Source organism: Triticum aestivum, chromosome 1A, assembly GCF_018294505.1.
Source record: "Triticum aestivum cultivar Chinese Spring chromosome 1A, IWGSC CS RefSeq v2.1, whole genome shotgun sequence".
Taxonomy (NCBI): Eukaryota; Viridiplantae; Streptophyta; class Magnoliopsida; order Poales; family Poaceae; genus Triticum; species Triticum aestivum.
Window position 1 is genome coordinate 557,601,421 of NC_057794.1, and position 72,089 is coordinate 557,673,509.

General features: G+C 44.9%; 3 protein-coding genes and 2 non-coding genes across 7 annotated transcripts; 3 read left to right on the forward strand and 2 right to left on the reverse strand.

Annotated features, from left to right (window-relative positions):
• Positions 1-26,827: 26,827 nt before the first annotated feature.
• LOC123067486 (60S ribosomal protein L37a-1) lies at positions 26,828-29,286 on the forward strand. 2 transcript variants are annotated; one of them, XM_044490271.1, is made up of 5 exons: positions 26,828-26,965; positions 27,807-27,846; positions 27,942-28,030; positions 28,773-28,855; positions 28,950-29,286. In XM_044490271.1, the coding sequence occupies exons 1-5, from the start codon at positions 26,963-26,965 to the stop codon at positions 29,011-29,013; spliced, it is 279 nt and encodes a 92-aa protein (XP_044346206.1). In that variant the 5' UTR covers positions 26,828-26,962; the 3' UTR covers positions 29,014-29,286. The 2 variants fall into 2 exon arrangements, with proteins under 2 accessions (XP_044346206.1, XP_044346200.1); XM_044490265.1 differs by lacking the exon at positions 26,828-26,965 and having other exon boundaries at positions 27,780-27,846.
• Positions 29,287-30,211: 925 nt separating this feature from the next.
• On the forward strand, positions 30,212-34,143 carry LOC123067469 (probable sodium/metabolite cotransporter BASS1, chloroplastic). Of its 2 annotated transcripts, none has more exons than XM_044490254.1 (8): positions 30,212-30,683; positions 30,842-30,930; positions 31,332-31,425; positions 31,503-31,536; positions 33,045-33,099; positions 33,171-33,254; positions 33,326-33,613; positions 33,832-34,143. In XM_044490254.1, the coding sequence occupies exons 1-8, from the start codon at positions 30,281-30,283 to the stop codon at positions 33,979-33,981; spliced, it is 1,197 nt and encodes a 398-aa protein (XP_044346189.1). In that variant the 5' UTR covers positions 30,212-30,280; the 3' UTR covers positions 33,982-34,143. The 2 variants fall into 2 exon arrangements, with proteins under 2 accessions (XP_044346189.1, XP_044346193.1); XM_044490258.1 differs by having other exon boundaries at positions 30,304-30,683; positions 30,829-30,930.
• A 436-nt stretch (positions 34,144-34,579) lies between these two features.
• Positions 34,580-34,653, reverse strand: TRNAV-CAC (transfer RNA valine (anticodon CAC)). The gene has a single exon. It is a non-coding gene; the product is annotated as a tRNA-Val (tRNA).
• Positions 34,654-41,041: 6,388 nt separating this feature from the next.
• On the reverse strand, positions 41,042-41,115 carry TRNAV-CAC (transfer RNA valine (anticodon CAC)). Its single transcript has one exon. It is a non-coding gene; the product is annotated as a tRNA-Val (tRNA).
• A 5,641-nt stretch (positions 41,116-46,756) lies between these two features.
• LOC123181088 (glycosyltransferase BC10) lies at positions 46,757-52,515 on the forward strand. Its single transcript, XM_044593315.1, has 2 exons — positions 46,757-47,622; positions 51,636-52,515. The coding sequence occupies exons 1-2, from the start codon at positions 46,861-46,863 to the stop codon at positions 52,275-52,277; spliced, it is 1,404 nt and encodes a 467-aa protein (XP_044449250.1). The 5' UTR covers positions 46,757-46,860; the 3' UTR covers positions 52,278-52,515.
• The last annotated feature ends 19,574 nt before the right edge of the window (positions 52,516-72,089 follow it).

Below are 72,089 nucleotides of genomic sequence, written 5' to 3' on the forward strand. Positions count from 1 at the left end.
ACTAGATACAGCGGCTATTGCCTGAGTTGTTGCTTCTTGTTCTTCGGCTGCTTCTCACCAACATTGGTGTGAGTCTCCTCCATGGATCTGGTCACTATCATGGAAACCATCTTATCAACAATAGTATTACACAACAACGACAATGGCATGACGAGAACTAGATCCACTGAGCAGCCTCACACCGACGATGTCATTGTCTATGTGGGTTACTAGCAACTAAACAATATATTTCTATGTATCTAGCATGCATGTCTAGTAGATGGTTACGAAGATCATATATGTATGTGTATATGTATCTATCTATTCCAAGCAGACAAAAACAAGGACAATGAAAACTATTAATGGCATTGTTTAGTGTGATGCATTGACGCTTAATGTGATGGATGAATGTCAGGCATGAAAAAGAAAAGCATGCTTAATGTGTTGGATGAGTCCAAAAAAGTGTAACTGAGGCATAGAACTACATGTGACAAGAACTAGTAGAAAACTACAATAATACACACAACAATGATCATTACGAATGGTATAGTGAGGAGGAGGGCTTGCGTACCAGTGGAGCGAGAGCGTGGCCACCCTGAGGCTGGGACCACCGGTGCTCGATGGTGACATCAGATTTGCTGCCTCTGCCCTCACCACCTTATGGTTCATGTACCTTGGTGAGGGCCAGCTTCGGTATGGGAGAGGGAGTGTGCGCGGGCGGCTCGCGGTGGTTGTAAGAGTGTTTTCTATGACCTCGTTGGAGCAGCACTGGTGCGTCCAGCCCCGTGATACCATTGGTGCTGCAATTGCCGACATTGGATCCCTGAAAAGTGTGTGCAGCAACGTTGTAGAGCAAGTGACTCACATGCGCAGAGGGTGAGCACAACTGGCCAGCGGGGGAGGAGTGCGACCCAATGGCTTGAGCTTCTCGAGCGAGGTGCGGGCGATGCCCTCAGCGTGAGGCATAGGCGGAGAGTGTGAGGGAGTGTGTGTTGACTCGCATGCGTGATCAGAGTGAAATGGCAGCCAAGGAGTCAAGGAGGAGGGTGCTACATGAAACATTGGTCTGATGAAAGGCTCATCTCGGTCGAGGCACTCACGGTTGCTGCTCGGGATGTCACGTCTCCCAGCCACTCCATATTGAGCCTGGCGTCAATGGACATGAACCACATGATGAGGTGGCCAAAATCCCCCTCTCGCACGATTTTGCTCTCGGCTTTCTTACTTCTTCCCATGTCGTGTTATATGTGATCAAGTCAGAAATTATTATTATTTTTGTTTTCTTTCTTCCGGTGTGTGTGTTTATTTTGTTACGAGCCGAACGATTGGAGCAGGGCCTATCTGGTACCTGACAGCGTCGTCTGATCTGTTCTTGTTGTTGGATTTTGCCAATCTTTGCCAGTTTGGTTGCCTGCACCAAATTGGCAAAATTCAGCAAAGAGGCCAGTTACTCTGTCAGGAACCTGATAGGCCCTGCTCCAATCGGCCAACTTGCTGCAAAAAATGAACGCACATCAAAGGAAAGGAAACGAAAAGGTAAATCTGGACTAATCTCAGAAAACACTACACAGGAAGAACTAAGAACACTGAGAGAAAAACCACGCTAGAGAGGGATTTTGGCTACCTCGTCATGTGATTCATGTCCATTGCCGCAAGGCTCGGTATGGAGTGGCTAGGTGACACGATGTCACGAACAACAACCGTAAGTGCCTCGACCGAGGAGGAGCCTTGCGTCGGATCTTCATCTCTCATCTAGTAGCCTCCTCTTTGTCTCCTTCGCTGCTGTTTGGCAAAGCCGCGAAGCTCGTAGTTGTCGGGTGTGTCATTCATGTGTGGCTAACTGTAGAAAATCTTTAAAGCTAAATGTAGATGAGTAACAAAAATAGAACTGTGACAGAGTGATCACCAACTGACATGTGTGCCATGACTGCAAAGGGTTGATCCAAACGTGTATGGCATGGAGAATGTCAAAGCACAAGAGAACGTTTGCGCCATCTAACAGGGAAACATGCAAGTAGAAGGAATTGTAATGACGAAGAAGGGGTTCTGGAAGCGTCGACGGACGTCTAGGCGAAGACATCGTGCAAAGCTTCTAGACATTCCGGATCCGGGGCCCTGTACCCTGAGCTTCAGGGCCCTTCTGGCGGGTTACTTATCTATTCTTACACTGGACCTCCTGGCTCGCCTGTCTACGAGAGAAAGGGGATCCAAGGCCCATGTTTCTTTCCCCATTTGTCTCTCTTATCTATCTCCCCTAGTGAGAGATTTCAATACTTGAAGACGGCTCCTCATGGAGAACAAGGACATGCACTCTTTCATGATGAACACTCCATTAGAGTAAGAGCATCTACGGCCGGGTGCCTCAAACCGGCCTCAAATGCCCGGGCAGCCCGTACGGTCACTGGTCGGTCACAAAAACGTGACCCAGGCGGGTGCCTCGAACGGGCCTCAAACACCAGGGTTGATCGACATCCCTCATATCTAGCCCAAATATGGGGCAGATATGGGTGCGCCCGGGCGCGTCCGCCACATAGAACTGCCGATGAGGTCCCACACGGAATCATGCGGAAACCTGGCGGTCCAACGGACGCTACCTCCGTCGCTGCAGTGTGAACGCCGCGTGGCGCCGCTCTGGCTCGCCGCCCGAGGCCAAATCCGGCTGTTTAAACCGGCTGGCTTCCCCCAAACCTAGCCCATCCACCTTCTCCCTCTCTGCGCCGCCACCCGAGCCCGTCTGTCTTCTCTCCCCCGCTCTCCCACGCTCTTTGACATCGTCATGGTCCGGCGGAAGATCCCCACGTATGCTATGCTCACGCCAGAGTGCTGGAGGCAGATCGCGGAGGAGATCCAGGCTAGGCATGCCGCCCTCATCGCTGTCGGGCTGCCTCCGGACTCGTCGGAGCCGGAGGAGGAGGAGCGGCAGCTGGAGGAGGGAAAGCTGCTGCCGACGTCGATGGAGGTGGCAGATCCGGAGGAGGACAAGGCAGAGTAGCCTACTGCGGGGTTCAACATGGAGGAGGCGGAGGCGGAGTTCGCCGTTGCCCAAGCCGCGGAGATGATGGCGCAGTAGGCCATCCTGGAGTCCATCCAGGATGAGGCCTATGTGGAGGCCAACCGGCAGTTCCTCCGGCAGGAGTGGGCGGCGACCAACTCGCTCTTCACCGAAGTCGATGCGGAGATAGAGAAGGAGGCCGAAGCGGAATTTAAGCCCTCCTTTTCTTAGGACTTAGGGAAGAACCATTTGATCTTCGTCTTGCTTTCTGTTAGCTTTTAAGTGTTTATTTTGTCTCTTTTTAATATTTATTACATTTTTTGGTTTTCTCTGTTTTATAATTTTGTATGAGTTTTATCAACATTACTTTTGTATAAATGTTACAATATATCTTTGTTGCATCAATAAGAAAAGGGGTTATCACTTGTAACGATTATATTTAGATATAAAGAGAAGACACACTAGTAAAACATGTCATGTTTGTCCCGGAAATATTATGAAGTAATTCACAACTTAAGTGAATAGTATGTAGATGGACATATTCCATAGGCAACAAAATCTATATTAACAAAGTTATAAAATAGAACATACGTTGTGATCTTTTGGAGTACTTCACGAACTACACAAAAACAATTACATGATATATCATATGAATATTCTCGATAGGCATTGGAACATGGTTCATGAATCTTGAATCTCAATTTAAAGCTTGGAATCATAATTTAAAGCCTAATAAGATGGCATTTGCCTCCTGCTATTGGATGTTGGGAGTATATGGGATGGCATGGGTGTACTCTGAAAAACTAAAATCATCTTATTTATGTTTTCATTTCTTGAGCGAACACGTATTTTTCTAAACATGATTTATTGCAAACCAATTTTTTTATGAAAGTTATGACAAACTACTTTTTTAGTGGTATATACAGACTAGATAGTTTCTTTTACCCCGCAAAAAAAAGACTAGATAGTTTTTTTAGAATTACACACTAGATACATGTGAGAGCTCGTCCCTAGGGCCTTACACCAACTCGCTACCAAGCGCTCACGCGCCCCACTCGCTTGCTCCGGCCCAATATACGGGCTGCACAATCGCACATCTCTTAGTTCAGGTCGCATGGTCGCTTGCCTCTTCATTTGTTTGGTCAATGCTTGACCGGTCAACCATGGACCATTTGACTTTTGTAAAAAAATAAATGTGAAAATTCGTAAAAAAAAAAGAAGTTCGTTTTCAAAAAGTTAGTTCAGAATTTGCAACAAAAAAATCACGGATATGGCAGAAAATTTAAAATATAAAAAAAGTTCATGCAAATTTGAAAAAAGTTCATGAGTTATAAAACATATCATGAATTTGTACAAAAATTTTGAAAACAAATTCAAGAATGTAAAAAATAGTTCATGGATTTCCAGAAAAGTTCAAAAAAATTGAAAAACTGTGGATTTGAAAAAAATAGGATTTTGAAAAAGTTCACAAATTTGAAAAAAGTTCTTGGGGAATTGTAAAAATGTTTGTGAATTTGAAAAATCATAATTTTGAAAAATCATGAATTTGAAAAAATATTGACTCAAAAAGTTTCACGCATTTCATAAAAAAAGCAAACCGAACAAAACCAATCCAAATAAACCAAAAAAAAAAACAGGACAGAAGTTTCACCAAAACAGGGCAGGAAGCTTATGGTAGCTTCCCAAAAACAGGAACGGGAGCCGGCGCTTTATACCTGCCGGCCCAATGCGAGGAGCAGGGTTTGACTTCAAATGGCAGTTAAAGCGCCAAATAGGGCCTCCTTTGGTTTTTAAGAATTTTGTGGGAATCTCATAGTATAGGATTTGTATAGGAAAAAAAATCTTTTAGAGCCCTTTGATTTATAGAAATAAAATCCTATTCATATGGAGGAATTCTTCCTATCCTTCACATTTTATAGGAAAATAAACATTAGCCTAGACTCAATGAAAAAAAATTATATGATGTGAACCAAAGGGCATCTTCTTTAATATTTCTATTCATAGGATTTCAGATACATGTCATCTCATTTTCTTTGACTTTCCTATTCCTATAATTTTTCTACCCTATGAACCAAAGGAGGCCTAGAAGTCTATGCACGACTATGTGTATGGCTTGTAGTGAGACGGAAGACAGCATCGTCTGAAGTAACGCCCCTAGTGACCCAGCCCAGTAGCAGGCTTGTATTTTTCTTCACTCTGTTTCATTTTCCTCCCTTTTGTCTTTCGTTTTCTTTGTTTTGCATATTTTTATAAAAAACAATCTAAAAGACAAATATTCCAGAAAAAACACCTCAAATTTTTAAAAAATGTTTGCGGAACTTTCAAAAAATGTAGATAACATTTGGAATAAAATGTTTCGACGCGTATTTGTAAAATGTTTAACACGAATTCAATAAAAATCAAAACAATGTGATTGATAAAAAAGTTAATAAGTATTTTAAAAATGATAAATTGATAAAAATTAAATGTACAATATGTACGACAATATGTATTTACAAAAATGTTAATCATCGCTTTGGAAAAACTTTAAACGTGTATAAAAAGTGTTCACCATGTATAAGAAAAATATACAATGTATATTTAAAAAGGTAGATACGAAGACATATAATACATGAATACAATAATGTATTTCCCAAATAATTAACCATGTATCAAAATTATTTTATTTGCATAAAAAATATAGAACGTTTATGAAAAAAAGACATAGAAGCATGTATTGAATAGAAATGTTAATCACGTACATAAAAATTGTTAAATACTTATAAAAAATGTTCCTTGATGTATAAGAAAAATGTAGATATCCATTTTCTTTTAGGTATTATAATAGTGTATTTTGCAAATGTTAAAGAGATATAGAAATATGTTCTTGATGTGCATTGTGTGCGAAAAAACTAGCTATTTGTTGAACAAAAAGGAAAAGAAAAATGACAGTGGAAGTAAACAAAAAAACAATGGGACAAAGTGAAAACTGAAGAAAACTGGTGAAAACCGAGAAAGAAAGAAAGAGAGAAGCCCGAATAAACAAAATAAAAAAAGGAGAAGGAGAACTAAAGAAAAACGTAGAAAACAAGAACCCTGTAATAAGAACGGTTGAAAACCCAAAAAGAAAAGGGAAATGGGTATAAAAACACAAAAAGGAAACAAATAAGAGAAAACAGTGAAAACCGTTAAGGAAATACTACAGAGACGAGAAAAGAAAGAACATAACTCAATAAAACTGAAAGCAAACCATAAACATAGAAAATGGAAGAAAGTATAAAACAAATCAGCAAAATCGAAACAGTCCAGAGAGGGGTCCTATTGGGCGTGGTGCACGCTGGGAAACCAGCCAACGCGCCCAAACGCTCACCCCGCGCACTCTTTTGGGCCAGCCCATGTTTGGGGCGACAAGCCCCCAATTTATTTCATTTTCTTTTTTTTGTAACTTTTCTGTCCTCTTTTTAGTTTATTTTCCCTCTTTCAATAATTCGTGATTAGGGACATTTTAAAAGAAATTAAGAAATCACAAAAGGTGTTCAAGAAATGTTCATGATTTTGAAAATATACAGAAAATCTTAAAATGCTCATGCATTGCAAAAAAGTTCGGGATTTATAAAAAACAAATGTTAGCATAATCAAGAAATGTTCATGATATTTAAATAATATTACTTTAATCATCAATTCCAAGAATTTTCATGCATTTCAGAAATTATTGCCAAATTGAAAAAAAATTGTTAATTCAAAAAATGTTCATGAGTTCCAGAAACATTTTGAAAAAATCAAAACATGAACACGAATTCAAATAAGTTCAGAATCTACAAAATCTGTGAATTGGTAAAAAAAGTTTATGAGATTTAAAACTGTTTACAATTAAAAAAATGTTTATGATTCTTTTCCTGCGAATTCAAAATATGTTCCTGATTAAAAAAAGTTTTCACAACTATTAAGAAATTTTCACGATTTGAAAGATGTCTGTAATACTAAAAGAGAAAAGAACATAAATAATAAAAATAAAACAGATACGGACATGAAAAAAAATCATGGAAGAATGGAAAAAGGAAATAAATGAACGAATATTAAAAATGCATAAAAAACTCAAGAGAAAACATAAAATAAATAAACCATTCCTCGGAAGTTTCCAGAACCTTCCCGAAATCGGACAGATCTAGGTGGGCTGGACCAAGCATGGGTAACGAGGAGTATGCGCTGGGCCGTTATATGGCGACCTACGCGCGAAATAGGACCTATGTCCAGACATCTTATGAAGAAGACTGGACCTGTCAACGACTCGAGTAGCGACCAAGTGAACGACCCAGACAGCGACCGTGCAAGTAACTTCAGAGCAACAACCTGATTTATCGGCAAGACCAAACGTGTGGACGCCACAGGCGAAATGTAATAGGAAATGGTACGCCTGATATCTCAATTCCTGTTTGGCGCCTTAAGCTTTATTTATATTTTATTTTGTTAATATAAACGGTTTAGCCCATGTAAAAACACTAGTAGGTAGCAAACGATTCAGCCCATGTAAGGTTTTTTGTTCGTGATTTTTCTATATGTTTTTTCCTATGCGGGTTTTGCTCCGTTTTCACGTTTTTATTTGCTTTAAAAAAAACTAAATTTCTAGACTTTTTCCCATTCTCTGAAGTTTTTTCAAAAACCAGAACTTTTTGCCAAATTCCTCAACTTGTTTTATATGTGCGAACATTTTTTCAAATCCATGAACTTTTTTCAAATTCTGTGATTTTTTTCAAATTCATGAAATTTCTAAATTCACAAACTTTTATCAAATTTGCAAACTTTTTTCATTTCCTCGAACATTTTTCAATTTCGATGAACCTTTTTCGAATTCATGAAATTTTCTCAAATTCATTGTTGTTTTCAATGTTTCAAATAATTATTTTCCAAATTTATGCTTTGTTTCTGAAATAATCTATAATGGGTATATAATATCTGTTAATGTTGTACTAAAAGAAGGGTCAAATAACATTGTTTCCTTATTGTAGGCAACTAAGTGAGCGCGACCTAGGAGTTACTAGCTATGACCACTGTCATTCGTGTGCGGGGTTCGAATCATGCTTCTTCGAGATTAACAAGCGGAATAACTTGTTGAAAATCACGTTTACATGCGTGACCAAAAATCAGTTTGGTTTCATGCCTGGGAGGTCGACCATGGAAGCCATTTTCTTGTTACGACAACTTATGGAGAGATATAGGGAGCAAAAGAAGGACTTGCATATGGTGTTCATTGACTTGGAGAAGGCCTATGATAAGATACCGCGGAATGTCATGTGGTGGGCCTTGGAGAAACACAAAGTCCCAGCAAAGTACATTACCCTCATCAAGGACATGTACGATAATATTGTGACAAGTGTTCGAACAAGTGATGTCAACACCGATGACTTCCTGATTAAGATAGGACTGCATCAGGGGTCAGCTTTGAGCCCTTATCTTTTTGCATTGGTGATGGATGAGGTCACAAGGGATATACAAGGAGATATCCCATGGTGTATGCTCTTTGCAGATGATGTGGTGCTAGTTGACGATAGTTGGACGGGGGTAAATAGGAAGTTAGAGTTATGGAGACAAACCTTGGAATCGAAAGGGTTTAGGCTTAGTAGAACTAAAATCGAGTACATGATGTGCGGTTTCAGTACTACTAGGTGTGAGGAGGAGGAGGTTAGCCTTGATGGCCAGGTGGTACCTCGGAAGGACACCTTTTGGTATTTGGGGTCAATGTTGCAGGAGGATGGGGGTATTGATGAAGATGTGAACCATCGAATCAAAGTCGGATGGATGAAGTGGCGCCAAGCTTCTGGCATTCTCTGTGACAAGAGAGTGCCACAAAAGCTAAAAGGCAAATTCTACAGGACGGCGGTTCGACCCGCAATGTTGTATGGCGCGGAGTGTTAGCCAACTAAAAGGCGACATGTTCAACAGTTAGGTGTGGCGGAGATGCGTATGTTGAGATGGATGTGTGGCCACACGAGGAAGGATCGAGTCCGGAATGATGATATACGAGATAGAGTTGGGGTAGCACTAGTTGAGGAGAAGCTTGTCCAACATCGTCTGAGATGGTTTGGGCATATTCAGCGCAGGCCTCCAGAAGCTCCAGTGCATAGCGGACGGCTAAAGCGTGCGGAGAATGTCAAGAGAGAGCGGGGTAGACCGAATTTGACATGAGAGGAGTCCGTTAAGAGAGACCTGAAGGATTGGAGTATCACCAAAGAGCTAGCTATGGACAGGGATGTGTGGAAACTTGCTATCCATGTGTCAGAGCCATGAGTTGGTTGCGAGATCTTATGGGTTTCACCTCTAGCCTACCCCAACTTGTTTGGGATTAAAGGTTTTGTTGTTGTTGTTGTTGTTGTTGTTATTGGGCCGGCCCACTACAAGTCCCTTGTGAGCGTCACTAGTGCTAACCGGCACTAAGAGCGCCTAATAGGAGGTCTCTATGTGTGCCCACCTCTCAGTCGCAAGTAGAAGGATCAGATGAATGACCTTATTATTTATGGGTTGCAGAGTACTAATTTTTTTCATTTTTCACTCGGGGGGTGGGGTGTGATGGCCCAGATTCCTCACCGTGAAGCTTCGCCAGTGGCTGGCATCACTGAAATCAGGTGACCTTACATGATTGTTCGAAGATATGAGAAAACTTGCGTAGTGACATTCTCTATTCAATTCAACTAAATTAATTATCGATAAATAGTGAATACATGCATGCATACATTCTAGTGGAAGACCCCCCCCCCCTCGCAGTCAAGGCCTTGTTCTTCCATGCGAACCAAACCTCCAACGGCCTAGATCCACCCAGGGATTGGATGATCCCCATCCCTTTACCCAATCCCCATCAATCCCTCAAACCACAATCCCTTCTAATCCATGCTCCAATCCTCCTGACGCCCCTTCGCCGCTGCTTCAAGAGGCGCCATGGGGAAGAGAAGAGATGAAGCGCTCCGCTAGGAGATTCCTTCCGTGGGAGTGCAGCTGCTGGTTTTTCCCTAGTGCTTTGGACAGTGATGGGCCGGGGAAACGCCCCACGTGGGGCTTAACAGAATGCCAAAAAAACAAGTGGCTAGGATTACTCCCTAGCGAGGGCGATCCTCGTGGATCCACAGGGTTTCGGCCCCATACCTTGCGTAGGTGGGCATGAACGAACAAAACCTAGGTCATGTTGAAGCAATAGCTAGCTGCAAGCCATGCATGTACGAGGTGCATGTGAATTGTCCCCTGGCTCAGCTTTTGTCACGTCATCAAATACTTCCTTTTTAGATAAGAGGAGTTTGCCCGGCTGTAGAGAACTGAAGCCCTTAAATGTTTACAAACAGAGGTCTAACAACACGAATAAAAGACAAAGACACATAAATTCAATATAAACCATTGACTATTTGACTTTTGCAAAAAAATGAAAAATTTGCAAAAAAATTGGATTGGAAAAAACATCATAAATTTGCAAAAAAATCATGAATATGAAGAAGAGTTTTAAAATGTGAAAAAGGTCATGAATTATGAAACAAATTGTGATTTTTTTAATCTTTTCATTTTTTAAGATTAAAAAACAACCTAATTTACAAAAAATGTTTATATGAAAAAAAGTGTTCATGGACTTGAAAAAAGTTCGCGGGGTTCTATAAAAAAAAGTTCATCAATTTGAAATTTTTTATAAAACTGAAAATTTAATGAATTCTAAAAAAGTTTTTGGATTGAAAATTTGCGCACATTTTACAATAAAATAGAGAAAGAAAACCAAACAAATCCGGTCCAAATAAACGATAAAAACGAAAAAAGAATAACCGGACAAAAGCTTCCCAAAACCGAGCTAGGAAGCTTATGGGAGCTTCTTGCTGGTACTTTATATGGGCCGGCCCATCGCGGGGAGGGGGTGTGTGTTGTTTGAATTTGCCTTTAAACGGAGCTTAAAGCGCCAAATAGAGAAATCGCTATTTAAGGGGCACCCCTTGCAAATGTCACTCCCACATCCGCGGGAGTTGATATGCAGCAACCTAGAAGTTTTTTATTTTTTCATAAATTCATTTTTTTCAAAATGTTTTATCTCTTGAACCGTGCATCCAAATCTTGAACTGTTTTAATTCGCGTCGAGATCTTCAAGACTATATCGCATGTTATTACGTTTTATAAACTTTTTCACGATAAAACCCGAAAAAAGGGTAAAAAAACCACAGCCAGAGACACCTTGTTTTTCATGTTTTCCCATTTTGAGAGGGACTAGAAGCAAAACTATGCCTTCACGAGAAGCAAACCTATGCCTCTTGTGGAAGCAAAAAAACCCTGTTTTTTCTCTTTCCGAGAGGCATAGTTATGCCTCTCGTAGAACAAAAAAAAACCTTCCCATTCCAAGAGGCACATTTGTGCCTCTCGCGGAAGCAAGCATGTGCCTCCATAAGAAGCAAATCTGTGGCTCTCGTGGAAATAAAGAAACATGTTTTTCTTTTCTTTTTGAGAGGCACTGTGCCTCTCGCGATTTGCTTCTCGGAAACAAAAAAAGTGTTTTTTCGCGCAAACAATATATTCAATCTTTCCCTAAAAATCTAGGGAAAACCGGGGTAAAACCAAAAGTAAAAAAACATCTAAACCTCAAAAATCAAGTACAGAAAAATAAAAAAAATCCCAAGAAAGCGTCCAGCAAGTGACATGCGGCGGCTGAGAGCTCGCAGCACACTCTTAGCCCATCAAAGGTGACCTTGTGGGGTACCTTTTAGTTTTTTTAGGGAAACCTCTTACCTGGTTGCTCCCAGATGATGGTAGATTCTTTTAGGTAGACGGTAGATTTTTTTTTTTTTGAGCTAAAAGTTGACGATAGTTTTTTTTAGAAACACCTATAACTTTATTCATACTTATAACAATTACAGATACTCTAATTTGGACCTAAGATCGAAGAAAATACAAAGTAGCTCTTATGACTAAGAATTACAATGAAATCTCTTGAAAACTCATTCATGGTATCAATCTCTGCTCAACGAAATACCTCAAAGACTTCGGTAAAGAGGTTGTAATTGAACTGGAGCAACGACATTGTCATTTTTTTACCCGCATGAACATTATCAATAATGGTTTTTGAAAGCGCTTTGAGTTGCCTATCCAAAAGATGGGAAGCCTTAATCGATGAACGTATAGATGTGCCGGTCAGTTCAAAGGATTTGTGCATAGGCCGATGAGTTTAAAAAATAGCTACAGATGGGCCAATGCAACAGGCCGGTCTACTTTCTAAGCCTGCTAGGGAAACTTGTACTGAACGAAATTTCCTTTGTCTAAAAAATGAAATTCGGCCGGAGACCGACTCGGATTCACGATCCTCTCCTCGCGGATATATGCTTTCTCGCCATGTCCATATTTAGGGTAAATTAACTTCCATGGACCTTCTACTTGATTTTCTTTTGTAAATGTATGGCCGCGTTCATAGACCCTTCACTTGATTTATACGACTGCACCCATGGATCTTTTATGTACTTGCTTTTGATGTGTATGATAACAAACTCATCTGTACAGACCAAGAAAGAAGAATTGTTCGGTCTGATTTCTGATCTCGACAGTAAGCTCCCGGCTCACTGTACCAGAGTGAACAGGCACGTCGCCATTGATCTTTCCGTGCAGGTCGAACCCAAACCCAATAACCCCAAGTGGTATGATCTCAAAAAACATACGCTCACTTATGTTTTTCTCCTTTTCTTTTTTACGTCGATTTTTCATATATTCATCTCATGTGGTCTGCAGGCGATGGTATCGACGAATGAAAAGAATGAACAATTGCCTCTTCTATGGCGGCCTTACGTGCCTTAGCTCAATGAGCGTGTACTATGGTTTCCAGGTCCCGTCACAGTAATGTCCAGAAGCATTGGTGTTAGCGATTGATTATGAAGTCACTCTGAATGGTGTATTCGAAGCTTTGCTAGCCTTGTAATTAAGACTGAACTGTTTTGCCCTGTGATGATGTTTCCTACATGTCTCCAGTAGTAGAAGGGCGATGTGCATTCTGAATCCAAATATTGCATCCACGTAAGGAAGCGATGCATGCAGCTTCTAGCTGACCCGCAAAAGAAAAAAACTTCTAGCGGGGCAATTTTGCTACGAGGTGAAATTGCATAAGTGTTCACGGATAGTGACAAGCAACAAATGAGATATAATCTTGTTGTATGAGATTTAGGCACACTTCACCGTGGTATTTTGGTAGACTTGTTGACTAAACACAAACTTCTTGTTGAAATGAAATGTAAAACATAGTTTTCAAATAGGTGTGCGTCGGTTTATGTACAACATAGTATCATTCTACAAAACGTAAGAATTGAGCCTTTACTTGGAATAAGTCCAATAAAAAAACGAACCTATGGTTGAATGGTCAGGAGGATGGTTCTACCCCAACCCATCAGAGATCATACCTCATATTTGACATATGTTTGTCTCATAGAAGCGGAATATTCTTTCAATGAAATGCGACATTACTGTGTTTCTTAATAAAGAAATAAGTATATAAGTCCAATAAAAGATTCCCCAACCAAACTATGGTCCTGTTTGGATCCAAGAAAATCAATCAATCCACTCCGAGCACCAGAAGAATCAATTTACTATGCATGCATGAAGAAAATAAAACCGCCATCCCCTCTACCTGCATTAAGATTCCTTCTAGCTGGACAATTTTACTTTTATAGAAGAATCACCTAAGCACACAACGCAAAGTCTGAAACTCGAACGCTGGTGGGCAGCATGCACACTTGCATAGAAGCTCCGCCAATGCTCACTATCGATCTCTCTCATTGGTGTACTGTCGACCTGTTCTTAGCCACATGCAGCACTACCCTGCTGAAATTGCTAGTACATATCGAGAGGCTCAAAACATGCTAGGAAAGTACTCAATGCTCATTAAAAAATCGTTTTTAAGCATTATTGCTTATTTCTGTAGGAGGGATGCATAACTAAACGTATGCCCTCTACAACACCGGCCCATGCACAAGAAAATATTTTTTCCCTAACTTCTAAGTGCCTCGCTAAACACATTGCATTATACATGGCCAAAGTCAACCGAACAAGCGTCGATCCATTACGCTGTCCAATCATTGACTCGAACTTACTTTCCAAGCTCATGACCCACGGCATTCTCAGAGCAACTACTGCTAGAAAAAAGAACTTCCCTGACTCCTTGAGTTGACAAGTGCTAGACGTCATTGTTTTCTACGTCTCTTTTGAAGTGTTCCCGGCTTCCCGCGGAAAAAAAGGTTTATTTCGAAGTGAGGAGCCTTACCTCTCATTTAAAAAACCCATGATAAGCATTTTTATTTCTGGGAAAAAGGAAATAAAAATAAAAAATAGGGAAATCTTTTCCTAATAATAATAAACCAGCGATTGTTTCTGGTCGTCCGTCCATTGCGTTTTGCAGAAAAGACCCTCCCTTTCTGAGAAAAATAAACCCGCATTCCTATTTTAAGTGTGTTCCTGACAAGATAACGTTTCGTTTTTTTGCAAAAAAAACCCTGCAACCACCGGCCACCTCCGCCACTTATCCATTGCCTGCGTCCACCGAGCCGCTGCTGCGGAGCTCCCCTGTGCTCGTCGGCCAGAAGCCGTGGTGAGGCGCTCGCCATCCGGCAGCCATGGTGCCGCTGCAGAGTTAACGAGCTATCTTCCCTCTTCCTCGCGTCGGCTCGAGGTGGGTGGAGCAGATCGGCGCCCATGACCTCCACCACGGCTCCGTCAACGCGCTCCACTGCCTGCTTGCTGGCACCGGCCTCCGCCTGCCCCTGCACATGGACGCTGTCGAGTTCGCGGCAAGGAGCCATGGCGCCGCTGCAGAGCTATCTTCCCTCTTCCTCTTGTGCAGAATAGTCCCACCTCGCCCTCTTCCATTAAATCCTCCCAATTTAAATATGCTTTTATGTTTTCTCCATATCAAGGAGTCGTAGCCAAGGGTGTGAGAGCTAAAGCGTGCAAGGAATAAGGAAGGGAATGAATTGAGTGACTATGGCAAAGAAATAAGGACGGAAATTAACCAAGGAAGGGAAGGAATTGAGTGACTCTCACAGAGAAATAAGGAAGGAAATTAACCAAGGAAGGGAAGGAATTGAGGGACCGAAGGAAATCTTCATCATCTTCTAAATCAAAGGAAGGAAGGAGGAACAATGAAATCTCTAACAAAAAAAGGAAGGAAAACCTCTCATTGAGAGATGTTCAATTCTGACTTTGAGAGAAAACACCGTTCAAATCTGGCAGAGAAAATAAAGGAAGGAAAGCCTCTCATTGGGATGGACATAGCAAAAATTAGCAACTGAGAATGCACAATCAAAAAAAAGAGGAACCAGGATTCATGAGCATGCACAAAGGAGAAACACATCATGGAAGTTGGATTCAGTAATAAAACACAGCGTACCTCTCTAATTTGTTCCATATAATCAGCAAAACAAACTTTTTTTCTCCTACAGATTACCACCAAGATATCTTCCCGGCTACATCCTTTCTCCTGCCCATCTACTACATTGTCGATGTTGCCCCCTAGATCACATGAGAATAGATCAGGATTGATAGAAAATTGCTCTCTCTGTGGATCAGCATGCATCCATTGTGTTCTTGAGCATGGAAGCAGCTCCTGGCACTTCATCATGCATAGGTACGTTTTTGCGCCTTGAATCTACAAATTTTAGACCCTCTTATCATACAGAGGAGGTAAGATTAAAACAAACAAAGAGTTTAATCTATGACATGCAAATTATAGAAATAGCTCTGGGAGTGATGACCGTGGGCGTGCAAATTAATCCTTCAGAATTACATTATAATTCTGGGAGTGATGATCGCGGGCGTGCCACACAAGTGGCCATGCGCATCAGCAAAATCAGTTTCAAACATGCCTCATGTAAACATATAGCAAGGAGCGGCCTCATGTTTCGAACATGCCGTATGTATATGCATGTGCTTTAGTGCTTCATTATAGTACACGATTTCTTCAGGTTTTGTACAGTAGTTCCAAGGGGAGGCAATAATCAATTATAGTTAAGGTGATTTTCCACAAGGTACATTTTTCCAAGAAAAAGTTGCATTTTTATTTTACTGATTATCTAAGATTTATATATTCTCAGCTATATTCCAAGTTACGTGTTTTGTTTTGTCATCTCAGCATTTTTTTACCTTTTTTTTGTCGTCTCGGCATTTTATACTAACGGCTGACACCGAGGTGAAGCCTCTGAATTTGTTTTAACAGTTTGTATGTATTATATAAGAAGCATTACAATGATATAATAGTATTCTGTGTAAAATGCAGTTGTATTACCATCCATGCTTGTCGTCTAATAAATGAGTGCTTGTAAAGGTACAGCTGGTTTGATACTCATTGTTCATTGTTCTAAGGTATGTCTCAGTTTTAGAATGGTAGCCTGTAGAAAATATAATTGTGTATTCAGTTTCAAAGTATAGTTTTGCATGATTTTCAAAATTTCTATGAATTCAAACTGTTAACTGGTAGTTTTATACTCAAATAAAGATATATATGAATACAAATTAGTTGCTGGTTATTCCTCCATGATTTAGTTTTCCAGTTCAATGTAGTCTTGCGCTCGTGTGATTGAAAACTAAGAATGGAAAAGTGAAGCTGCACGTCAAACTACACTGCGTGCATATGTGCATACACTTTGCCCCTCCTCTGTTTCTATCACTTTGAGTTGCAGAAAAGGGAAATTACAGGCAGATGAAATAGTGTGTGGGGGTAGCATTAGAAATAGCATATGGGGGTAGCACTAACCTCTGCCTCTGAGCTTGCATCGAGTTCCAAACTTGAAATGAGTCTACATGAGCCCCTGCTATATCTCGAGGTACCCGCTGACCGCCCCCGCGCGCGATGTTGTTCGGCAGGGAACAACAGCATGGAGCAGCTGTTGGGGAACGTCGCAGAAAACAAAAATTTTCCTACGGTTTCACCAAGATCCATCTAGGAGTTCATCTAGCAACGAGTGATCGGATTGCATCTACATACCTTTGTAGATCACGCGCGGAAGCGTTCAAAGAACGGGGATGAGGAAGCCGTACTCGACGTGATCCAAATCACCGGAGATCCTAGCGCCGAACGGACGGCACCTCCGCGTTCAACACACGTACGGTCAGCGTGACGTCTCCTCCTTCTTGATCCAGCAAGGGGGAAGGAGAGGTTGAGGAAGATGGCTCCAGCAGCAGCACGACGGCGTGGTGGTGGTGGAGCTGCAGTACTCCGTCAGGGCTTCGCCAAGCTCTATGGAGGAGGAGGAGGTGTTGGAGAGGGAGAGGGAGGCACCAAAGGCGTGGGGTGAGAGGCCCTCCTTCCCCCCCACTATATATAGGGAGCCTAGGGGGGCGCCGGCCCTAGGAGATGCAATCTCCTAGGGGGGCGGCGGCCAAGGGGTGGGGGGCTTGCCCCCCAAGCAAGGGGGCGCCCCCTTTAGGGTTTCCCCTACCCTAGGCGCATGGGCCCTAGGGGAAAGTGGCGCCCCAGCCCACTTTGGGCTGGATCCCTTCCCACTTTAGCCCATGGGGCCCTCCGGGATAGGTGGCCCCACCCGGTGGACCCCCGGGACCCTTTCGGTGGTCCCGGTACAATACCGGTGACCCCGAAACTTGTCCCGATGGCCGAAATAGCACTTCCTATATATAATTCTTTACCTCCGTACCATTCCGAAACTCCTCGTGACGTTCTGGATCTAATCCGGGACTCCGAACAACTTTCGGGTTACTGCATATACATATCCCTACAACCCTAGCGTCACCGAACCTTAAGTGTGCAGACCCTACGGGTTCGGGAGACATGTAGACATGACCGAGATTGCTCTCCGGTCAATAACCAACAGCGGGATCTGGATACCCATGTTGGCTCCCACATGCTCCTCGATGATCTCATCGGATGAACCACGATGTCGAGGATTCAAGCAACCCCGTATACAATTCCCTTCGTCAATCGGTATGTTACTTGCCCGAGATTCGATCGTCGGTATCCCAATACCTCGTTCAATCTCGTTACCGGCAAGTCACTTTACTCGTACCGTAATGCATGATCCCGTGACCAGACACTTGGTCACTTTGAGCTCATTATGATGATGCATTACCGAGTGGGCCCAGTGATACCTCTCCGTCATACGGAGTGACAAATCCCAGTCTTGATCCGTGTCAACCCAACAGACACTTTCGGAGATACCCGTAGTATACCTTTATAGTCACCCAGTTACGTTGTGACGTTTGGTACACCCAAAGCACTCCTACGGTATCCGGGAGTTACACGATCTCATGGTCTAAGGAAAAGATACTTGACATTGGAAAACTCTAGCAAACGAACTATACGATCTTGTGCTATGTTTAGGATTGGGTCTTGTCCATCACATCATTCTCCTAATGATGTGATCTCGTTATCAATGACATCCAATGTCCATAGTCAGGAAACCATGACTATCTGTTGATCAACGAGCTAGTCAACTAGAGGCTTACTAGGGACATGTTGGTGTCTATTATTCACACATGTATTACGATTTCTGGATAACACAATTATAGCATGAATAAAAGACAATTATCATGAACAAGGAAATATAATAATAATCCTTTTATTATTGCCTCTAGGGCATATTTCCAATAGTCTCCCACTTGCACTAGAGTCAATAATCTAGTTACATTGTGATGAATCGAACACCCATGGAATTCTGGTGTTGATCATGTTTTGCTCTAGGGAGAGGTTTAGTCAACGGATCTGCTACATTCAGGTCCGTATGTACTTTACAAATATCTATGTCTCCATCTTGAACATTTTCACGAATGGAGTTGAAGCGACGCTTGATGTGCCTTGTCTTCTTGTGAAACCTGGGCTCCTTGGCAAGAGCAATAGCTCCAGTGTTGTCACAGAAGAGCTTGATCGGCCCCGACGCATTGGGTATGACTCCTAGGTCGGTGATGAACTCCTTCATCCAAATTGCTTCATGCGCTGCCTCCGAGGCTGCCATGTACTCCGCTTCACATGTAGATCCCGCCACGACGCTCTGCTTGCAACTGCACCAGCTTACTGCCCCACCATTCAAAATATACACGTATCCGGTTTGTGACTTAGAGTCATCCAGATCTGTGTCGAAGCTAGCGTCGACGTAACCTTTTACGACGAGCTCTTCGTCACCTCCATAAACGAGAAACATTTCCTTAGTCCTTTTCAGGTACTTCAGGATATTCTTGACCGCTGTCCAGTGTTCCTTGCCGGGATTACTTTGGTACCTTCCTACCAAACTCACGGCAAGGTTTACATCAGGTCTGGTACACAGCATGGCATACATAATAGAACCTATGGCTGAGGCATAGGGGATGACACTCATCTCTTCTATATCTTCTGCCGTGGTCGGACATTGAGCTGAGCTCAATTTCACACCTTGCAACACAGGCAAGAACCCCTTCTTAGACTGATCCATATTGAACTTCTTCAATATCTTATCAAGGTATGTGCTTTGTGAAAGACCTATGAGGCGTCTTGATCTATCTCTGTAGATCTTGATGCCTAATATATAAGCAGCTTCTCCAAGGTCCTTCATTGAAAAACTCTTATTCAAGTAGGCCTTAATGCTGTCCAAAAGCTCTATATCATTTCCCATCAAAAGTATGTCATCTACATATAATATGAGAAATGCTACAGAGCTCCCACTCACTTTCTTGTAAACGCAGACTTCTCCATAAGTCTGCATAAACCCAAACGCTTTGATCATCTCATCAAAGCGAATGTTCCAACTCCGAGATGCTTGCACCAGCCCATAAATCGAGTGTTGGAGCTTGCACACCTTGTCAGCATACTTAGGATTGACAAAACCTTCCGGCTGCATCATATACAATTCTTCCTTAAGAAAACCATTAAGGAATGCCGTTTTGACATCCATTTTCCATATTTCATAATCATATAATGCGGCAATTGCTAACATGATTCAGACAGACTTCAGCTTCGCTACCGGTGAGAAAGTCTCATCGTAGTCAACCCCTTGAACTTGTCGATAACCCTTAGCGACAAGCTGAACTTTATAGATGGTCACATTACCATCCGCGTCTGTTTTCTTCTTAAAGATCCATTTATTTTCTATGGCTCGCCGCTCTACGGGCAAGTTAGTCAAAGTCCATACTTCGTTTTCATACATGGATCCTATCTCAGATTTCATGGCTTCCAGCCATTTGTCGGAATCCGGGTCCGCCATCGCTTCTTCATAGTTCGAAGGTTCACCATTGTCTAATAACATGATTTCCAAGACAGGGTTGCCGTACCAATCTGCTGCGGAACGTGTCCTTGTGGACCTTCGAATTTTAGTAGGAGCTTGATCAGAAGTATCTTGATCATCATCATTAACTTCCTCTCTAGTCAGTGCAGGCACCTCAGGAACATTTTCTTGAGTTGCGCCATTTTCCGGTTCAAGAGGTAATACTTCATCAAGTTCTACTTTCCTCCCACTTACTTCTTTCGAGAGAAACTCCTTCTCTAAAAAGGATCCATTCTTGGCAACAAAGATCTTGCCTTCAGATCTGAGGTAGAAGGTATACCCAATAGTTTCTTTAGGGTATCCTATGAAGACGCATTTTTCCGACTTGGGTTCGAGCTTTTCAGGTTGAAGTTTCTTGACATAAGCATCACATCCCCAAACTTTTAGAAACGACAACTTAGGTTTCTTCCCAAACCATAATTCATACGGTGTCGTCTCAACGGATTTAGATGGAGCCCTATTTAAAGTGAATGCGGCATTCTCCAAAGCATAGCCCCAAAAAGATAGCGGTAAATCGGTAAGAGACATCATAGATCGCACCATATCTAATAGAGTGCGATTACGACGTTCGGACACACCATTACGCTGAGGTGTTCCAGGCGGCGTGAGTTGTGAAACTATTCCACATTTTCTTAAGTGTGTGCCAAACTCGTGACTCAAGTATTCTCCTCCACGATCTGATCGCAGGAACTTGATTTTCCTGTCACGTTGATTTTCAACCTCACTCTGAAATTCCTTGAACTTTTCAAAGGTCTCAGACTTGTGTTTCATTAAGTAGACATACCCATATCTACTCAAGTCATCAGTGAGGTGAGAACATAACGATAGCCACCGCGAGCCTCAACACTCATTGGACCGCACACATCAGTATGTATGATTTCCAATAAGTTGGTTGCTCGCTCCATTGTTCCTGAGAACGGAGTCTTGGTCATTTTACCCATGAGGCATGGTTCGCACGTGTCAAATGATTCGTAATCAAGAGACTCTAAAAGTCCATCAGCATGGAGCTTCTTCATGCGTTTGACACCTATGTGACCAAGGCGGCAGTGCCACAAGTATGTGGGACTATCATTATCAATCTTACATCTTTTGGTACTCACACTATGAACATGTGTAGCATTACGCTCGAGATTCATTAAGAATAAACCATTCACCATCGGAGCATGACCATAAAACATATCTCTCATATAAATAGAACAACCATTATTCTCGGATTTAAATGAGTAGCCATCTCGAATTAAACGAGATCCTGATACAATGTTCATGCTCAAAGCTGGCACTAAATAACAATTATTAAGGTTTAAAACTAATCCCGAAGGTAAATGTAGAGGTAGCGTGCCGACGGCGATCACATTGACCTTGGAACCATTCCCGACGCGCATCGTCACCTCGTCCTTCGCCAGTCTCCGCTTATTCCGCAGCTCCTGTTTTGAGTTACAAATGTGAGCAACCGCACCGGTATCAAATACCCAGGAGCTACTACGAGTACTGGTAAGGTACACATCAATTACATGTATATCACATATACCTTTCGTGATGCCGGCCTTCTTGTCCGCTAAGTATTTGGGGCAGTTCCGCTTCCAGTGACCACTTCCCTTGCAATAAAAGCACTCAGTCTCGGGCTTGGGTCCATTCTTTGGCTTCTTCCCGGCAGCTTGCTTGCCGGGCGCGGCAACTCCCTTGCCGTCCTTCTTGAAGGCTTTCTTACCCTTGCCCTTCTTGAACTTAGTGGTTTTATTCACCATCAACACTTGATGTTCCTTTTTGACTTCTACCTCTGCTGATTTCAGCATTGCAAATACTTCAGGAATGGTCTTTTCCATCCCCTGCATATTGAAGTTCATCACAAAGCTCTTGTAGCTCGGTGGAAGCGACTGAAGGATTCTGTCAATGACCGCGTCATCCGGGAGATTAACTCCCAGCTGAGTCAAGCGGTTATGCAACCCAGACATAGTGAGTATGTGCTCACTGACAGAACTGTTTTCCTCCATCTTACAGCTGAAGAACTTGTCGGAGACTTGATATCTCTCGACCCGGGCATGAGCTTGGAAAACCATTTTCAGCTCTTCGAACATCTCATATGCTCCGTGTCTCTCAAAACGCTTTTGGAGCCCCGGCTCTAAGCTGTAAAGCATGCCGCACTGAACGAGGGAGTAGTCATCGGTACATGCCTGCCAAGCGTTCATAACGTCTTGTTCTGCAGGGAGAATAGGTGCGTCACCTAGCGGTGCTTGTAGGACATAATCTTTCTTGGCAGCTATGAGGATGATCCTCAGGTTCCGGACCCAGTCCGTGTAGTTGCTGCCATCGTCTTTCAGCTTGGTTTTCTCTAGGAACGCGTTGAAGTTGAGGACTACGTTGGCCATTTGATCTATAAGACATATTGTAAAAAATTTAGACTAAGTTCATGATAATTAAGTTCATCTAATCAAATTATTCAATGAACTCCCACTTAGATAGACATCCCTCCAGTAATCTAAGTATAACATGATCCGAGTTAACTAGGCCGTGTCCGGTCATCACGTGAGACGGACTAGTCAACATCGATGAACATCTTCATGTTGATCGTATCTTCTATACGACTCATGCTCGACCTTTCGGTCTTCTGTGTTCCGAGGCCATGTCTGTACATGCTAGACTCGTCAAGTCAACCTAAGTGTTTGCATGTGTAAATCTATCTTACACCCGTTGTATGTGAACGTTGGAATCTAACACCCGATCATCACGTGGTGCTTCGAAATAACGAACTGTCGCAACGGTGCACAGTTAGGCAGAACACTTTCTTGAAATTATTATGAGGGATCATCTTATTTACTATCGTCGTTCTAAGTAAACAAGATGCAGAAACATGATAAACATCACATGCAATCAAATAATAAAAGTGACATGATATGGCCAATATCACATAGCTCCTTTGATCTCCATCTTGGGGCTCCATGATCATCTTGTCACCAGCATGACACCATGATCTTCATCATCATGATCTCCATCATCGTGTCTCCATAAAGTTGTTCGCCAACTATTACTTCTACTACTATGGCTAACATGTTTAGCAATAAAGTAAAGTAATTTATATGGCGTTTCTCAATGACATGCAGGTCATACAAAAAATAAAGACAACTCCTATGGCTCCTGCCGGTTGTCATACTCATCGACATGCAAGTCGTGATTCCTATTACAATAGCATGAACATCTCATACATCACATATATATCATTCATCATTCATCACAACTTTGGCCATATCATATCACAAAGCACTTGCTGCAAAAACAAGTTAGACGTCCTCTAATTGTTGTTGCAAGTTTTACGTGGCTGAAATAGGGTTCTAGCAAGAACGTTTTCTTACCTACGTGAAAGTCACAACGTGATTTGTCAACTTCTATTTACCCTTCATAAGGACCCTTTTCATCAAATCCGCTCCAACTAAAGTGGGAGAGACAGACACCCGCCAGCCACCTTATGCAACTAGTGCATGTCAGTCGGTGGAACCGGTCTCACGTAAGCGTACGTGTAAGGTTGGTCCGGGCTACTTCATCCCACAACTAGTAGCGGCAAGAAAGTTGACAACATCTACGCCCACAACAAATTGTGTTCTACTCGTGCAAAAGGAACTACGCATAGACCTAGCTCATGATGCCACTGTTGGGGAACGTTGCAGAAAACAAAAATTTTCCTACGGTTTCACCAAGATCCATCTAGGAGTTCATCTAGCAACGAGTGATCGGATTGCATCTACATACCTTTGTAGATCACGCGCAGAAGCGTTCAAAGAACGGGGATGAGGAAGCCGTACTCGACGTGATCCAAATCACCGGAGATTCTAGCGCCGAACGGACGGCACCTCCGCGTTCAACACACGTACGGTCAGCGTGATGTCTCCTCCTTCTTGATCCAGCAAGGGGGAAGGAGAGGTTGAGGAAGATGGCTCCAGCAGCAGCACGACGGCGTGGTGGTGATGGAGCTGCAGTACTCCGTCAGGGCTTCGCCAAGCTCTATGGAGGAGGAGGAGGTGTTGGAGAGGGAGAGGGAGGCACCAAAGGCGTGGGGTGAGAGGCCCTCCTTCCCCCCCACTATATATAGGGAGCCTAGGGGGGGGGCTCCGGCCCTAGGATATGCAATCTCCTAGGGGGGGGGCGGCGGCCAAGGGGTGGGGGGCTTGCCCCCCAAGCAAGGGGGCGCCCCCTTTAGGGTTTCCCCTACCCTAGGCGCATGGGCCCTAGGGGAAAGTGGCGCCCCAGCCCACTTTGGGCTGGATCCCTTCCCACTTTAGCCCATGGGGCCCTCCGGGATAGGTGGCCCCACCCGGTGGACCCCCGGGACCCTTCCGGTGGTCCCGGTACAATACTGGTGACCCCGAAACTTGTCCCGATGGCCGAAATAGCACTTCCTATATATAATTCTTTACCTCCGGACCATTCCGAAACTCCTCGTGACGTCCTGGATCTCATCCGGGACTCCGAACAACTTTCGGGTTACTGCATATACATATCCCTACAACCCTAGCGTCACCGAACCTTAAGTGTGCAGACCCTACGGGTTCGGGAGACATGTAGACATGACCGAGATTGCTCTCCGGTCAATAACCAACAGCGGGATCTGGATACCCATATTGGCTCCCACATGCTCCTCGTTGATCTCATCGGATGAACCATGATGTCGAGGATTCAAGCAACCCCGTATACAATTCCCTTCGTCAATCGGTATGTTACTTGCCCGAGATTCGATCGTCGGTATCCCAATACCTTGTTTAATCTCGTTACCGGTAATTCACTTTACTCGTACCGTAATGCATGATCCCGTGACCAGACACTTGGTCACTTTGAGCTCATTATGATGATGCATTACCGAGTGGGCCCAGTGATACCTCTCCATCATACGGAGTGACAAATCCCAGTCTTGATCCGTGTCAACCCAACAGACACTTTCGGAGATACCCGCAGTATACCTTTATAGTCACCCAGTTACGTTGTGACGTTTGGTACACCCAAAGCACTCCTACGGTATCCGGGAGTTACACGATCTCATGGTCTAAGGAAAAGATACTTGACATTGGAAAACTCTAGCAAACGAACTATACGATCTTGTGCTATGTTTAGGATTGGGTCTTGTCCATCACATTATTCTCCTAATGATGTGATCTCGTTATCAATGACATCCAATGTCCATAGTCAGGAAACCATGACTATCTGTTGATCAACGAGCTAGTCAACAGAGGCTTACTAGGGACATGTTGGTGTCTAAGTATTCACACATGTATTATGATTTCCGGATAACACAATTATAGCATGAATAAAAGACAATTATCATGAACAAGAAAATATAATAATAATCCTTTTTATTATTGCCTCCAGGGCATATTTCCAATAGCAGCTGCCACAACTTGGGCACGCCGGATGCAAACGGTGCTACACAGCATAGCTCTCGCCCTGCCGCCGGCGACGGCGGCGGCCTCGGACGGCAGACCGCATCTCACCTTGTGTGAATTGTCTCTGAGCTCGAACTGAGGAGAACATAGGCAAGGGAGCAGCTGCCACAGTTTAGTCCCGGGATTGGATGCGCCGGATGCGGGCCTTGCTACCGCAACGCGTCCCTACTTGCCGCCGGCGTCGGCGAGGGCCCCGGACGGTGGTCTGCATCTCACGGTCTCACTTTGTGGCCTTGTGGGAAACGCCTCATGGAGCTGGAGCTGAGGCAGCTAGAAGAGTCCAGGAGATAAGTTAAGGGAAATAAGTAAAACAAAATAGCACTGTTTCAGTGATGGGGCTGATCAGAACACGTGTTGGTCGCCAGATGCCACACATGCATAAAAGAGGACATGCACGCCGCATTTACCGCATGAATTGGCTAAAATGGAACTGTGTGCTGATTGCCTCTAATTAAATAGATTTATGTGTTGGCTTATGAAAATTAGCTGGAGAGGGGCACGCATGCATTTATTTGGGCAATTTCGGATCTTCTTCCGTCCTTGCAATGTGGGGCAAGATATTTGGGGACACAATGCATACTTTTTTTATTAACTTTGTGTGCATGCCCTTTTTAATTAACTTTGTTTATTAATTATTCTGGCGCACTTTAATTAGGAATCTAATAATGTCCGTCAGGTACGAACAGATGACAAATCAAACATTTTTATGACGAATTTAGTGACCCGAGGGTGATAATTTTAGTTAGCAAGCATGCTAACTTCATGTTTCAATTTATTTTTGACAGAGAATTGCCTTGTGTGTCTAACTTGCCATCCTTGTGTCAAGAATTGCTATCGAAAATGTTCGATGTGCCATGTGCTCATACCTGACATCAGGTACTTATCATTCATGTTAATTTATTCATGCATTGTGCTATCGAAAGTATGGTATAGAAATCATACCAAAAGTATTGTATCTATAGTATGGTTCTTAATTCATCGAGGCGTCTGCCTCCCTGCGGCATGATAGATGTCTTGATGAGCAGGTCAATTATTACTCCCGTTGCAACGCACGGGCATATGTCCTAGTAACAATAATAATTGAATTTTGGTGTTTCTTAACTCTCATGTGGCCCATAGTCTAGTTGGGCTACACCTCACTTTTTTTTAGTGGTTACACCTAGCTTTATGGGCTAAGTAGGATTGATAAGCCTTAGCCCAGCCCACCGGCGCAGCAACGAGGCCCATCCGTGTTCCCACACGTATAAGACCTAGCACGCCGCCTCCATTCCGAGACCTCTCGCCCGCGCCGCCGCCTCCCTGCCCTCTTTGCCGCCGCCGCCCGTTGCCGCGGACGCCTCCTCCTCGCCGGCGAGATGGTACGCTCTCCCCTCACTGTTACCTATGGCGGCTCTGATCCGTGCTCCTCCGTATGCCGTGTTTCAGCCTTCGTGCCTGCCTGTGGGGTGTAGGAAGCATCTAGGTTTGCGATTGTCTGAGTGGCTTGCACACGGGGATCTATGAATAAGGATTCGAAATTACTAGTCTTTCTCGTGGTTTTGGTCTGCTTCGCTGAGAAATCATCCTTGAAGCCGTAGCATCTGTCAGATCTAGAGTAAACTTGCCGGCGGCTTTATTTTTCATCTGGTGTTGCTTGGTAAGATTTGCGGCTTGCCCAATTATACTGTATTATGAAGTGGTCAAAGAGGATGTTAAGGTGTTCCTATAGTTAGATTTTCCACTTCTGGGACCGGTTTTACTAATATGATATGCTCAGTGGTGGACTAATTGCCATAAAATGGAAGTATGAAACTTTGATGCTATCCTTGGTTTGTTATAGTTATCTATTAGCATGGATGCAACTCTTACCGTTTGCTCCAAGATTTACCACTAGAAATCTGAGCTTCAGCCTTCATTTTTCCAAAGCTCGATTGGTTAGCATGAGGCCTTGGGCAGCACTAGTTATTTCCTCACTGTTGTGTTCATTCTATACATTGCTAATTTGCTATGATCTACATCGTGCTTGTCATACAACTGATAATATTATCCTGATGTTTTATGTATGACTGGTCATACATTGCTGTTGCCTGTATCAACTCCATATGTGAAATTTATAAATTATTTTCTGATGCTGCCTCTGTAGATAGTAAATCATTTTGCTGTTTTGCTATACTTGTGGAAAAATGTTTTAATTTCTTAATGTTTCTGATGTATGTGCAGACGAAGCGCACCAAGAAGGCTGGAATCGTTGGCAAATATGGTAAAAACATTGCGGCTGCCCAGATCATTGTTCAACAACCTCATGAATGTGTAACTATTGTACTCACGTGTCCTTGTTATTTCAATGTTGTGTAGGTACCAGGTACGGTGCCAGTCTTCGTAAGCAGATCAAGAAGATGGAGGTCTCCCAGCACTCCAAGTACTTCTGTGAGTTCTGTGGCAAGGTAAATCTTTCGATGGTTTTATTGATTACTTGCGTTGTGTTTAGAATGGTAAAGTGTCTGCTGGTGGTTCAACTGAGCATCTATGTTGTATGACAAGTGTTTTTGGCATTTGGCTACATTGAAATTAGCACATATCTTTTTGTGAGTAAAAAAATGCAGCATAATTGTATAGGTTATGTGCTCTTGTTTTGCATGATGATGGTTTAGAGGATAACTACTTGGTTCTAATATGCTGAATTGCTGGTTGGCAAAACATAAAGAATTTATATTGTAGGCTGTTGTAACCCTTTGTATTGTCATGAGTTGTTTGAGTTTAATGCCTGCTGCGTCTTTTAACCACTGGCCTTCTAGATAGGGAACAATGAACAACGGCTTTTGATTGTTTTGTATGATGAACGTTTATAACTCTCAAATGATTTAGTTTAATATTACCCACTTGCTGATTGGCAGAATATGAAGAATTGTTATTGCAGGCTGTTGCAGTCCTTTCTATTGTCATTGGACATGCATATGGATTTTGTAACCCTGTTAAGTTTAATGCTTATTGCTTCTTTTAACACTTGTAGACCTCTAGATATGGAACAGCGCCCACCAGCTCTTTATTCTAGTCTCTTTACACATTTCCAGCCCTATGGAAATGATGATAGCATCGATAACTCATAGATAGGTCAATAGTGATAACATGTTAGTCTCCTCGCTTGATTCAATGTTTCTTTTATCTTAACACGTTCTTGATTCACAGTTTGCCGTGAAGAGGAAAGCAGTCGGAATCTGGGGATGCAAGGACTGCGGGAAGGTTAAGGCCGGTGGTGCCTATACCATGAAGTACGTGCTGATGCCAATTACACACTGTATATTTCCAAATAGCTCATTGTCCTGCTCTACCATATGTGCTCATCTTGTTGTTCTGCATTTCCAGCACTGCCAGTGCGGTCACTGTCAGGAGCACGATCCGTCGCCTGAGGGAGCAGACTGAAGCTTGATCGCGGTCGATCTGACCAAGGAGCCTTTGGATTTTGTAGTTCAGACGAGACTCGTGCAACGCTATGTAGCCTAAATTGACAACATACAATGTTATTTATCGGCTTGTTGGGTTCTGAAAGTATCCGGCTACGCTAAAATGTGTATCTCGTTTATCGTGCTTAGTTGATCGTCTGAAGGTACTCTTTGTGTGTGTCGTTGGTTCTTGAATCTTGATGCTATTGTCATCTGTTATTAGAAGAACTAGCAGGGCAGCCTGTGCATCTGTGCGTCTATTTGCATATACTTTAGCTGTTGTTCATATAGACTGGAAATGTTTTGAACAGAAAATTTACTTGACTTGACTGACGGGATTGCACTCATGTATCTTTGCTTTATTGTTCATGTTAATTACGTAGCTTAATCACATTGCAATTTGCTTTTGCCATAATATTTTCTTAATGTCATGAAGTTCCTGGAGGGAAAGTTAGTGCTTGTCCAATCCTGCTGAAGTATACAAATTGTCTTCGTGTCATTAAATACCCTGGGCCATTACTCTTATATAAACTCCCAGATGTCACATTCGCATTGCTTCTGGGACTGTTATGAAGGTCATCGTTGCTTCTGATGCAATTGCCCAGTTTGGACAATTGCTTGTGTATCACTAATTTAGCTGATCAAGAGATACTTTGCTGGTGGGGATAAGGTTAGGAGAAAGATCTTTGATTTTTAAATATAAGCCCCATGACCCAGACTTGTTTATCTGCTGGCGTTTCGCCCTTTTTGGAAAGGAGTATCATGAGCTACTAAAGCAGTTAAATTAGGTTACCCGGCTAAATTAGGAGGACTAGTCGGTTGGCCCTACATATATATTCTTGCAAATGAACACATTGTTACTCATGTTCATGTTCCTACTGTTTGGAAATGAACTGTTCCTCCTACTTGATCATGTTTGATTTCATATGTATATTCACATGTATTTTTAGTTCTAGTTCGCATGTTCAAATTTCATAGAGTATAATCTCATCAATATACCGCAACTAATTACTGCAGCACACACGGGTATCGTTTACTTTCATAGTCCTATATGCTCTATTTCAAAATATTTGTCGTGGTTTTAGTTCGACAAATATTTGAGAAACGGAGGGAGTAGCAAGTAGCCTGCCCTCGTGGAACCGGAGAAAAATAACTCAACGGCTCCACTTCCCAACTCCCACCGTGCTGATTCGGTCGTCGTCCTGGTCAGACTACACTACTCCCCACCACCCCACTCCACTCCACACCGCCACCATGGCTGTCCTCCGGCGGCCACCGCTCGCCCCCAGTCCCACCGCCGCCGCATCCCTCCCCCACCACCGCCTCCACCTCGCCACCCCACACATACACCTCACCAGACCCCCTCCCTCCTCTCCCCGCCTCCGCATCAGCGCGGCCCCCTCGCTCCGCCCCCTCCGCGGCATTCCATCGAGCCGGTGCCATGCGGCGACAGGAGATCCGGCGCCGGCGCTCTCTCAGGCGCCCTCCGCCGGCGGAGGCGGCGCGCGGGCCGCGCTGGTGCGCGTCGGGGAGGCGCTGTCGCTCGGGTTCCCGCTGTGGGTCGCGTCGGCCTGCGCGCTCGCGCTGTGGCGGCCGGCGAGCTTCCTCTGGGTCACCCCCACCGCCCAGATGGTCGGCTTGTCCTTCACCATGCTCGGTTCGTGCCCTCCGTCCATTGCTCCCTCCCCTGCTTCTCTATTCCTTCCTCCTCTTTTGCTTGTACATCTCAGTTGAGATGCAGTAATTCAGACGTTCAGAGATGTCTCGATGGCTGAATTTTTATGATTGAAACATGGTTGTAGTCCCTTTGTGCAGGAATGGGGATGACGTTGACGCTTGATGACCTGAGAACCGCGCTGTTGATGCCCAAGGAGTTAGCTGCTGGGTTTCTACTTCAGTACACTGTTAGTTCTGCAACTTCTTCAGTGTTTCTTTTGATGTCGCAATAAACCCTGTAGCCATACTTTCACTTTTCCATGTCTTTTCTATTGCAAATCTCATAGGAATATTTTTTATGCAAGGGCCAAGGAACACGTACCCTAGATATTCAACAAGGTTTTCATTTCCAATTTTTTTTTATCCAGCTCAAATGTTGTCCATTTAGATGAACCATAAAAGTTTCTTATCTGAAATGTTGGACTGGATGGCGCGTCGCATGTAAACTTCATGATCCCTCAGAATGGAAAAAGAAAAGAAAGCCTCCATGAGTCATCTCCATTATACCTGTGGTTTTGTTATTTTAGTGTTTGCGGTTTACGACTATTCTATTTGCACCAAAAATCCAAAGTGGGTGATTTATGTACAGGTGATGCCACTGTCCGGATATCTCATCAGCAAGCTATTGAACCTGCCATCCCATTATGCTGCTGGACTGATTTTGGTTTCCTGTTGCCCTGGAGGTACGCTTGCATTTTCCCTTTCTTTATTAATTATATATTGTCAGCTGGTTAAACTGAAAGGGAGCTACTCTCTGCAGGCACAGCAAGCAACATTGTTACCTACTTAGCAAGGTAAGGACGAGAGAATGTAAAACCTGCATATAGTCACGATCGTACTGGAACAAAGTTCTGGGCCTCTAACTGAAACTAATTTGTTCCGAGTCTGTTAATATAGTTTTATATATAGGGATTCCTGAGAGTTATTTCTTCTCAAGATTGTTGAATAACCAAATTTTCAAGCTGGCCTGTCTAGTGTTGTCTGCTAGCAGAAGTTGGTTACGTGTGACTAAAATCATTAATCCCTTTTTGGTAAGGAATCGCTGAAGTCTACTAGTAATGTTGTAGTCGGCTTCGACTACAGCACTGTTACTTAAGAAATGTAGCGTGTGAAGAGTTGAGGATTAGACAGCACTGAAGGGTACTCCCTCCGTCCGAAAAAGCTTGTCCCTCTAGATACATCCATTTGAGGGACAAGCTTTTTTGGACGGAGGGAGTAGAAGTGAAGCACGGGTAGGGAACATATGAGGTTACACGCTGTTCCTTTTATAGAGCCTGAGTCAACCTACTTCTACTTGAGAACCAGCCAACATAAACCTTACTAGGACTCCTCTAGCTTGTGTGATATAACCTACTTACTCCTTGATCTGCTGGCTGAGCTGGCTTCCTTCTGGAGTGCTAAACAAAATTCAATTCAAGCTTTTCATCAATATTTCATCTCCAACTCGGACTGCTACCAGCCTGCTACTTGACAAGTAACCGACTCAGCTACCAGATGTCTGTTCATCTGCCAAATCAGCATGCCTTCGTCTCTGCGCTCTTATAGTGCTTTCCCCAATAGGAGTCCACACCAGTTAACAAGCCTTTCCCACCTATAGTGGGCCAACCGACTAGGACCATTAAGCAGTTTGCCGAAATGAAACACAACCACTTTTGTCTCTGCGATCTTATATTTCTGACTAAATTTACAAATAGATTTATTACAATGTAGTTTTTTATAAGGACTACACATTAAGGTGGAATCAGGGTCAGGTTCCATATGGCCAGATGCTTGTACTTGGTTTTATCTTTGATATCTTTAGAGCTTAAAAAGCAATTACTGGCCAGTAATGAATATTCAAGTGACCCATTCGGTGCATCACAATATTGTTATCGTTGATTAATCCCTAGCATCCTAATAATATGGTTGAACTGAATACTTAGTGATGCAGAAGCATCACAAGAACAAATTGTTTTCTCATTGACTAATAATTTTTATAGTACTTCCTTCCTTCACAAATATAAGATGTTTTGAATATTTCAATATGGACTACATACGGACTGAAATGAGTGAACAAACACACTAAAACATGTCTATATGCATCCGATTCAGAAAAAAGTTAAACGTCATATATTTGTAAACGGAGGGAGTACTAAATATCTCCAATACTTCAGTGGAGATCACTGTCTGTTATGAAAGTGGATCTGAAACTTTATACATTGCTACGTATATGTACAAAAATGGAAGAGAAAACAATTTTAAACATCTATTTTTCATTAGCGCCAAAATATAGTGTAGACTAATTTGTATCCTTGTGTTCCAGGGCAAATGTTGCTCTTTCGGTGCTGATGACAGCAGCAAGCACTTTTGCTGCAGCGGTAATGACTCACTTACATCAATTACTATATTCTGGCAGAGTCGAATAACGTTTATTTTCCTGATAATGCAGTTCATGACTCCTCTTTTGACATCCAAACTGGCTGGGCAATACGTCGCAGTAGACCCTATGGGACTGTTCGTGTCGACGTCTCAGGTGCTGACAGTTTCTGTATTATAACTTTAAGTCCCCCTAGTTCTGGCTAAGGTTGATATATCTGAATGCAGGTTGTCCTAGCGCCTGTTCTTTTGGGTGCTCTGCTTAATCAGTACATGGGCCGTTTGGTTGAGTCGGTTTCTCCCGTGATGCCGTTCATTGCTGTAGCAACAGTAGCTGTTCTTTGTGGCAATGCGATCGCACAGAATGCTTCGGCCATCCTGGCATCTGGCCTACAAGTGGTACTGTCGGTCATCTTCTTGCATGGATCCGGCTTCTTCTTTGGCTATGTTCTTTCAAGGGTGCTTGGCATCGATATCGCTTCATCACGAACAATCTCGATCGAGGTTGGCATGCAGGTAATTTCTATTGTGCGCTTTTTTCAGCAGATTTTTACAATGGACTTAAGTGTTGCCCAGATATCTCCCATTACATTTTCATCAATGCAACCAAGGAAGCACATAACCGATGCTGCGCTCTTTCTCCCATTGCACACCGCAGTTTCATTATGTATAATATTAGTTATCTCTAGAGAAGTTTTGGTGTGTGTATCATACTGAATTTCTTGTGGATGCAGAACTCGGTGCTGGGTGTGGTTCTCGCGGGCAAGCACTTCGGCAGCCCTCTCACGGCGGTTCCATGCGCGGTTTCGAGCATCTGCCACTCTGTCTATGGTAGCCTGTTGGCCGGGGTCTGGAGGTCCATGCCCCCGAATGACAAGCAGTGAGCATGACGGATGAGACAGATAGATACTTTAGTGGTTGCAGTAACTTGAGTTATGAGTTATTCGGAGCTATTTGTGCTTGTGGGAGAAATATTTTACCATGAAAACCAAGTCAGCAACGTGCCTGCCCCTTATTCATTTCTTTGCCAGCTTTCACTTCCCAAATGACCATTGGTTTCTACCTCTACTGTTTTATCCCTTGCATAAGTTGCCAACACATCTGCACGCTCAAGTAAACCAAACAACAATGAACTCCTTGTCTTCAGCGATCAGAGCACGGAGCTCAGCTACAACAATATGTCCACCAGTACCATGGCCTTGATCTTGGGAATCACCGTACCGACTGGAGAACGATTAACCGTTGGGGAGTTAACTCTCTGAATAACGGACAAGCAATCCAAGACCGATGATCGCGAGCGAGATCGGTGGCCGATGACGTTTTCCCTTCCACATTGTGCTCTCATGGGCATGTTGGTCTGAAGGTGTTACGCTCAGTATATTTTGGTAAGATAATAAATGAAAACATGTGAAGGAAAAAAGTTGAGTTGCGACTGACCTTTTGGTGCAACGTATCTGTAAAAGTAAACAAAAAAAAGTTGCATGTCTAAGCCCAGGTTCGAACTGGGGACCTTTAGTGTGTGAGACTAACGTGATAACCAACTACACCACCCAGACATGGTGGTTTATGCAGTGGAAATTTTTTATTTATCCAAGACAGAATCAGTCCCCGTTATCTGTTCTTCGTCGAAGCGCCACCAGCCTACAAGGTACTATTTCATCTGATTGTAGTTTATCAGTCGCGTGTTTCCTTCAGTGGAAACGACGAGAAGAGGTATAAACACAACACAGTGTATAGTTAGTTTCCTCCAAAACATGCTGCGTCCCCTCCGTCACGCAGCAGCCCCGCGGTGCCGACGATGCCGCCAGGAGCCGCCTCAGCTTCTCTTTCGCGGAACAGAACCAGCCGGAGAGCATCATCGACCCGGCCGCCTCAGTCGTGACGGCCGGCAGCAGCAGCACTGCGCCGTCATCGTGTTTTTTGGAACACAAGCTGGTAATCGACGGTGCCAGAAGAAAAGAAACATCATTCCATTCGGGATTTGCTACTTGGAGCGTGGTTTAGGTAAAATGAGATGCACATCCTTCAGAGTTGGAACTCGGCGGGCGACAACTCTCTTGCGCATCATACTAAACACGAGCGAGAAACTTAAGCACGAGAGAAGAGAGGAAAGTAAAATTCAGATATGTTGAATTAATTTGGAAAGGCTTATGCATCATATTAATGCTATGAACTCCATATACCAAGCATCATGTTGAAACCACAATGAGTACTTACAATAGCTTAGCATTAGAACATTGCACGCAATATCCCATTAATGTTACAATCAGTATAACGGAACAGAAAAATCACATCTAATCCCATAAAAGATTACATTTGCCAAGTGCAATGTCTGAACTGATAGCAACATATGATTATTGACGAAAAAGGGTTTTTCCCCGCTTTATATATAAAGCAACCATCACCGAACAAACCAATACAAACACACACCCCACACTATACCTGGCCAAAACTCAGGCCGGCCCGGCCCGGGCTTCAGGCCGGGCCTAGCCAAGCCCGAGTCAAAAAACACAGGCCCGAGCCCGGCCCGGCCCGGCCATCAGGTATAAACACAACACAGTGTATAGTTAGTTTCCTCCAAAACATGCTGCGTCCCCTCCGTCACGCAGCAGCCCGGCGGTGCCGACGATGCCGCCAGGAGCCGCCTCAGCTTCTCTTTCGCGGAACAGAACCAGCCGGAGAGCATCATCGACCCGGCCGCCTCAGTCGTGACGGCCGGCAGCAGCAGCACTGCGCCGTCATCGTGTTTTTTGGAACACAAGCTGGTAATCGACGGTGCCAGAAGAAAAGAAACATCATTCCATTCGGGATTTGCTACTTGGAGCGTGGTTTAGGTAAAATGAGATGCACATCCTTCAGAGTTGGAACTCGGCGGGCGACAACTCTCTTGCGCATCATACTAAACACGAGCGAGAAACTTAAGCACGAGAGAAGAGAGGAAAGTAAAATTCAGATATGTTGAATTAATTTGGAAAGGCTTATGCATCATATTAATGCTATGAACTCCATATACCAAGCATCATGTTGAAACCACAATGAGTACTTACAATAGCTTAGCATTAGAACATTGCACGCAATATCCCATTAATGTTACAATCAGTATAACGGAACAGAAAAATCACATCTAATCCCATAAAAGATTACATTTGCCAAGTGCAATGTCTGAACTGATAGCAACATATGATTATTGACGAAAAAGGGTTTTTCCCCGCTTTATATATAAAGCAACCATCACCGAACAAACCAATACAAACACACACCCCACACTATACCTGGCCAAAACTCAGGCCGGCCCGGCCCGGGCTTCAGGCCGGGCCTAGCCAAGCCCGAGTCAAAAAACACAGGCCCGAGCCCGGCCCGGCCCGGCCATCAGGTATAAACACAACACAGTGTATAGTTAGTTTCCTCCAAAACATGCTGCGTCCCCTCCGTCACGCAGCAGCCCGGCGGTGCCGACGATGCCGCCAGGAGCCGCCTCAGCTTCTCTTTCGCGGAACAGAACCAGCCGGAGAGCATCATCGACCCGGCCGCCTCAGTCGTGACGGCCGGCAGCAGCAGCACTGCGCCGTCATCGTGTTTTTTGGAACACAAGCTGGTAATCGACGGTGCCAGAAGAAAAGAAACATCATTCCATTCGGGATTTGCTACTTGGAGCGTGGTTTAGGTAAAATGAGATGCACATCCTTCAGAGTTGGAACTCGGCGGGCGACAACTCTCTTGCGCATCATACTAAACACGAGCGAGAAACTTAAGCACGAGAGAAGAGAGGAAAGTAAAATTCAGATATGTTGAATTAATTTGGAAAGGCTTATGCATCATATTAATGCTATGAACTCCATATACCAAGCATCATGTTGAAACCACAATGAGTACTTACAATAGCTTAGCATTAGAACATTGCACGCAATATCCCATTAATGTTACAATCAGTATAACGGAACAGAAAAATCACATCTAATCCCATAAAAGATTACATTTGCCAAGTGCAATGTCTGAACTGATAGCAACATATGATTATTGACGAAAAAGGGTTTTTCCCCGCTTTATATATAAAGCAACCATCACCGAACAAACCAATACAAACACACACCCCACACTATACCTGGCCAAAACTCAGGCCGGCCCGGCCCGGGCTTCAGGCCGGGCCTAGCCAAGCCCGAGTCAAAAAACACAGGCCCGAGCCCGGCCCGGCCCGGCCATCAGGTATAAACACAACACAGTGTATAGTTAGTTTCCTCCAAAACATGCTGCGTCCCCTCCGTCACGCAGCAGCCCGGCGGTGCCGACGATGCCGCCAGGAGCCGCCTCAGCTTCTCTTTCGCGGAACAGAACCAGCCGGAGAGCATCATCGACCCGGCCGCCTCAGTCGTGACGGCCGGCAGCAGCAGCACTGCGCCGTCATCGTGTTTTTTGGAACACAAGCTGGTAATCGACGGTGCCAGAAGAAAAGAAACATCATTCCATTCGGGATTTGCTACTTGGAGCGTGGTTTAGGTAAAATGAGATGCACATCCTTCAGAGTTGGAACTCGGCGGGCGACAACTCTCTTGCGCATCATACTAAACACGAGCGAGAAACTTAAGCACGAGAGAAGAGAGGAAAGTAAAATTCAGATATGTTGAATTAATTTGGAAAGGCTTATGCATCATATTAATGCTATGAACTCCATATACCAAGCATCATGTTGAAACCACAATGAGTACTTACAATAGCTTAGCATTAGAACATTGCACGCAATATCCCATTAATGTTACAATCAGTATAACGGAACAGAAAAATCACATCTAATCCCATAAAAGATTACATTTGCCAAGTGCAATGTCTGAACTGATAGCAACATATGATTATTGACGAAAAAGGGTTTTTCCCCGCTTTATATATAAAGCAACCATCACCGAACAAACCAATACAAACACACACCCCACACTATACCTGGCCAAAACTCAGGCCGGCCCGGCCCGGGCTTCAGGCCGGGCCTAGCCAAGCCCGAGTCAAAAAACACAGGCCCGAGCCCGGCCCGGCCCGGCCATCAGGTATAAACACAACACAGTGTATAGTTAGTTTCCTCCAAAACATGCTGCGTCCCCTCCGTCACGCAGCAGCCCGGCGGTGCCGACGATGCCGCCAGGAGCCGCCTCAGCTTCTCTTTCGCGGAACAGAACCAGCCGGAGAGCATCATCGACCCGGCCGCCTCAGTCGTGACGGCCGGCAGCAGCAGCACTGCGCCGTCATCGTGTTTTTTGGAACACAAGCTGGTAATCGACGGTGCCAGAAGAAAAGAAACATCATTCCATTCGGGATTTGCTACTTGGAGCGTGGTTTAGGTAAAATGAGATGCACATCCTTCAGAGTTGGAACTCGGCGGGCGACAACTCTCTTGCGCATCATACTAAACACGAGCGAGAAACTTAAGCACGAGAGAAGAGAGGAAAGTAAAATTCAGATATGTTGAATTAATTTGGAAAGGCTTATGCATCATATTAATGCTATGAACTCCATATACCAAGCATCATGTTGAAACCACAATGAGTACTTACAATAGCTTAGCATTAGAACATTGCACGCAATATCCCATTAATGTTACAATCAGTATAACGGAACAGAAAAATCACATCTAATCCCATAAAAGATTACATTTGCCAAGTGCAATGTCTGAACTGATAGCAACATATGATTATTGACGAAAAAGGGTTTTTCCCCGCTTTATATATAAAGCAACCATCACCGAACAAACCAATACAAACACACACCCCACACTATACCTGGCCAAAACTCAGGCCGGCCCGGCCCGGGCTTCAGGCCGGGCCTAGCCAAGCCCGAGTCAAAAAACACAGGCCCGAGCCCGGCCCGGCCCGGCCATCAGGCCTGGTTTTTAGGCCCGAGCCCGGCCCAAAGCCGCCGGGCCTCGGGTCGGGCCTCTTTAGCAAATTGCAAAAACTACGGGACCGGGCCCGGCCCGGCCCGGCCTTCGGGCTCAAAATCTAGGCCCGAGCCCGGCCTGGGAGCAGCGTCAGGCCGGGCCGGGTCAGGATTTTTCGGGCCGAGCCGGGCTTCCCATGGCCAGGACTACCCCACACCAACACAACACACACACCCAAGGCTAGATACAAGGACGTTGAAAACAACAACACCACCCGAAACTACTGCAAGCAAACACCGGATGAAACAGCAAGCACTACCATGAAGTCGTCAGGGCCCTCAACCGTGGATGAGCCACCGCGGTGAGGAGAAACCGTGGATGACGAACAATGAGCTCCAAGGCGATGCCTTCAGGAAGGGAACGACACCGAGGCGCTGCCACCACCCAATCCAAGGATTAGGCTTTCCCCCGGAGCAGCATGGCGACAAGTGAGATATGGCGACGACGCCTTCAAGAATGGGACGATGCTAGAACGCCGCCGGCGGCGGCCTGACAAGTCAGAGCGGGTTTTCACCCAGGCCAACACTCACGTCACCAAATTGGGGTACGGACTACCGCACCACCGCCATTGAACGACACACCCCGACCACCATGCCGCCCACACGGCCATGGTGACCGGACAGCGCCTGAGCCGCGTTCTCCGCCCACGAGCACCCCGGCTACCACCATCAGGGCCGCTGCCCAAGCATCTGAGCCCAACCCTCGTCTACGGATACATCCGACCAAAAAGGGGCAGAAGACCCCTCCCTTCCATCCCAAAGTGGACACCTTGGCAGGGTTGGTGGCCTTGGCGGCCAGATCCGGGCCATGGGAACTCTGGCAGCCACACAATGCAGTCGCCAGATGCAACGAAGGGGCACCCCTGCCCCCTTCCCGAAGTCCCCTGCCACCTTCGGCAAGCCGACTTCGATCTTTGGATTTCTGCAACGGCAGAGCGGCGGGAAGGGATGCGGGGGCGGCGCCGGTTTAGTTGATTGGCGGACGGCGGCGAGGTGGGAGGAGTAGATAATACAGGGGCGGGGGTGCGGCGGTCGCGGATTTGAAGGCGACAACTGTGATTCGGGCGGCGATGGGGAGGGGGTGGTTTTACGGAGGCCGCACAAACACTCTATATTTGCAGCACTTGGAGTCCTTTTTCTGGGCTACCCAATTTTTTTCACAAAAAAAATATGATAGGGCAGTTGTTAGATCAGTCTTCGCCCCCCAAGTGCCCTAAAAACTGCTATGCCCTATTTAAGGGCTGTTATTGGAGATGCTCTAATATGAATTCATAAAAACCAAATCTCTTTCGTTATACTTATTCACCAAGACGGAGGTAGTACTTAAGTTTACATAAAGCAACTCAACACACCTGCGTAAAATAGAATAATGAACACTTTAGGTGCTCGTATTCTTATGGCATGCGCCACTTGGTCATATATTGTTGGTTTCATTTATTTCTAGCCCGTGGAACAGATTTTGAGATGACTATGGGCAAATCCGCAGTTAATGGTAGCTTGGCACTTTAAGGAATTGAAGGTGATACTTGAATTAACTGTATGGAGATAATCATGCAACAAAAATAATAGTTAGTCTCCATACAGTATTGCCTAATCAGTGTTCATCAAATGAATAATCATGCAACAAAAATAATAATTACATGATGCATGTTGTGTTTCGGTTAGGCTTTTGGGTGGCTGAGACTTGGTTTTAAAAGCATTCACGAGAAGTTGTGAGCATACTACATGTGAATTTGGTTAGTGAAAGATAATGTGTTTATCCTCCAAAGATAACGTAAATTTAGACGAAACCAATAACCTTGCTGGCCAACTGTGAGTAGTCCTATAAGTTCACTTTCCACATTATGCACATGGGCAAGTTGTTGTTGTTACTCCATATATTTGTGTTGACATAAAGACATATGAAAGTTTTTTTTTGACGGGATATGAAAGAAAATTTGACAGTGAGCCATGAGGAGATAGCTCTTGCAAACGAACTTTTTGCGCAACGTATCTAAGAGTCAAAGGAAAAGCAAAAGAGATGTATGTCTAAGCCCAGGTTCGAACTGGGGACCTTTAGTGTGTGAGACTAACGTGATAACCAACTGCACCACCCAGACATGTTAATACACATTGTCGAGCTCATTTATATATCTGGTGCAAGCACTCAGACGATCTGTATTGGTTATTAGCCTGTTAATTGCGTGTTTTGCTTCAGTGTAGTTCCCTCCAGAGAAAACAAATTTTGGCAAGGTGACCATGTTACAGGACATTTGTAAAAAAAAAAAACATGGCACAGGAAATTGACTTCAGTGTCATTGAGGTCGGTTGGCCTCACGAACGACGAAAATAATCTCTATTATTAAAGGGCAATCGAACGTCGTGATGGTTCGTCCTCATTCAACCTGCCCGCGCTAAAAGGGATCCAAGGGAACAACGCACGTTCGAGGACAGGAAAAAAACGAAACAACTCGCACGATCTCCAACTCCTTCCCCGACCTTCCGGTTTGTCTCTCCAGATATCTCTCCCCCAAACACAACCCATCCACATCCACACCCCATCTCCCACGACCACCCAGGCCCTCCATGTCCATCGATCGCGGCACTCTCCGGCGACCGCTCGACACCTCCTCTTCCGTGAACATGCCTCTCTCTACGATCATCTATTAGGTGCGCCCGACCCATTGACCTTTCGCCATGGCCGCCTCCGCGCGCACGACCGCTGCCGCAGCGGGCGTTCTCCATGTCGTGTCATGAGCTCTGAAGAGTCCGGCGGTGCCGTCACGTCGGCCTCTCTCGCCGCGATCCACGAGGTCATGGCACTCAGCATGCCCTCACCCCTCGGCTCCGCCTGCGGGTGGTCGTCGACGCCATCGCCAGCTGCTGCTTTGAGGCCGGAGTTGTGGCTGCCACCAAGGAGGCCATCTCGATGCGGATGCTGCAGGACGTGCCTGCACTACCCTGCCACCCCTACATTTCTGGACCAGTACATCTGCTCCGTCGTGAACACATGCTTCGTGTCATACAGGCCGCCGCACAGGGTGAGCTCCTGCAGCGGTTTAGGTATATATGTGCATCGCACAAGGGCAACTACAGTTTCTTGCAAGTTAAAGTAAACTGGATGGACTAATCTTCAGTTTCTCCACCAAGATATATTTTACTTCAACAAGAAAAAGTGCAGAAAAATCATATAGTGTTATTTTCTTGATGCGTTAAACATGCACAATCAATTTGGTCTGATGAGTCTATGTCAATTGAACTACCACTCGAATTATAGCAATTCCAAGCTTTTTTCTACAGCTGCAATTTGCTGACACAGTTGAGTTCTCTGGAAGTTTTGCGGCACACATAATTGATTTTGCCAATGTTAATCCCATTGTGCCTGTGATAACAAAGGTGAATTGTGTTTTCAAGTTCGTAGTACTGTTACTACTGTCAGACAACTAAAGTAGATGTTATGCATACTGACTGGGGTGTGGACTCTATTTTTTAAGGACAAAACTCAAGTGAGATTTTGCTTCCATGGGTCTTCATTCCTTTTACAATTATTTCGTCAAATCTTTACCGACAATTTGTTATTTCTCTTTGTGTGCGCATTGCCCTTAGCATCCATTTGACAAGTTAAAATTAACTGGTTGGCCTCATTAGGGTTATATCAGAGATTCTGCGGAAAAAGAAGTCAGCTTGTCATCTACTTACTGTCTCTACCTATGCTGATTGGGTGTTGACTTCTCACACATATCCCAACTACTTCTTCATTTTTTTCCCATCACTCATCAGACCCGAGATGTATATACACTGGTAAGCATTATTTACATGTACGACTAAGACATAAATATCACATCCTATTGTCTTGGTTAACAGCTTGTTTTTCAAAATGCAATTTCCAGCATGTCATTAGCCAAATTAGAAGTATATAAGGAGACTGTAAAAATGGTAATCTGATACGTTCATCACACTTTAAAATCAACAGAAAATTGAACAAATGCATTTGCATTTATAATCTGTTACCAAACAATGAGGTTCTCATATTGATGTGTTTTAATTTTATTTACGTCCAACTCAGGCTTCAACCGATCACTGATCTACTGATGTCCTTAAGCGACGTTTTTGAGCTATCTGGTAGCACGTACTGATCATTTCATCACTTTGTGGTGATGCAGGATGCACATCAGTGCCGCAAAACCCATGGTCACAATCATGTCTTTCACAGCCGGTGTGGTGTGCCTAAGGTTAAGCCACCACCAATGGAGGTGACATTTTTTTTGTGGAGGTCGATGGCGGTGGCACAAACGGCGAGCAGCTGGTAAAGTAAGGAAGGTCGTCATGAAGGTTGGTGTGCAAAAGTGCTTTGATTGCTTCTAGCACTAGGATGCAGATGCAGATGGTAGTGAATTATATATAACTTACAAGATTTTTTATAAAGATATTCATAGTAGCATTTTAGGAAATATGTAAACATACCTTCATTGTGTGCTCTATCGACATGTGAGCGAGTCAAATATAACTATAAGAGATTGCGTGCCTTGTAACTATAGTGAACAGTTAAAAAATTCTAGAAGAAATGAGGATTTTTTTTTACCTAAGGTTGTCGTGCATTGCACTTGCAAGCTTACTAGATGAAAAGTTGAGATTGTTGATTTTGCTGCTTGAAAGAGCTGAGTTCCAATAATGAATGGATTTGTTTCATGGTAAGAGTTATTTGTTTTAATGCGGATGGGGTGTTCTTTATCACCAAATTCCATGCTATTTGTTGCAGGCATTCCACTTGCTTTCCAATCATATTTGCACCACAACAATGTCACACTTATCAATGCAACATAGTGCTAGGCCTTGATTTAGTTGTTTTTATTTCAGATTTTAGTATGGAGCGACTAGGCCTTGATTCAGTTGTTTTTGTTTCATATTTTAATAGCTGAGCAATGGTGTGATTTTTTTTAAAAAATAAGGATAACCCCGCACCTCTACATCAGGACGATGCATGCAGTCATATATTATTAAAAGTGCATAATCCAGCAGCCGAATACTGTCGACCTTGAAATAAATTGGAAAACAAACCCTGAGGCCGTATACCTCGCGACAGTACCTTCCCCAGATAACTACTAATCCCTATGATACAAGACACAATATAAACAAAAATACACAACTCCTAGGCTACGCCTTCAAGAAGGAATCACTGCACGTGCGCCGATGATGGTGAGTCCACCACAAGGTTGAACTACGGATTCTCATCCCCAAATCCAAGCTTTAATCCACCGCCCCCAGCAAGGACACGACATAGCACGCGACGACATATTCCGGTCAAAGATCTTGTGTTCCACCGGAGTGCATAAACTTGTTGCTGAAGCTGTCTATGCCATCCGCCCTTATCCATCTACCGACACCTCGATAGACGGATACCTCTCGAGGAGACAACGGAAGACAAAGACGTCCCATACCGCCTGCCTGGCGCTGTCCCTCGACGGCGGAGGGGAAGGAGGGATGTGAACGAGGTGGCTGGGGTCCCCCCCCCCCCCCCCCCCCCCCCATCGCCTTGGAGGGGCGAGCGACGAGGGGGTACGAGGTGGCTTCTTTTACCTAACTTGCATCGTACGTGTAGATCTCCCCGCTCACAAAGTAGTGTGATGGAAATGGAACTAGATGCACAACCTAGAATTAAGCAGAAGAGTATAAGGAACAGATGGAGACGAGGCCATTTTCTTTATGTTTGCCTAGGATCTAAAGATCAATGATCATGTGTTAATATCCTTTGATTATTGATCAATTTCTATTTGTTTTTTTGTTTGTTCCGTGGCAACGCACGTGTATTATGCTAGTATGGAATAGGGGTGCTAACTATTCAGGCACAACTGGGGCATTCTGATGTGAACTTCTGCCCCCGGATACACCGCGGAGTAGGGGTACTATCCAGACACACACACTCAACTGGGGAAAGATGCTTGCGCTCTGCCACCGGTCGCTCTCACATTCCCATCCGTTTCAAAAGGCCGTCTTTCTCTTAAATTGCGTGTCAATTATTCAGGAAGTTAACTCTTCGGCCTTGCACTTGATCGTTCTCCACTCTTATGATGATTGCTGACATCCATGCCATGGCATACGGTTTCTCTTCTAGCAGCTTTAGTCATGTTTTATCGTATGTCAAATGTCACGGCTCATATTTTTAACTCGTTCGTCTGAGTTGTCGAATGCCTCCACTAGATCCGGCCTGGTGACCTCATCCATGCGCCCTTGGCAAGCCAATAAGCAAAACACCCATGGGGATTACCTTTTTCCTAGATGGTCTACGGATCTGAATGTAACTTTTATTTTTAGTGTTATTCGTACTGTCTTGACAAATGATGAACAGATTAGAAGTTTTTCTCCCGCGAAAAAAAGATCAAGATAGGCAAATGCTAAGGTAAGGCGCCAGGATCGATTTCCTGGACGATCGGCAGTAGACGTTCGAATCCTGGCGCCTGACCCGACATCGACGCGAAGTAGGGAACCGAGCGCTTGAGTGTTTTTTTTGCAGTGTGAGATAAATACAAGTACTGAAGCGAGCCGAAGGCGCGCCGTCATCATCGCCTTTCCATCACTGTAGCGAACAAACCTTGTCGTAGTAGACAACCGAGAAGTCCCCGTGCTAAGTCCTCACAGGACCAGCGCATCAGAGCAGTAACCATCGTTGATGAAGAAAGTCGTAGATCAGAAGGATCAAGCCTGTAAACACTTAAATGAAGATGAACAAAAACCAGATGAAACAGATCCATCGAAGACCAACCGACGAAATCTTGTAAGATCCGGCGAAGACACACGTCCACACGCCCTGCGACGATACTAGACGCATCATCGAAATGGCGGTAGAACGCGGGAGACATTATTCCTATCAAGGGACATCGCCGCCACGACACAGCCCCAACTGAGACGTTCAATCTAATGAGAACGGGAATTAGGTCCCTTTTGCCGGCGGGGGACCAAGATCCTCCGCGTCTCCATGGCCTATCGGCGATGGAGCGGGCCGGCGGCTTAGCTTGTAGAAGCGTCCCGTTGAAGAGTTCAAGGTTCAATTCCAATGAGCCATATGAGTTTGGATTTATTTTACTCGAAAAAACGAGTTTGGATTTATTTTAGACTTTTCTCGATACCGATTTATGATAGTACCCCACCGTGACGGGTTTAAACACACCCTAAGCATGCAGTCCAACTGTTCAGACGGTCGTTCGCTGCTGGCGCGCGTGCGTCAATTGGGAGGGGCGAGGAAAGGAGTCGGGCTCTGTGGTTCAAATGCAAGGCAAGAACCGAGCGACGAGGAATCCAGAAGCAGACACGACGACCAAGTCATCTCCCGGTGGCCCCAGCGAAGCTCATTCCTTTCCCCCACCCCCGGTCCAATTCGGCAGCCGGCTGCCCGCCCCCGAAGATTCCTCCCACCAACACTATTCACAATTTTTTTTATTCGATTCAAAAATACAAATTTGTTCATTTACTAGTACTCCCTCCGTTCCAAAATATAGCGCGCCCACGCTTTTCGAGGTTCAACTTTGACCATAAATTTAACCCACGAGACCGACTGCGGCGGCATCAAAAATTATATAATTAAAAACTTTTTTTGAATACGAATTCATTGGTATAATTTTTTCGCCCGCCGCAGTCGGTCTTGTTGATTAAATTAATGGTCAAAGTTGAAGCACGGAAACCAAGGACGCGCTATATTTTGGAACGGAGGGAGTACAATATAAGCCCCCGTGAATGGCGACCGCCCGGCCCCAGACGCCGCCCCCGCCGGCCCGCCTTCGTGAACCCGCAGCGATCCGTCCACCCCTTCGTCTCCCGCGAGACACAGAGCTTGCCACTAGGCAGGCGGGCAGGCGGGCGGGCGGGCGGCCATGAGCGCGAAGAGCAACCATAAGCAGCAGCAGCAGGCGCGGATGGTGGCGGCGGCCATGTCGACCCCGTGCTCCATCAAGCCCCTGCTCGTCGCCATCCCCCTCGCCCTCGGCTTCGCGCTCGGCATCGTCGCCACGCTCTCCCTCATGGGCTCGTCGGCGTCCTCGGCTCTACCAGGCGCCGCCCTCGAGCTCTTCTTCCCGTCGCCCCCCGTCAACGTGTCCACCCAGGTGCGGTCGCGTCGGCCACGGCGGCCGGTGCAGGTGCAGCCTCAGGCGGCACCGGCAGTCAGCGCCTCGTCCCCGCCGCCGCCGCCGCCCGTGGCCGACGCCGGCGTTAATAAGCATGCGGCTCTGCCAGCACAACGACGACGGGCGGCACCAGCAGCCGGCGTCTCGTCTCCGCCGTCGCCGCCGCTGGCTGATGCCGGCAGCGACGACAAGCGTCCGGTTCTGCCTGTGAATGCGACCACTGCTGATGAGGAGCAGGGTGAAGGGACGGTGGTCGACGACGACGAGCGGCTGCTGGCGCTGGCGGCGGCGGCGCCGAGGGCGGTGCGCGTGGGGGCGGGGGCCGCGCCCAAGGTGGCGTTCCTGTTCCTGGCCAAGTGGGGCCTGCCGATGGCGCCGCTGTGGGAGCGCTTCTTCGAGGGCCACCGCGGGCTCTACTCCGTCTACGTCCACACCGACCCGGCCTTCAACGCCTCCGCCGCCGCCCCGGACAGCGGCTCCGCCTTCCACCGCCGACACATCCCCAGCAAGGTACGTACTACGTCTACACACGTGCACATCAGCATCACGATCGCATGTACGCCCACTGGAATCGATGTCTAGCTTATCTTCCTGCTCGGTTTTTGGTAAAACAACAACCCGTAGCAGTAGTCGATTTCTTGGATGCATGAATTTGCACGGCGGCATTTCTCACTCCACGGCATTGACGCGCCCTCCACATGCTATGCTTTCAAAATGCTTGCACCATGCATGCATGCATGTATTGACCCGCTAATTCGGTCCTGATTTCACACGAAAAGTGAGACGTCTAGTTTGACACGAGATGAAGGAGTGTGTCGTCGTTCTCCAAGGAGAAGGATAGGAAAGTCCATCTGAGCCAGCTAGGTGTCAGGAGGAGATGGCTTTGGTATCATCACTGTGTGTGCTCCGTCCTGTGTCTTGGCTGCGCACGCGATGTGCCAGTGGTTGATTGGCTCCATCGACGCGGTCACATGGGAAGTGCGGAGTTCCACACGGGGCGCGAGATCGCGCGATGCATTCCAAGATGCTGGAGAACGACGCTTTCGTTTCTGTCTTTCCCTTTTGTTTTTCTTGTCAAAATTGTTATTTCAAATTACACACCGCTGGCGTTTTTAGGTTAGTCATAGTGAAGAGTAACTTAGACTAGTGTCATGCGTATGATACTAGTTTATGTTACTATCTCCATAGTGCTGCATTTATTAGCTTATAGACTCAACATTTCTTGAGAAGCGCTATGTGATGGTAACATAATATGTTACTCTAAACACCTCTCTCTTCATTAACTAGCTGCAAATTTATCTTGGAATATGTTATGTTACTAGCTAACTTACTCCCACTATGACTAGCCTTAACCGTTTTTTTACTTCTTGAGGATGAAAAACGTATTTTTTTAACAATTATATTACACCATTGTACTATTTTGTAGAAATATTAATTAGAATGTAGATGCACACGGCTCACTCACACCACCACACACTCACACTCGCACAATGCTTACTGAAATCCTCTACTACGTATTACACAATTCAAAATGGTTAATATTTGTCTGATTACACTATTCTAGTCCTCTACTGTTAGCCAATCTAAAATTATTATCTGCTGCTTTGCTTAATTAGACCAGTACTATCTCGTTAATCCCCAGAACCCCTCCACTATGTCACATCACGTGCACGACGTCCCTCGATCGCTTCGTCGGCCGACCTCGATTATCACCCAGCCAACAACAACAACACGTAAAGCTGGTTATAATGGGCAAGAACATAGTCTAGTAATTTACACACTTCCCTAGATTATGTTACTACCTCCACAGTGGGTAGGAACATCTATGTAGTGTCATGCAATAATGTATTTATTAGATTATAGACTCATTATTTCTTGAAGTGTGTGATGTTTCGGTAACTTAACTAGTTACTACAAGCACCTTTCTTTTCATTAAATATGTGACATATAAGTAAAGTTGTATTGGAGTATGTGATATTACTCCTAAGTTCCTTCCCATTGTGACCAGCCTAAAGCACTATCACAGCGCGCACGCAGCGGCCTCACGGCACTCACGTGGGCCTGACTTCGTCGCCATCAACCTCTCCGACAACCCCACAGTTGCACAGACAGAATCACTTGGACGGACGGACATTTTGACAAACCTCTTTCGCTTGGTACGTTCTCTCATTTTCAATGTGGACATGTTGCAATGGTCTCGCCACAAGCCCACAACCATAGTGGCCCATGTACTACGGCTCCATCATTTATGCAAACGAAGCCAAAATTGTAGGAGAGTGGGCGGTCGTTGTCCCACTGCTCAACATCGAAGCCATACCTTTCTTGCATGGCATGCCTCGTGATCATCGACCTCCCTATCGCCATCAGCGCACAGGGCGCCAGCTGCTTCAGGGCAATTCACGCGGCCTTCCAAGTTGTCACCAGACTCGAGCTCGTCAAAGGCGAAACCGGAAGGCGATTGATCGACAATATACCATGCGTTAGAGCATCTACTACAACCGGGCGTCTCCAACACCCTCAAACGCCCGGACGTACGACCCGATCACTGGCTCATAAAAAAAAGCGATCCAAATGAACGCCTCAGACCGGCCTCGAACGTGTAGGTTGACAGGCATCCCTAATATCTAGCTTAAATCTGGGGGAGGATATGGGGTGGCTCAGGCGCGACTGAACATGACTGTCATATCGGATTCGGCTCACATGTATTCGTTCTCATCTGCTACTTGGACCAAACCCTAACCACTCCACTCACTCCACTTCGTTACCAGCTCCTGTCCGGCGAGCTCAGGACTTCTCCGGCATGGCAAGCAGCGGATCCGAATCCTACACATCTCGATTTATTGACCGGGAACTTGTCCCATGTGGCCCCGAGGAGGAGACGGCCGTCCACAGTGTGCTCCGCGCGCCTGCGAGGAGAGCGCCCGACAGTTGTCAGACTCGCTCCGGCGGGAACCCATCACGTCCGCCCAAGTGGGACTTGGATCCGGTGAGATGTGTGTAGCCGCTGGCTCGCCAGAGGCGGTGCGTTCCGCCTGGCGTCCGAATGTCATGGCAGAGGCGCAACCGCTTGTTTGGCGCTCTGACTCGATGTCCATCATCTATGGTCCGTCTACCGAGTGTATGGCGCGGCATGCCCGCCGTGAGAGGCAGAGGGTGCGGGAGGCCACGACAACCCTCTCGACGGATGTTGCCAAGCCGGAGTCGCACTCTCCGACGTTGTAACCGCGTCGTGATGGACGCGGCCGGCTTTGGCCATGATGGATCCATCACCCATCTCATGTCGATCGGCAACGTGCAGGCGACGGGTTCCGGTGAGGAAGAGTAGGGCATGGGAGGCGACGGCGCTCGAGTCCCGTGAGCTGATTTGTGTCTCATGTTCTACTCTACCTCGCCGGCGATCGGGGCAATACTTTGAAGGGCGTAGCCGGCTATCGGACATGGACAAGTGGGGTCGGACAAGCTCCGTTTAGAATAATATTTACGTACATGTCATTGTATGGATTTGAGATTTCGTATTGAGGTATACGATTGTAAAAATGCAAATTTAAGCTTTAATTGGTCACTGTCTGCGAACGGCTCTGCAGGCGTTTGAGGGCCGGATTTGTGTATCCGGCTGTAGATCCTCTTATACGGTGAACTAGATGCCTGACATACAAATTAGCCTGTACTACCAGTAAACATGCAAACCTAGGCGCATAGTATAGATCCCGAGAAGAATTATCTTGGGCACTTTGCGTATGGGGACAGTGACAATGCATACGTACCCTTTTCTAGTAAATCTTTCCTCCTGAAAGAAAAGAATATCTTGTGCACTTTGCGTATGCATGCATGTCTTGGGCCTTGAGAATCTTCTTAGTTAATTACTCTCATCTCCCGTAGCTGACGTATGGATGTATACAAAAAAAAAACCGTATGCATGTGTACACGGGCCTAGAGAATTAATCACCTTAATTTTGCACGATAAATGTTCAAAGGGGTTAAATCATAGAACTATTATATGCTGGACTTAAACACCATCCACAGTATGAAAAAATACTTTATTTTTCACTCGAATGTGCTAATAAAATCTTGTGAAATTCTGATGTTTTTACAATATTACTTGAAATATTGTACTAGTATTGATCTCACATGTTGAAGCACAGCAACAACGTTTGATTGCGTGTATTCTAGGACATCATCTAGTAGTTAGGATACAAATGGCATTTCTTTTTTAAAAGAACTTCCCCTTCTATTTTACTTAACTGAAACAACTGTCTTTTTTGTGTGTGACTAAACTGAAACCATTGTTTTTGCCTACAGGGCCACACAAAAAACTCTTTGCCTACAGAACAAGAAAAATAGAACCACCAAACTAGCTACAAATTACAAGAGTCATACCTTAAAAAAAACAGAGTCATACATCATATAGTGTATGAAGTTATTTTGACTACAGATCATCATATCATGATATATTGTTGAAGAGAGCTTATAGTATTTATAATCATACAATTTCATTAAACATGCTGCCATTCTTATACAAACAGGAGGTAAAATGGGGCCACATAAGCATGGTGGAAGCTGAACGGCGTCTCCTGGCACACGCACTGTTGGACCACTCCAACTCCCGCTTCATCCTCTTGTCGGAGTCACACGTCCCACTCTTTGACTTCCCCACCGTCTACTCCTACCTCACCAACTCCACCAAGGTGTACATGGAGTCCTATGACGAGCCGGGAGGGACGGGCCGGGGCCGATACAAGCGTGGCATGGCACCCACCATCACCCCTTGGCAGTGGCGGAAGGGCTCACAGTGGTTCGAGATGGACCGTGCCCTTGCCATTGACATCGTTGCCGACAACGTCTACTTTCCGGTCTTCAAAAAGTTCTGCAAGCGCAACTGCTACACCGACGAGCACTACATTCCGACATTCCTCCACATCCGCCACCCTGAGGTGGCCGCCAGACGAACTGTGACGTGGGTTGACTGGTCCCATGGCGGGCCCCACCCGTCAAGGTTCACGAGGATGGAGGTCACGGTGGACTTCCTGCGGTGGCTCAGGGGCGGGACGACATGTGAGTACAATGGGAGGACCACCACCGTCTGCTTCCTATTCGCGAGGAAGTTCCTGCCCAACTCGCTCACCCGCTTCTTGAGATTCGCGCCAAAGGTGATGGGCTTTGGCTGAAGGATCGATGCATATACGGGACTAGACAAAGAACAATTCAACTTTTAATTTTTTAGTAGGATACATTATCGCACAATTCTTTGACTAATGTTCACGTTTTTGTAAAGCAGCTCTCTATACTATGTATACTTAAGGATATACGTTCATTTTCTCTAATCCATCCTTTTAGAATTCATTTTGTAATAGCCAATGTACATAACTGTCTCCACAAATTTGAGCCCTCGGGCAAAATGTAAAGTGGGGCTCTGAAAATTGAAAAAATTCATATGACTATAAATCATACTCTCTCTTAATAACATAACTTCAAAATGTGCTACTTCATACAATATTTATAAGTATATCAAATATTAATGCTAAATTAGTAAAGGTCAGTACTTAAACCAATAAATTGACCTCCTGTTCTACCGGAAAACACAATCTGTCTAGTATTTCTGGAAATGAAATCTTCAATTATAAGTTTATAACTCCGTAATTAATCTTCTCCCACACATCATTTTCACATGCCATTGCCACCAATCCATTGAGTATTTCTTGTAGGTGGTATGGTGGATATTGGTTTGAGGTTGTATGTCTTCCTGTAATTTGTGTACTTTTTCTTCCGTCTTAATGAAATGACGCGCAATTCTCTTAAGTCTTTGGTAAAATGTAGAACTTGCCATGAGACGTCATAATTAGGAATATGACCACCTCCTCCTCCGGCGGACCCTAACCCGAAAGAGCTTGTGTTCCTATGTCATATGGAATAAAGTAATAGTTGAAGTTATCAGTCCATTTTGAGGCGGCCCTCTCTGCTAGGATGCTTAATGTGGATAACCACGTAAGGCAAAGCAAAGTGGTACATTTTTTATGTTTTGATTTCTCTTAATGTCAATGCTCAAGTCGCGTGTGCATTATTTTCGTAGCAAGTTAAATTTGAGTGCTTTAGGAGTTATGTTGTTTCTCTAGTCATGTATCTCTAATTATGTTCCGACGCAATGCTAGCACAGTTTTTATCACAAAATTCATGGCTTTCCGCTGTAATTTGGTAGTAGCTAGTGCTGCAAAACAGCAAGTGCACATAAAGTTTATACTCTTTCCAGAAGAAGTCCATTTGTTGCTAGTATGGTGTCTCACCTTTTGGATACGTGAGACTCAATTGAACAACATATAAATAGTAGTCAAAAACACGCACGAGGAGAAGGAGAAGGTGGTTAAGGAGAAGGTGGTTCATGACCACTTCTCCGCTATGCTGCAAAAGAAGCCTCGACCGCATAGCGACCTTAACTGGAACAACATAAATTTCAATCAGTGCGATCTGTCCAGCCTGGATAAACCGTTCAGCGAGCATGAGGCCCTTGACGCCATAGAGACATGCCCAAGGATAAAGCCCCGGGGCCGGATGGCTTTACGGGGGCCTTTTTCAAGGCTTCTTGGGAGGTCATTAAGGCGGACATCATGGCTGTGGTCAATAGTTTTGCCGACCTACGTTCTGAGCACTTCCAATGGGTGAATACGGCTAACGTAGTTCTCCTTCCCAAGAAAGATGGGGTGGAGAGCATCTCTGACTTCAGACCAATCAGCCTCATCCATGCGGTGGCTAAGATTGTGGCCAAGATGATGGCAACTCGGTTAGCGCCATTCATGCACACTCTGATATCCCGTAGCCAGAGCGCCTTCATCAAGTCCAGAAGCATCCACGATAATTTTATGTACGTGCGCAACCTTGCTCGGCGGATGCACCGGTTAAAGAAGCCTACCCTCCTCTTCAAGCTAGACATAAAAAAGGCTTTTGATTCTGTCAGATGGGACTACTTGCTCAGCCTTCTCAGTCGGCGCGGTTTCCCGACACGGTTCAGAGATATGCTCACCGCCCTGCTGCGGTCGTCCTCATCCAGAGTCCTTCTCAATGGGATTCCGGGTGAGCCTATGTGGCACGGTGTGGGCCTCCGGCAGGGAGAGCCGCTATCCCCCCTTCTATTTGTCCTGGCCATTGACCCTATCCAGAGCATTCTCGACACCGCCACAAGACAGGGCAAGCTACACCGGATAGGGGGCAGGGCCACCTGCATGCGCTCCTCGCTATATGCCGATGATGCCGCCATATTTGTGGCGCCTTTCAAGGAGGACATCCAGCAATTAACCTCCATCCTGGCTGGGTTTGGCGAAGTCACTAGTCTCACAACGAACCTCGAAAAGAGCTCGGTGGTTCCTATTAGTTGCAGCGGCATTGACCTGGATGCCGTTCTTGAGTGCTTTACGGCCAAGCGTGCTACTTTCCCAATGCGCTACCTCGGCCTCCCGCTGTCCGTTCACCGGCTCGGGAAAATTGATCTTCAACACTTGGTAGACAAAGCTGCAGGGAGCTTGGTTCCTTGGCAGGGCCGGTTCATCACGGCGGCTGGGCGAACCGAGTTGGTTAGATCGGTGACCACCTCCCAGGCCACTTTCCATGCCACAGCGATTAAACTTCCTGAGAGTACTCTGAGCAATCTCAATAAGCTCGAGAGGGCCTTCCTTTGGGCGGGAGCGGAGAAGGTCTCTGGCGGGCAATGCAAGGTCAACTGGAAGGCCGTGTGCAGACCAAAGAGCCTTGGCGGCCTGGGAGTCCTCGACCTTCACTTATATGCGAGAGCTTTGCGCCTGAGATGGCTATGGTATGAATGGAAGGAACCCGATAGACCATGGGTCGGCTTGGGAAACCCATGCGACTCCATGGACAGAGAGCTCTTCTATGCGGCGACTACTATCACCGTGGGGGATGGTCGGATGGCGCATTTCTGGCACTCACCGTGGCTAGAAGGAAAGAAACCCAAGGACATCGCCCCGCTCGTGTTCGCGAGCTCATCCAACAAGAATAAATCTGTAAAGGAGGCCACGCAGGATCAAAATTGGGTGCACTGGATTAAAATGGAGGATGGGCTTTTAGTTGACCATATTGCACAGTTCTGCACGCTTTGGGAGAAGCTCAGCCAAGTTGAACTTCGAGATGACCTGGCCGATGACATAAAGTGGAACCTCACGACCAATGGCACATATTCGTCCGCCTTGGCCTACAAGGTGCAATTCGAAGGGGCGGTGGCAACCAACATGAAGAAAGTGATATGGGGAAACTGGGTACCCCCAAGTGCAAGTTTTTCGCGTGGCTCATCAACAAGAACAGGGTTTGGACGGCAGACCGGCTACAACGGCAAGGGTGGCCAAATTGCAATTTATGCCAACTATGCAAAAGGGAGCCGGAGACGACGGCACACATTATGTTCCAGTGTAGGTTCTCCATGCGCATTTGGAATGCGGTGAGATGTTGGCTTGACACGCCGGAGCTCGACACCGCCAATTGGGTTGGAATCTCTTCGGTCCATGAGTGGTGGACTAGAACGATCCTTGGCCGCGGACACCGGAGGAAGACGATCTCTTCGCTTGTAATGCTAGTCTCTTGGGAGATTTGGAAAGAGAGATACGCGAGGGTGTTCCAAAAGAAATCCTCAATGCCAACCACGGTGCTAGAGAGCATCAAGGTGGAGGCCAGGAATTGGGTTCTGGCCGGGGCTAAATACACTTGGGATCCTTGATGCCGTGAGAGTAGTCCGTTTTGTTTTCGCATTTGTTGAGGAGTAATGACCCTCATTAAGTCTTTGTTCTATACTCCTTTATTAATGAGATGAAGCAAAGCATTTGCCTCCGTTTCAAAATAATAATAATTAAAGATGCGTCTGCGCTAATAACATGACAGCAATTTTCTCTCGATATCTTGAGCTTACGGAGCTAGATGCAGACTACGCCTGAAACTGTGCTATGTTAAGTGATAAACTTTTATGATTTTCTATGCTTTGCATGAAGAAATTATAAAGGGAGTTGTTTCTAGGCCTGGGGCTATAGCCCTAGCTGCCCCAGGCCTGTCTCCGCCACTGAGCTTACGGGCCTCTGTCCAGTTGAGGTCTCGGCATGTTTCTTGTGGAGCTATGTTCAGTGTATACTTGCGATTCAACAAGAACTAGCAAGAGATCCACTTAAAGGAAAGTTTGTTTTGCTTGCGGCCGGCCCACTTCCAAAGAAAAGTCAGGCTGGTCACTGACGATTTCGTCAGGTCTTATGACCCGACAAAGTCGTGAATCTTTGTGAGTAATACATTCACGTAAAAAGAACATGACAGCATTTTTTTATTATTCTAAGAAGAATTACATAATGCAATTTGGTGACAAAACCGACGCAAGTAACAAAACCGAAATTGGCAGAGGTTTCTTTTGCTGCTCTATCTACAGATCGCTAGGAAGCACCCAGAATGCTCTATCTGATACCGCCGGAGCTTCATCAAGTTTCTGCAACTCTGTGCTTCCATCCTTCACGTCAAACACCTGCAATGTTTTCCGGTGACGGTCCGGGAAATAGACGCAGTCCTGTCGCAAACCACAGCTGCCGTCGCCGGAGAGCGAGGCGCCAAATTCATAGATGGACAGGAGGAACGTGCAGCCGCCGAGGTCGTCCACTTCGCGCCATTGCCGCTTCGAGAAATCCATCCTGTGAACGGTGGCGCCATGGTACGGCTCCGAGGCATGGACGCCGAACAGGCGTATCATATAGAGCTGGTCACTAGATTCCACCAAGAAAACGCTCCCATGACACATACCAATGGTATCCTCGACGGCGATCGAGGTGAAGACCGGAGCAGAAAGGCCGCCGCAGAAGTCGATCACATCGAGGCTGGTCGACGTGCTGTTGAAGTAAAACTTTCCGCGGCACGCCGCGATCGGGCATATGACCACCTTCTCCTCAGGCGGATCCCAGTCCGGAAGAGCCGTGGTTCCTATGTCGTACTCGTGTTTCCCCCACTGGCTATCCCCGACATGACAGAACCATATGAGGGGGGCGTCGGGCTGGGCCAGGAGCACGACGCAGCCGGGAGCGGTGGGCTCGTCGGACAGCAAGCAGTTGCACTCTATTAGCAGGTCGTCGTCGACGTCGAGGCCCAGGGGCGGGAGCTCAATCTTGAGGCGGCTCTGGGAGCTCCAGAGGAAAGTGGCCAGGGAGGTCCGAAAATACATGGCCTTTAGTCCCGGTTCTGAAACCGGGACTAAAATGTCGGTACTAATGCCTTTCTCTTTAGTCCCGGTTCAATCCAGAACCGGGACTAAAGGACGCGGCCACGTGGAGCTCCACCTTTAGTCCCGGTTGGTAACACCAACCGGGACCAAAGAAAATTTTATGAATTTTTTTAAAAAGAAATTTGAATTTTTTTTAATTTTTGAATTATTTTAACCTCTAGTCTGTAATCACCACCCCTCATCACTTCTCAATTTATCCTCTAATCACCCCTCATCATTCCAAATCATCTAACTTCCCAAACGGTCACCCATCCTCCCACTCCCCCAGCCTAAGCACGCTTAACTTCCGGGTTCTATTCTCCCTCGTTCCAAGTCTGCACTTGTTGTTTTCCTGACAATACTAAGATGTCAATCCTATTAACCTTCAGGAATTTTGCTTGAGCATGAAGTGACACATTTCATAGTTTTATTTTGAAACTATTGTTTTAAAAAACAATAATTATTTAGTAACACTAATATTCTAGAATAATTAGTTTGACCATTGTTTGACCACAGTTTGCCCACTGTTTGAATTTTTTTCGATTTTTTTCACTCTAGATCTTAAAAGCCCCGTAATTTTTTTTCTATTAGGTTTTTGAGGATTTTGAAAATGTTTAACGGGGTTCCTCATGTAACTTTTCGAGTAGATGATTTTTCATATAAAAAACTTTTTCATCCGAGTTAGTATGCAAAAGTTATGCCCATTTTTACAAATTTCAGAGAGATTTTGCAAATAAAGTCAAAATTCACATTTGCAAATTTTCCCAACAACTAGACCACATATCACATGGGAAACTTATTTTATTTTATTTTTTTTGACATTTCCATCATTTTCTTTTATTTTTTTTAAAACTGAAAAGGCGATCGGGGGGGGGGGGGGTATAGTTTGAAAATGGGACCTTTAGTACCGGTTCGTGGCACGAACCGGGACTAAAGGTCTCATCCCCATTAGTCCTGGTTCGTGCCTCAAACCGGGACTAAAGGTCTAATCTTTAGTCCTGGTTTGTGGCACGAACCGGGACCAATGGTTGTGGGCCAGGAGCGAGGCCCATTGGTCCCGGTTCATCCCATCAACCGGGACCAAAAGGTCTAGATGAACCGGGACCAATGGCCCACGTGGCCCGGCCGGCCTCCTGGGCTCACGAACCGGGACCAATGCCCCCATTGGTCCCGGTTCTGGACTGAACCGGGACTAATGGGGTTACCCGGCCTGGACCAAAGCCCCCTTTTCTACTAGTGATATATAATAGAACACCTGCACCTAGGCCCTTCCTATCTAGCCATCCATTCTGCGTTTCGCGATTCGTGCAAACACATTTCTAGATTTATCCACGTATCCAGAGGAAATGATTTTTAAATTTAAAAAACAGTTTTTGTATATTTATTTTTGACCAAAAAATCTGAAAGATTTATCCTAGATTCTAGATAGAAAGCTTTGCCACGCTGCAAAGGTTTGAACTTCAAAACATATTTTATGCGAGAGAAACAAAAAAGAGAAAATTTCAGATAAAAAGTTAGTTATGTTGCACAGATCTTAAAGCAATATTGGACAGTTAGGATAGCAGAGTCCGAGTGCAAATGTTGTAAAAATTCACGTCCCAGGAAGGTCGGGTCCCGGGCCAACATGTAGCCACGGGCGGTCGGGCAGATGATCATGTTCTCCAGCGCACCGATGTTGCCGCCGGCGACCATGGGCTTCTTCTCCGACAAGCTGAAGAGTACCGTGGACCGATCATCCACGCTGTGGAAGGCGAGGCAGCGGCATCGTGCTCGTCGACATCGGCGCGATTCAAAGATGTATCGCCCTGCGTGAAGAAATCTTTGTGGCTTTAGCGGGTGTATATACAAGTCGTGGTCTCTATGGCGGAGAGAGAAGAGGCGGGGCACGAGTCATGATCCAGATCGAAGTAGGAATTCACGTTGGTCACGCCAATCCTCATAGCCTCCTATCCTAGTGTGATAATGTTCTTCAGGCGGTACACAACACAATGGACGGGTCAATTTGGGCCACGGGCCTAAGCAGGAGCAAGCACGCCGTCTACCAGAATAAACGGGCCAGTGATCGACTAGACTTTCCAGCTCTTTTTTTGCTATTATTAGTAAATACAAAATGATTTACAAACTCAAATTTGCTAACAAAATTTCCAGAAAACCTTTTGAAAATAAATGAAATATTTCTCTTCATTTACAAAACTGTGAAACATGATTTTCAAGATATTTCACAGTTTTGTAAAATAAAATATACTTGTGTGTCAAATAAAATGCCCACACAGCTCTTAAAATTAATTTTAACACCCTTTTGACAGGAAAAGGAGGCCGAAACTAATCTGGGTGGCCCAAGGTGAAGATAGGATGACGTGGGGCCAAAAGGCGAGGCACGCTCGAGATTTATGCCAGATTTAGGCAGAAAGTGGGACGACTTGTCGCTTTTTTTTCGTCTTCCAAATTTCTGGTTTTCGCCTCCATTCCTAGTATCAGGGGAGACTGGGGCCGGTTTTATTTGTTTCCGCCCACACATTTAGGCTGGTTTTATCAGGTTCTTCCTTTTCCAGGCCGATTTGAGGCTCGTTCTCATCTCGTAGCTTTCCCGCGCTTGATTGTCTAATCTGTTTAGTGAATCACGTACAGGCCTAACGTTGGCTACTTCTGTGTATCTTCCTACCGCTTTACTTTTCTCCAATGCGAATGGAAGTACGTACTGGATGCACACGAATACACACAAACACACACGCGCGCACTAGTATGATACACATGCAACACATGTCTTAATATAACACTAGATCGGAAACGCGCCTTGGCGCGAGGGTGCCGGTCATAACGATGTGTCCCACCAGGTAATGCTCAATTTAGTAGAAAGTCAGATTTAACGTACATATTCAAACAGGATATGGCATAACAAACTAAAGGAAGAAGAAACATTCACGCATAATAGGAGCAAAACATCATCCAGTTCAACACCGTAATGAGAAATAAGGCAGCATTCAGTTTAGTGCGTCGGTGAGACAACTATGTAACCACTTGACATTAAGTTTGGTAGGAAAAACGTGAACATGAGAGAGTATTTACGGTAACCACTTGACCACAAGGTTCTTGAGACCACACGGTTGCCTTCTCGATCAACTTCACAGGGCACATTATCCCTCAAAAAAAAAAAAACTTCACAGGGCACATTAACCTGATGCAGGTAATCCGTTAGATACATTTCATAGAACGATTTGTGTGTAGACATTGCACATGCGATTTTGTACCTTAGCCTTTCAAAGCTTATGGACGGTGAGCAATGGTTTCCCATTTTCAATTTTGAAGGCAAAGACACATATCTAATACTCTCTAGTCCCTGCCTCTTTGACAAAGTCTGACCAATTGTTGTTATCGTTTGTCTCTTGTCCGTACCCATCATCATCCAGACCTGTCTCATAACATCTCCAGTGCTGAGACTAACCATCACGTCCTCGACCGGTCATTGAGATGGTGCTTTAGATGCATTTTTTGTGAAGCGACAGAAGTACTGCGAAAAGAAACATGATCGGTCACAGCTAGGTACTACAATACTCTACTTTAAGTAGTAGGGTATTTAAGGTCCATACCATCCTTAGTCCAGGAGTGACAAAGGTCTTGTTCATCTTGCAAACATAATATTTGATGACAGGGACAGTTGAACCAATGTAAAGCTCAAGTCATTTGATCTCGCACAGGGAAATGTCTAATTCACCTGCATAGACACATTCCTGTTAGACTACTGTAATAAGTATCCTTTGTTGAAGAAGTATACTACGTTGGATAAGCATGTAGGAGTAGTTTGCATCACAATAACCTTTTGGTAAAATCGTTGTAAATGCAGCAAAAAGAAAAATCATAGTAAATGTGGACCAAGAGGTGGCAAATAATTATAAATTATACAGGTACAAAAATTGTAAGTTAAATGATGCAGCTTGTGGTAGGACCTTTGACCTAGCATGTTGGAAAATATGCCAGTGAAATATGCAGCATAGCTTTAATGTGAAGCAGCTATTTGAATGAACCCAAGTAAAATATTCCATGTCATTCTTTACGGAATTTAGATGAAAATAGCGTATCAGCAAGCATGTGCTCCTAAAAAGAAGCCATGTCTAGCGGCTCCTAAAAAGATTCCATAGACATAAAAAAAATTGTACAGGAGGGGCGATTTATGCACACTGCAAAGAAAATTTTGTATAACAATTTGACCTTGCAAATACTTGCAATTAGACCTTCTAATAAATAAGGTATGCAACGAATAGGAATAAAAAGGGATATCAAAAACATGCATCCAGAATAAAAAGAGAAGATAACCAATAGCACAACCTGTACTTTGGATGTATCCTCGGATGGTAAAACTGTTCCCAATACAGTGCTGAAAAATGGAAAGGATGATCTTATTAGCTGACAGGAACACAAACCAGAATTTAGTAAACCAACATTACATTACTTGATCCCAAGAACACGTAGGAAGTAAGTTGTTTAGAGGTACCAATTGGATGAGTTCATCGTCATTGATAGAGCGGTTCACCTTCTCATAAAGCCTGAACAATGCTTCCATCTCATTCCTTGAGACTTGATTTAATTTCAGAAAAAGAAACCTGAATCAAACAACCCAAACAGTGGTAAGAATAAACTGAGAGGAGGAGCTCACATGAAGAGGTGCAAGCTGAGAGAGGATATCCAAGCTGATGGGAGGCGCAGGCCTTCGGTTACCTTCACAGGAGCAGGGTAGCAGACTCGTGTCATCAGTGGCCGATCTCAACCTGGACAAATTATCAACCACCCACCATTTAAGATTCAACCTCGTGCCAAAAAATGCTTGGATAATAGTCTGGCGGTCAGGAAATCTTGAACGGAAATTGCTTTGATATTAGTCCAACTACAAGGGTGGCAAAATACATTTGGTTTAATCAAAGTCTTTCTAATATAAAACATGTTCACTTCAATTATTTTGGGAGCTCCATCTAGCTATAGGAAAAGTTGCAAGAACCTTATGGCAAACAGTACATGCATCTCATGATCACTCATCAGAGTGAACAGTTTAATGGCACTTATAATCCCCATGACTCATAATATCAGAAGATAACCGATACAAAATGAGATGTAAGAATGGCATCATTATGAATCCAATTTTAGATGAGAAACAATGAAAAAGAACTCACAGGAAAATATTCCTGATAAGTAATAAGGAGCATGTACATTTGCCTTTTGCCTCAGTGTCTCTCCCTATCCTGACAGAACTCTCAAGATCTGCTACACACTGATAAACCCATGTTTAATCACGTAAGGTATAGAAACATAAATAGATGGATATTGGACTTATTCAGCATGCCGACCAAACCTTAATAAACACTACATTAACACATGCCATGTTGTAGTAGAGGCATTATAGCAGACACGCAAGCACGACACCAACTGCGACTAATGCATCATTTAAACAGTAACCTGTCAGACCACCACAACAGGAGAGAAGATCAGAAACTACCTGAATCCATGGTCGACAATGACACTGCTCCTCCACTTCAGTGTGCTCCAACCACTGGCCACACACACTGCTGACCAAACTCCGCAACCTGGTCAATCTGGCGGGATTGGCCATGCCCAAGGAGGTCGTGGACGCTGCAATTAGCTCTGCTCTGACGCCCCACCTTCTCCAACTCCACCCTCATAAGAATTGAATGCTAGAAGAAATCAGTCAGTTCAAACTTGAGTCCCTCCAAAAATGGTTGGATGCTAGAAGATACAGTTATAGGATATCAGACCTTGAAAGGCATGCCAACCACAAGCTTCACAGTAAGAGACCTATAAAGGAGCCCAGGAGCCTGGCAAATAAAAGAGGCTTTCATCATTATAGAACACATTGAACAAGACATGAAAGCTACACATCTTTGTTGTAGTTATTTTATCAAACCAAGTAAAAAAGTAGCATTCTCTTGCTAAATGCATGAAAACTAAGAGGCTGCTGAAAGTCATCTATGTTTAGATTAGAGAATAGCTGCATTGAGATATCTTTTGGTGGGTCAAAGAAGAAAATATCAATACAAGCCACAAAAAAGGGTATTAGCACGTGCTTCTCACCAATATCAGCATAGATGTGGTTGCTCATGCCAAGAAACAACATGGATGTGGTGGCCTCAATTGAACTTAGGCACAAGCTTCTCACCAATCTCAGAATAGATGTTTGCCCTGCCAAGAAACAACAAACATCAATTACCAAGTAGAAAAGGCAGGAGAAAGTTACAAACAACATAGGGCGCGGGGTCTAGAGAAGCCATGTACCTACACATCCAAAAGGACCATGTCAGTGTCTTTGATAGGACTGTTATCAGTGGATCCACAATGCTGCCACAGACGCGAAACATACACATGGATGGTCAGGTTCTTGTTCCCCACAACAAGAGCCTGCAGATCAGTCATCGCCATCTACAACAAAAGTATCAGCACCAAAACACAACACCACCGTTAAACTCAGTAAATCTCTATGACATAAAGCAAACCACAGAATAAAGCCAATCCCAGTACAGGAGAACATTCAAAATATCACCCCATCGCATGGGACGACATATTTATTCAGCCAACACTATATGTCGGCACCCAAAATATCATCCAACTCACAAAAGCATGCCAAAACCCACCAAAATGAAGACTACCATCATACACAAACCTAAGTCATCCCGGCGGCCCGGAAGACCTCAGGGAAAACAATGTTCTTGGTCTCAGAGCCGCATTTGCCATCAGCATCTAATATAAGGATTTTCAGAGAAGCCCTCGATGTAACACGAGACACTGCCACATACAGCTGCCCGTGCGTAAAAACCGGACCCTTAAGATATATACCAACAGCAGACAGGGTCTGTCCCTGGCTCTTATTAATTGTCATGGCATAGCACACATGAACAGGAAACTGGCGACATAGCACACATGAACAGGAAACTGGCGACGTCTAAGCACAAAAGGTGCATTTCCCTTCTTTGCCAATAATTCAATCCTGGGAATATAAACAATATCACCCACATGTGAGCCAGTCATAATGACAGCTTCGATCAGCCGATCACCTAATTCTTTTACAATTAGTCGTGTACCGTTACACAAACCATTTGCCTGGCTCAGGTTTCTAAGAAGCATAATCGGAACACCAACCTTAAGAGTCAGCCTATGATTTGGGAAATTTATAATTTTAGTTGCATTCAGGTACTCGACTGGATAGTAAACATCTTTGTCCCTAACAGAATCAGAAGAATCGTCAATAGAATCAGCACTCAAATAGTCTCTGCTATCAGTAGGAACCAATGCAAGAATATGATCATTAATATCCTCAACATGGTCGTTGGTAGGGGCTAAAATGGCTCTCTCTTGCAAGTAACCAGAGTTCAGGTAGTTATGCAAAAAATCACCATAGACAGAAGAAACAATAACAGCAACTGGATCACCAGACGTACAAACCAAGAGGTCGTCTGGGATCTGTATCCAAGAAGCCTCGACCTCATTGCCTCGCCTTGTGACAGGCAACTTCCCTTTCCCAAGATCTAGCACCCATCTGCTAAACAAGGCAACATCCTTCTGCGCATGGGTATCCGCACCATGCACACCCAAGCGCATGTTAATAGAAAGTGACAATTTTTGAACAGAATGCCACAACGGAGAATTCGTGATTGCCGCATCAATGATCTGAGGCCTAGTACCTCCCTCAACGACCGGTAAGATTTGTCTAAGGTCACCACCCAAGACCATCACTACTCCACCGAACGGAATATTCGCAAGATCTGGATTAGCCACAGAGAGGACATCACACAAAGTTCTATCTACAGCCTCAAAGCATCACCATCAATGATCTTATGGAAGGTACAATGGTCCTCTTCCCAAGAGCATCACCATCAACAGACCCATGACCTACCGCATCAGTAATACCCTGCATGTGCTCTGATCTAAGCATGTCCTGATTTCTTATGATATACCACAATCTACTTTCATCGATGCACGCGCGTGCATCAATAACCAACTGAGAAGAGAGGAGACCATAACATATATATGGATTGGGCTGATCACCCTTGTAATGGCACATAAAACGATAGTAATCCTGCATGGTCATCCTATTCCGACTATTTGTGGAAGCATCACCACCCCCAGAAGTGAAGGAAATATGCCCTAGAGGCAATAATAAAGTTATTATTTATTTCCTTATATCATGATAAATGTTTATTATTCATGCTAGAATTGTATTAACCGGAAACATAATACATGTGTGAATACATAGACAAACTTAGTGTCACTAGTATGCCTCTACTTGACTAACTCGTTAATCAAAGATGGTTATGTTTCCTGACCATGAACAAAGTGTTGTTATTTGATTAACGAGGTCACATCATTAGTTGAATGATCTGATCGTTTAGTATGTTGCTATTGCTTTCTTCATGACTTATACATGTTCCTATAACTATGAGATTATGCAACTCCCGTTTACCGGAGGAACACTTTGGGTACTACCAAACGTCACAACGTAACTGGGTGATTATAAAGGAGTACTACAGGTGTCTCCAAAGGTACATGTTGGGTTGGCGTATTTCGAGATTAGGATTTGTCACTCCGATTGTCGGAGAGGTATCTCTGGGCCCTCTCGGTAATGCACATCACATAAGCCTTGCAAGCATTACAACTAATATGTTAGTTGTGAGATGATGTATTACGGAACGAGTAAAGAGACTTGCCTGTAACGAGATTGAACTAGGTATTGGATACCGACGATCGAATCTCGGGCAAGTAACATACCGATGACAAAGGGAACAACGCATGTTGTTATGCGGTCTGACCGATAAAAGATTTTCGTAGAATATGTAGGAGCCAATATGGGCATCCAGGTCCCGCTATTGGTTATTGACCGGAGACGTGTCTCGATCATGTCTACATTGTTCTCGAACCCGTAGGGTCCGCACGCTTAAGGTTACGATGACAGTTATATTATGAGTTTATGCATTTTGATGTACCGAAGGTTGTTCGGAGTCCCGGATGTGATCACGGACATGACGAGGAGTCTCGAAATGGTCGAGACGTAAAGATTGATATATTGGAAGCCTATGTTTGGATATCAAAAGTGTTCCGGGTGAAATCGGGATTTTATCGGAGTATCGGGAGGTTACCGGAACCCCCTGGGAGCCATATGGGCCTTAATGGGCTTTAGTGGAAAGGAGAAAGGGGCAGCCCAAGGTGGCTGCGCACCTCCCCCCTCCCCTAGTCCTATTAGGACTAGGAGAGGTGGCCGGCCCCCCTCTCTCTCTTTCCCCCTCGGGGAATCCTAGTCCAACTAGGATTGGGGGGGGGAGTCCTACTCCCGGAAGGAGTAGGACTCCTCCTGCGCCCTCCTCCTGGCTGGCGCCCCCTCCCCCTTGGCTCCTTTATATACTGAGGCAGAGGCACCCTAGAAACACACAAGTTGATCCACGTGATCTATTCCTTAGCCGTGTGCGGCGCCCCCAGCCACCATAGTCCTCGATAATACTGTAGCGGAGTTTAGGCGAAGCCCTGCTGCTGTAGTACATCAAGATCGTCGCCACGCCGTCGTGCTGACGGAACTCTTCCCCGACACTTTGCTGGATTGGAGTCCGGGGATCGTCATCGAGCTGAACGTGTGCTTGAACTCGGAGGTGCCGTAGTTTCGGTGCTTGATCGGTTGGATCGTGAAGACGTACGACTACTTCCTCTACGTTGTGTCAACGCTTCCGCAGTCGGTCTGCGTGGGTACGTAGACAACACTCTCCCCTCTCGTTGCTATGCATCACCATGATCTTGCGTGTGCGTAGGAAATTTTTTGAAATTACTACGAAACCCAACAGTGGCATCCGAGCCTAGGTTATTTATGTTGATGTTATATGCACGAGTAGAACACAAGTGAGTTGTGGGCGATATAAGTCATACTGCCTACCAGCATGTCATACTTTGGTTCGGCGGCATTGTTGGACGAGACGACCCGGACCAACATTACGCGTACGCTTACGCGAGACCGGTTCCCCCGACGTGCTTTGCACATAGGTGGCTTGCGGGCGACTGTCTCTCCAACTTTAGTTGAACCAAGTGTGGCTACGCCCGGTCCTTGCGAAGGTTAAAACGGAGTCTATTTGACAAACTATCATTGTGGTTTTGATGCGTAGGTGAGATTGGTTCTTGCTTAAGCCCATAGCAGCCATGTAAAACTTGCAACAACAAAGTAGAGGACGTCTAACTTGTTTTTACAGGGCATGTTGTGATGTGATATGGTCAAGGCATGATGCTGAATTTTATTGTATGAGATGATCATGTTTTGTAACCGAGTTATCGGCAACTGGCAGGAGCCATATGGTTGTCGCTTTATTGTATGCAATGCAATCGCGATGTAATGCTTTACTTTATTACTAAACGGTAGTGATAGTCGTGGAAGCATAAGATTGGCGAGACGACAACGATGCTACGATGGAGATCAAGGTGCCGCGCCGGTGACGATGGTGATCATGACGGTGCTTCGGAGATGGAGATCACAAGCACAAGATGATGATGGCCATATCATATCACTTATATTGATTGCATGTGATGTTTATCTTTTTATGCATCTTATCTTGCTTTGATTGACGGTAGCATTATAAGATGATCTCTCACTAAATTATCAAGAAGTGTTCTCCCTGAGTATGCACCGTTGCCAAAGTTCGTCGTGCCCAGACACCACGTGATGATCGGGTGTGATAAGCTCTACGTCCATCTACAACGGGTGCAAGCCAGTTTTGCACACGCAGAATACTCAGGTTAAACTTGACGAGCCTAGCATATGCAGATATGGCCTCGGAACACGGAGACCGAAAGGTCGAGCGTGAATCATATAGTAGATATGATCAACATAACGATGTTCACCATTGAAAACTACTCCATCTCACGTGATGATCGGTTATGGTTTAGTTGATTTGGATCACGTGATCACTTAGAGGATTAGAGGGATGTCTATCTAAGTGGGAGTTCTTAAGTAATTTGATTAATTGAACTTAAACTTATCATGAACTTAGTACCTGATAGTATCTTGCTTGTTTATGTTGATTGTAGATAGATGGCTCGTGCTGTTGTTCCGTTGAATTTTAATGCGTTCCTTGAGAAAGCAAAGTTGAAAGATGATGGTAGCAATTATACGGACTGGGTCCGTAACTTGAGGATTATCCTCATTGCTGCACAGAAGAATTACGTCCTGGAAGCACCGCTGGGTGCCAGGCCTGCTGCAGGAGCAACGCCGGATGTTATGAACGTCTGGCAGAGCAAAGCTGATGACTACTCGATAGTTCAGTGTGCCATGCTTTACGGCTTAGAATCGGGACTTCAACGACGTTTTGAACGTCATGGAGCATATGAGATGTTCCAGGAGTTGAAGTTAATATTTCAAGCAAATGCCCGGATTGAGAGATATGAAGTCTCCAATAAGTTCTATAGCTGCAAGATGGAGGAGAACAGTTCTGTCAGTGAGCATATACTCAAAATGTCTGGGTATAATAATCACTTGATTCAATTGGGAGTTAATCTTCCGGATGATTGCGTCATTGACAGAATTCTCCAATCACTGCCACCAAGCTACAAGAGCTTCGTGATGAACTATAATATGCAAGGGATGAACAAGACTATTCCCGAGCTCTTCGCGATGCTGAAAGCTGCGGAGGTAGAAATCAAGAAGGAGCATCAAGTGTTGATGGTCAACAAGACCACTAGTTTCAAGAAAAAGGGCAAAGGGAAGAAGAAGGGGAACTTCAAAAAGAACGGCAAGCAAGTTGCTACTCAAGAGAAGAAACCCAAGTCTGGACCTAAGCCTGAAACTGAGTGCTTCTACTGCAAGCAGACTGGTCACTGGAAGCGGAACTGCCCCAAGTATTTGGCGGATAAGAAGGATGGCAAGGTGAACAAAGGTATATGTGATATACATGTTATTGATGTGTACCTTACTAGAGCTCGCAGTAGCACCTGGGTATTTGATACTGGTTCTGTTGCTAATATTTGCAACTCGAAACAGGGACTACGGAATAAGCGGGCACTGGCAAAGGACGAGGTGACGATGCGCGTGGGAAACGGTTCCAAAGTCGATGTGATCGCGGTCGGCACGCTACCTCTACATCTACCTTCGGGATTAGTATTAGACCTAAATAATTGTTATTTGGTGCCAGCGTTGAGCATGAACATTATATCTGGATCTTGTTTAATGCGAGACGGTTATTCATTTAAATCAGAGAATAATGGTTGTTCTATTTATATGAGTAATATCTTTTATGGTCATGCACCCTTGAAGAGTGGTCTATTCTTATTGAATCTCGATAGTAGTAATACACATATTCATAATGTTGAAGCCAAAAGATGCAGAGTTGATAATGAAAGTGCAACTTATTTGTGGCACTGTCGTTTAGGTCATATCGGTGTAAAGCGCATGAAGAAACTCCATACTGATGGACTTTTGGAACCACTTGATTATGAATCACTTGGTACTTGCGAACCGTGCCTCATGGGCAAGATGACTAAAACACCGTTCTCCGGTACTATGGAGAGAGCAACAGATTTGTTGGAAATCATACATACCGATGTATGTGGTCCGATGAATATTGAGGCTCGTGGCGGATATCGTTATTTTCTCACCTTCACAGATGATTTAAGCAGATATGGGTATATCTACTTAATGAAACATAAGTCTGAAACATTTGAAAAGTTCAAAGAATTTCAGAGTGAAGTTGAAAATCATCGTAACAAGAAAATAAAGTTTCTACGATCTGATCGTGGAGGAGAATATTTGAGTTACGAGTTTGGTGTACATTTGAAAAACTGTGGAATAGTTTCGCAACTCACGCCACCCGGAACACCACAGCGTAATGGTGTGTCCGAACGTCGTAATCGTACTTTACTAGATATGGTGCGATCTATGATGTCTCTTACAGATTTACCGCTATCGTTTTGGGGTTATGCTTTAGAGACGGCCGCATTCACGTTAAATAGGGCACCATCAAAATCCGTTGAGACGACACCTTATGAACTATGGTTTGGCAAGAAACCAAAGTTGTCGTTTCTTAAAGTTTGGGGCTGCGATGCTTATGTGAAAAAGCTTCAACCTGATAAGCTCGAACCCAAATCGGAGAAATGTGTCTTCATAGGATACCCAAAGGAGACTGTTGGGTACACCTTCTATCACAGATCCGAAGGCAAGACATTCGTTGCTAAGAATGGATCCTTTCTAGAGAAGGAGTTTCTCTCGAAAGAAGTGAGTGGGAGGAAAGTAGAACTTGACGAGGTAACTGTACCTGCTCCCTTACTGGAAAGTAGTACATCACAGAAAACTGTTTCAGTGACACCTACACCAGTTAGTGAGGAAGCTAATGATAATGATCATGAAACTTCAGATCAAGATACTACTGAACCTCGTAGATCAACCAGAGTAAGATCCGCACCAGAGTGGTACGGTAATCCTGTTCTGGAAGTCATGCTACTAGATCATGATGAACCTACGAACTATGAAGAAGCGATGGTGAGCCCAGATTCCGCAAAGTGGCTTGAAGCCATGAAATCTGAGATGGGATCCATGTATGAGAACAAAGTATGGACTTTGGTTGACTTGCCCGATGATCGGCAAGCAATTGAGAATAAATGGATCTTCAAGAAGAAGACTGACGCTGATGGTAATGTTACTGTCTACAAAGCTCGACTTGTTGCGAAAGGTTTTCGACAAGTTCAAGGGGTTGACTACGATGAGACTTTCTCACCTGTAGCGATGCTTAAGTCTGTCCGAATCATGTTAGCGATTGCCGCATTTTATGATTATGAAATTTGGCAGATGGATGTCAAAACTGCATTCCTGAATGGATTTCTGGAAGAAGAGTTGTATATGATGCAACCGGAAGGTTTTGTCGATCCAAAGGGAGCTAACAAAGTGTGCAAGCTCCAGCGATCCATTTATGGACTGGTGCAAGCCTCTCGGAGTTGGAATAAACGCTTTGATAGTGTGATCAAAGCATTTGGTTTTATACAGACTTTCGGAGAAGCCTGTATTTACAAGAAAGTGAGTGGGAGCTCTGTAGCATTTCTGATATTATATGTGGATGACATATTACTAATTGGAAATGATATAGAATTTCTGGATAGCATAAAGGGATACTTGAGTAAGAGTTTTTCAATGAAAGACCTCGGAGAAGCTGCTTACATATTAGGCATTAAGATCTATAGAGATAGATCAAGACGCTTAATTGGACTTTCACAAAGCACATACCTTGACAAAGTTTTGAAGAAGTTCAAAATGGATCAAGCAAAGAAAGGGTTCTTGCCTGTATTACAAGGTGTGAAGTTGAGTAAGACTCAATGCCCGACCACTGCAGAAGATAGAGAGAAAATGAAAGATGTTCCCTATGCTTCAGCCATAGGCTCTATCATGTATGCAATGCTGTGTACCAGACCTGATGTGTGCCTTGCTTAGCAGGGAGGTACCAAAGTAATCCAGGAGTGGATCACTGGACAGCGGTCAAGAACATCCTGAAATACCTGAAAAGGACTAAGGATATGTTTCTCGTATATGGAGGTGACAAAGAGCTCACCGTAAAAGGTTACGTTGATGCAAGCTTTGACACTGATCCGGACGATTCTAAATCGCAAACCGGATACGTGTTTACATTAAACGGTGGAGCTGTCAGTTGGTGCAGTTCTAAACAAAGCGTCGTAGCGGGATCTACATGTGAAGCGGAGTACATAGCTGCTTCGGAAGCAGCGAACGAAGGAGTCTGGATGAAGG

Coding starts and splice junctions, on each gene's coding strand:
- LOC123067469 (XM_044490254.1), top strand. CDS start 30,281: ATGGCTGTCCTCCGGCGGCCACCGCTCGCCCCCAGTCCCACCGCCGCC. Junction 30,931..31,331: donor GGTTTCTACTTCAGTACACT/GTTAGTTCTGCA, acceptor ATTTATGTACAG/GTGATGCCACTGTCCGGATA. Junction 31,537..33,044: donor ATTGTTACCTACTTAGCAAG/GTAAGGACGAGA, acceptor CTTGTGTTCCAG/GGCAAATGTTGCTCTTTCGG.
- LOC123181088 (XM_044593315.1), top strand. CDS start 46,861: ATGAGCGCGAAGAGCAACCATAAGCAGCAGCAGCAGGCGCGGATGGTG. Junction 47,623..51,635: donor GCCGACACATCCCCAGCAAG/GTACGTACTACG, acceptor TTATACAAACAG/GAGGTAAAATGGGGCCACAT.
- LOC123067486 (XM_044490265.1), top strand. CDS start 27,786: ATGTTTCTGATGTATGTGCAGACGAAGCGCACCAAGAAGGCTGGAATC. Junction 27,847..27,941: donor TGGAATCGTTGGCAAATATG/GTAAAAACATTG, acceptor AATGTTGTGTAG/GTACCAGGTACGGTGCCAGT. Junction 28,031..28,772: donor TCTGTGAGTTCTGTGGCAAG/GTAAATCTTTCG, acceptor CTTGATTCACAG/TTTGCCGTGAAGAGGAAAGC.